The sequence below is a fragment of the Falco rusticolus genome, chromosome W, assembly GCF_015220075.1.
Source record: "Falco rusticolus isolate bFalRus1 chromosome W, bFalRus1.pri, whole genome shotgun sequence".
In the NCBI taxonomy this organism is placed as follows: domain Eukaryota; kingdom Metazoa; phylum Chordata; class Aves; order Falconiformes; family Falconidae; genus Falco; species Falco rusticolus.
Window position 1 is genome coordinate 13,153,960 of NC_051209.1, and position 72,089 is coordinate 13,226,048.

The 72,089-nt window shown below is 41.0% G+C and overlaps 1 protein-coding gene across 1 annotated transcript; it reads left to right on the forward strand.

Annotated features, from left to right (window-relative positions):
• The first annotated feature begins 19,555 nt into the window (after nt 1–19,555).
• On the forward strand, nt 19,556–57,376 carry LOC119140707 (potassium/sodium hyperpolarization-activated cyclic nucleotide-gated channel 1-like). Its single transcript, XM_037372242.1, has 3 exons — nt 19,556–22,532; nt 56,540–56,963; nt 57,347–57,376. Exons 1-3 carry the CDS (start codon nt 22,147–22,149, stop codon nt 57,374–57,376), a joined length of 840 nt encoding a protein of 279 aa, XP_037228139.1. The 5' UTR covers nt 19,556–22,146.
• Nucleotides 57,377–72,089: the final 14,713 nt, after the last annotated feature.

A 72,089-nucleotide genomic window follows, 5' to 3' on the forward strand; every position in this document is an offset into this window, starting at 1 on the left:
TGGGAGGCTGCCCTGCAGCGGCCGCTGCCAGAAAACCGTACCAGGGGTAGTTAACACTACTCCCAACTGAATCATTATTTCGCGGCCAATGAGGGCAGAAATGCCATCTGGTAAGGGTAAGATCATTACATGTGCTGATGCTATTTTGTCTTCCACTTGAATAATGATTGGCTCTGTGCTAGTATGTGGCAGTGAGACGCCTCCGATGCCACTGACTCCTCCTGTAGCCGGTCTAGTAGGCCAATGTTTAGGCCACACCTGTCGGGTGATGATAGTCACATCAGCTCCTGTGTCAAAGAGTGCAACAAAGGTACAAGATTCATTTCCTCTTCGTAATGTGACTAGCTTCTGGCTGGTTGTTCATTGACATAGTGAAGCATACAATTTCCTCTGTAGATCCGAAGTTTCTATTCCCACGGTTTGGTAAAGAGTCAAGAGGTGGCGCACATACTCTATGTGTTAAATTTTTCAGGGGAACTAATTGAGCAATTTTGCTTCCCTGTGGTATGTGGAGAGGTGGATATAATGTGTAAGCCACGATAACAATCTGTCCTGTATAATCAGCATCAATTAGCCCCGGCATTACAAAGATACCCTTTAGTCCAGGCCTATTAAGAGAGCTCCCAATTGTCAACACGAGGGGTGTATTGGGCCAAAGGTGGTGGATGGAATCTTTTGCGGTGTTGTGTCAATCAGAGTGACATCTATTGATGTCACCAAGTCGATTCCCAAGCTACCCTGGGTTGCTGTGAGGCCGGGCCATGCGTTGGTGGGACCACTTTTGTCTGCACGTGGCCGCTGTTCGAGCTGATATGGAGAAATAGTGTGAAATGGGGACAATGGACATTGATTGTGATTGTATATGTCTGCCCAGGAATGTGGGTATGGTGACTAGTCATGGGTGCGATGTCTGGTCACATAGGCACACAGCCTTGAGGAGACACCTACAGTTTTGAGGAGACGCCTGCCCCTCTTCCTCTAACAAAGGGGAGACGCCTGCCCTTCTTCCTCTAACAAAGGGGCTATTTAAAAAGAATGAGAAAAGGATGAGAGATATTCCAATGCTATCTAGAGGGAGGGAGTGCTAAGTCTCCTTGCTGGAGAAGATCCGGATGGTCACGGATGGTCACAAGAACATGAATCACCTACAAACCTGCAAGACCACCACATTCCAGGCAAAGGACTGATAAGCTAATTAACATACGAAGCGGGGTTTAGGTAATGAATATGTATAGGCATTAATTGAATATTCATTTGTTTTATTGTATAAATGTGAGATGGTTTGTCACTTTGGGCATGCACGCTTGTGGAGGAGCGATCCCCTGTGCATCTGAGCGCAATAAACATACCTACTTTATAACTTTCGAGTTATAGAGTCTAATTCCGCATGTCAGCGCTCTTGTTGCAGTTTCCCGAACGCCAACAGACTTTAGAATCATGAGAATCAGTCTGGCAATGGTCACACCATACAGACACCGAGCAGGTACGGTGTTGATGACCTTTCTCACCACAGCGGAAACAAGTTCCGAGTGGACCTTTTAGTTTGGTTCGCAGTCGTACTGCAGGTTTGAGGGCAGCTGCCAGCGCCTGGGTATGGGTTTGCATGGCTGTAGATACAGCGGAACTTACAGCATCAGAGACAAAGGCGGCTTGTTGGGCAGTTGCGCTGTTTACCATTTGTTCCAGCATTTCCTCCACCGGAGCTCTTCGGGGAAGGGTGGACAGAATTGTCTTGGCCCTTGGATTAGCATTTTCATAAGCTATCATCTGGAGCATTTGCACTTTAAGATCCTCCGTCATACTGTGGTTTTGGTCCAAGGCTTGCACTAGCCGGTTCACAAAACTGTCAAATTGCTCCGTTGCTCCCTGTTTGACTGTTGTAAAGGAAGGGGCCTTGCGTTCCGATGGGACAAGTGTCAGGGCTTGTTTTGCAGCCAGGGCAGAGGCATTATGCATTTCCATGGAAAACGTTAATTGTACCTTAGGGTTGGCATAAATGTCACGACCTAACAGCATGTCCTCTTTAACATCACACAGGGTGTGCCCCTGGGCCCTAGGCAGCATCAAAATCTTACGCACTTGTCGTTCCCATTCCTTTTCAAAAAGCAAATACTGTGCTGGTGTAAGAAGCAATCTGCCTAGCGAAGTACAGTCACTGGGTGTCATGATTTCAGAGTCAAACAAATAATTCAGCAGGTGCTTGACTGGTTCTGATTGCAAACCATATTGTATAACAGTTTGTCGTAGCTGCTGCATAAACTTCCAATCAACAGGTTTCCACGCTGCTGAACAGTCTGGTAACGTGGTGGTCCGCACCGGACATGCAACAGCAGAAGCAGCCTGCCACCCTCCCTCCAATATAGCGTCTCGTATAACCCCAGACCAACGACTTTGGGAAGCGGCAGGCTGGATGATAACACCTTCCTGGGTCAGGACTTGAACATCACGACCACCAGTAGGCAGGTGGCATTCGTTCAGTTGCTGCAGCAAGCGGTTTAGGGCCCAGTTGGACGGTTTTGTTCGGGGACGGGGCATTGGGGCAGCTGGGGTGGGTTCATTTTCTCTATCAGACTCTGCGCTCTCATTCAGAGGCGCTCTCGGACCCGCTCTTGTACCCTCTTCCTCATCTAGCACGGGGAGCAGCTCTCGGTAGCTTTCAGGTCGGTGTGGACCACCCTTTGCGGCAGCACCCTCTGGTGTTGGGTGTAATAGCTCTGTCACAGATTTTTTAATAGGCACAATTATGCCTTTTGCAGATGGAACACCTTGACCAAATAATCGGGTAGACTCCATCGACTCGGTTTCCCGACCAAGGAGCTCTGAAGCAGCCATAGCCATCATTTTCTCCACAACCATTGATTGTAAATGGTTCACGACCTACAGCACAATTCTAATTCCAGGCCTATTCTAATTCCAGGCCTGGATTGTGCAGATCTTTAGGGATTCTATGGCCACGCTTCTGCAGCCATTCTTCTACATGTTAGATTGCTTCTGTAGATTAAAATTCAATCTTTGTATTTAACATTTGAACTCTAAAAGTCAGAACAGAATTTTAATGAATGTTTTTTCACTGTGAAAGATTTTACCACAGTCCTATGGGTATTGCTAGAATTCTACCATTCCTATTTTTATTTTCACTTACAGTCTTCTTCTAAAAGTGTATGTTCCATGGTTTTCCTCCTCCTGTTTCCATGTGGTAGGCAAAGATATTCCATGACTCAAACAGCATTAGCAACTGAATAAAACTTTGAGTATACTGAGAAAAATGGAGAGATGTTAAAATCCACATTCCATAGCAGTAGAAAAAGTGCATTCAGTGGCATAGCTGAGCATGTGCTCTCCACGGTTCTTTAATCATCTCCTTAGAGTGGGCAGCAATGCTGAGGAAAAGACAATCTGTCTCTCTGTTAATGAAAAAGTACCTATAAATTAGACTTGATTAGTATAAGGGTAAACTTCAGTGAATTAGAAACTGAGAAACATGAGCACTGTAAAAAATATTACCTTTTCTGCTTGAGCAGCTCAGATATTTATGGTATATGTAACACAAATACAGTAAAGCTTGTAGTACTTGAATATTTGAAGACAGAATGCAAGAAATATAGAATATTTTAATCTAAATACATCTGGAAAATTTGCCAAGTTATACTTTATTTAATTTCCTCTCAAGTATAATATTACCTCCTTTTAAAGTATGCCTGCAGTTCAGTACAGGGATGCACAAACCAGCTTTAAAAGAGATAGCATAGTATCCAGGTTTCATCTGGGATGTAGTTAACTTTCTTCTTAGTAGTTAGTACGGTGCTGTGTTTTGGCTATGATGTGAGAACTATGTTGATAGGACACTGATGTTTTTAGTTGTTGCTGGGTGATGTTTATGCTAAGTCAAGGACTTTTCAGTTCCTTGGGCTCTGCCAGCAAGAGGGCTGGAGTGGCACAGGAAATTGGGAGGGGACAGAGCCAGGACAGGTGACCCAAGCTAGCCAAAGAGGTATTCCATACCATATGACATCATGCTGAGTATATAAACAGGGGGAAGAAGAAGGAAAGGGGGGACATTTGTCATTATGGCGTTTGTCTTCCCAAGTAACCGTTACATGTGATAGAGCCCTGCTTTCCTGGGGATGGCCGAACACCTGCCTGCCCATGAGAAGTGGTGAATGAATTCCTTTGCTTTCCTGTGCTTGCATTAGTGGCTTTTGCTTTGCCTATTAAATTGTTCTTATCTCAACCCTTGAGTTTTACATTCCTTTCTGATCCTCCTTCTGATCACTCTGGGTGAAGGGGGAGCGAGTGAGTGGCTGTGTGGTACTTGGTTGCCGGCTGGGGTCAAACCACGACAGTCCTTTCTGGTGCCCAATGTGGGACACGAAGGGTTTGAGATAACAACAGATTTGATTGGAATGTGCTACTTTGATTTTGTAGCTGTTATTGCTGTTTAGCTATTAAGGGCATGTTTCTGTGCTTACCATGGGGCTTGCTTGTCTTACTGTATAGTAGACTAGTGCTTGTTAGTGGCTGCTTCTTCCTTTCACTGCTTGCTGTACTGCTTATCATCTTACTGTGTTATGCCCGGGAACATTCTGATAACAGCAATGGTGATGCACCGGGGCTGGCAGATGGCCAGGGCATGGCTGCTGTTTCTGTGCTGCTGTAATTGACAGGCTGGAGCTCCCGTGTGAACTCGAGTCAAAGGGACTGTGACCTGTGGATGAGTCCACGTGGGAGTAGGACACTCCAAAGCCCCTGCAGCTGTGACTAAGTCCATGCCTGAGCAGGTATATCTCAGAGCGTCTGTGGCCATGGTTATTTCTGTGCTGCAGCAAGTATGCCTCTGAAGGAATTGTGGCCCAAGGACAAGTCCATGTTGGAAAAGATACACCCTGAAGCATCTGTGGCTGTTGATAAGTCCATGCTGCAGTAGGTGCACATTGAAACATCAGTGGCTGTGCCGTGAGGTTATGGTGGAGCACCTCAAAGTGTGTGGCCATGGAGAAGCCCATGACAGAGCAGGTACAGCCCTGAAGGGACTGTGGCCAGGGATAAGGCCGTGCTGGAGCAGGTCTATGGTGATGGCCCATGGATAAGGCCATGTTGGAACAGGTGCACCTCAGTGACTGTGGCTGTGGATGAGTCTATGCCGCAGCAGGGATACCCCTGGAGAGACTGTGGCTCATATCTGAGGCTCCACTTGGAGCAGGTTGCAATCTGTGGATAAGTCCAAGCTGGAGCAGGGGCAAGGGGAGGAGTTCATTGCAATGTTAAACCCTATGGGCTGGTCCGAAGGGTCCAGGGGTGGAGATTGTAATGGATATACCTTTAAATTGTTGTAATCCATGATTTGAGTTTCATGTTATAGGAATGACTATAGCAGCAACCACCTGGACCATTGGAGGACAAGCCTTACAAGAAGCAGTGCAAGTGCAGCAGTGACCTGACCTGTGCTGGCTTTGATGCCCGATAATCCCATACTACACACAACCTCTCTTCTCCTGAGTGACCACCATAAGAGCTCATTTTCATGGACTAAATGAACTCAATGGATATTTTGTGGACATTTGTGGATGTTTTATAGACATTTTTACAGGGATGTTGCATAGATTAGGGGAATGATATCTGTGTATTATATCAAAGGATGGGAAGGGTGATGGTGGTTAATGAGGTTGTATTGGAAAGTGTAGCATGACATCAATGGTATGAATAAGGGGTGGATACTGTCCTGGTTTCAGCTGGGATGTAGTTAATTTTCTTCTTAGTAGTTAGTACAGTGCTGTGTTTTGGCTATGATGTGAGAACTATGTTGATAGGACACTGATGTTTTTAGTTGTTGCTGGGTGATGTTTATACTAAGTCAAGGACTTTTCAGTTCCTTGGGCCCTGCCAGCAAGGGGTCTGGGGAGGCACAGGAAATTGGGAGGGGACAGAGCCAGGACAGGTGACCCAAGCTAGCCAAAGAGGTATTCCATACCATATGACATCATGCTGAATATATATTAGCTGGGGGAAGAAGAAGGAAAGGGGGGACATCTGGCATTATGGCGTTTGTCTTCCCAAGTAACCGTTAGGTGTGATGGAGCCCTGCTTTCCTGGGGATGGCTGAACACCTGCCTGCCCATGGGAAGTGGTGAATGAATTCCTTGCTTTGCTTTTCTTGCGTGCGTGGCTTTTGCTTTACCTATTAAATTGTTCTTATCTCAACCCTTGAGTTTTACATTCTTTTCTGATCCTCCTTCTGATCACTCTGGGTGAGGGGGGAGCGAGTGAGTGGCTGTGTGGTACTTGGTTGCCGGCCAGTGTTAAACCACGACACATAGGCAATGGGAATAGGTCTAAAGTGTTAGCACATAAACTAATCTACTCTTAATTCTCACCTGAATACCTTGACTCACATAGGGCTACATGCTGCTGTTACTAGATTGTTTCATGCAAACAACCTCAACCGTGCAGATAACTTGACTACCTCTGTACTTTTCTGTTGGCTGCCGGGAGGGCATATTCCTTATATAGATATGAAACAGCAAGAAGCTGAGCAAATAAAAGTGAAGGTCCAATTCAGCAGTATTACCATGTTCTTTCTTAGTTTTTCTCTCACCAGAGAACATGCTGCTGGCATTTTATCTGACAACAATAGTGACAACTGTCGCATTATCGATACAAGTCTGACGTGTGTCCAGGGGGAAACCCTCCCATTGAGCCACGAGGTTCAGAAAAGATCCCCTTGCTTTCCAGACTCCTCAGAGAGGAGTCTAGGTACAGATAGATCCAATTCTAGTCTCAGCCTGGCACTTTTCTGTGCCAGGAATCTGCCTTAGGCTTAATTTTAGCAGGTGGACAAAAAAGTTCAGACATTTTTGTAAAAAGAGTTAGACAAAACACAGTATATTTCTCTTATACCCAGTAGTGGTAACTTTTCTTTTTAGAATTTCCAGAATATCCAAGATTTTAAGAAAGAATTCATGTTTGCTGAAGTGTCTTTTGGGCAGGAAATAAGCCCTGGTCTTTCTTCCAAATATGTATTCAGTTTTTTCCAGTTTGAGTCCACAGTCATGAATGGAACCCACTGAACCCACTGTTCTCCTGTTGCCAGTAAATATTTATTAAATCCATTGGCAAAATGTCTCACCTTCCTGTAGAGCACCAACTCTCTGTAGGAGTTACCTCCCCTGTCTTAGCTGGAGAGATTCAGTGATGGACATAGACCTTTCAGAATTACAGATGAACATAACTGGAAGGTAGAGAAAGGAAAGGTGTTTGACTTTAGAAAAAAAAAAAAAGTTAAGAATACATACTACTACAAAACAACTGGCATTTTCAGTCATGAATTTGAAAATTAGGGAGTGCCTAAAGTAACATCTCTTATCCTACTGTGGTTTTGTCAGTGGAATGTTTGCCACAGTTTTCAAAGTATAAAGGAGTACAGAGTACCTAAGACCATCATTCCCAAACAGATCCTCATTGATGAATTCTTTTTAATAAATATATATGTTTTTACGATATTATCTCATATGTACTTTGATCACAGGCAATTTTTGAAATTTATATATATGAATAAACATCATGTCTACATCTCTCACAATGATGAAGATAAAAAGCCTAGACAACTTGGACATAGTAAAAAGTGATTTTGTTTATAAATGATGGCATATCATATTTTAAAGAATTATGGACTGCTTTGATTTTCAGAAGCCATAGTTCTTGCAAATTGCATAATGCTCTAGGAAGCCTATCTCCCATGCAAACATAGGAAAACATATCAGTGATGCATGGATTTTAAAAAAAATCTATTAAGCTTATAATACTTAGAGGAATGAAACTCTGAGTGCAAAAAATAAATTACAACATTATTTTTATGTCAGTGTTTCAATGCATAGAAGGGATCCATCACAAACATTTAGCAATTTTTAGATTGAGAAAGACAGACATGGGTAGCACTTTGGGGTCTTTCTTATTCATGTTAAATAGAAAGGGCTCAAATACAGCAGTACTAAATAGCAGTAGAAAATTAAAAGAATAGTTATTGAATAGCCAATAAAAATGAAGATATAGGTTACAAATCTATCCAAGTTGCTGAAAATACAGAATACAAGAATAAAATCTACCAAGACACTAACTTATAACAGGGGTTCTCAAACTACGGTCCGCGGGCTGGATATGGCCCCCCAGATCCTCAATCTGGCCCCCGGTATTTACAGAACCCCCCACCACCCCCCGCCAGGGGTTGGGGGGGGAAACAAGCAGCCGCAGATGACTTCCTGCCACTTCATCTGTGCCGGCCCCCTGTTTAAAAAGTTTGAGGACCCCTGTTATAGAATATTAATTGGGAAGTGATTCTTCACACAAGTGATGTGCAGGGAATGCACTACTGGATCACCTACAAAATGACAAAAAGTGCTAGGATTCTCATTTGATTAGAAATATTCAGCTTCATTAATTTCATAATTATACTAGAGTAAAAGCCTCAGTATTTTGTGGACACAAAATGAAAACAGCACAAGAAGAATCTATTATAGTCCCTGCCTGGAGAGGCTGTATTTCTTAAAGACAAGAAAACAGGTGAGCCAAAAAAACAAAACCAAGTTTAGAACATAATAGCTCATCACCAAAATCATGCATATTCTTTGCAACTTGCAACCTAGTGTATAAGGAGAGTTATTCAAGCATTTCAGGAAAAGCAAGTTTTAGATTCAGAGCTTTCCAGACCTTTTTTCTACTGCTACCACTACCTCATTTCAGGTTGTATTACAGTCTTCTACTTACCAGATTTGACTTTCCAGCATGAAATATTATACTCTGAAATTATATCTTTCTTACAAAAGAAATTGAGGTAACGTATTAGCTAAGATCAACATCATCTACCCTCTGTAGTTCATTACCATCAGAGAAGGCTGTTGTGTTTTTGAATGCCATTACAAACAAGCAAGAAAGGAGACCTCTCTATTAATAAAGTGCCAGATACATGCTTCCCATGTTTATCTGTGATTGCTGCACATGGCGTATATTTTCTCACAAGCCTTGAAAGCACTGGAGGATATTCTTTGCCTTCAGTTTATTCTTCTTCTATGTGAAGTAGTATCTTGTAACCAATTTGAAAGATCACATCTTGCATAGACTGCTATCCCTATTTATCTGAAGACATTTTCAATTTTTTATCCTTTTTATAATATCTTGCTTCCCCTGATGCTCAAATCCTACCCGATACATATGATAAAGTTCTTTTAGTTCCTAAGTAAGATGTCTCTTACTTACTCACTTCTATGTAAGAAGTCCCCTAGGCGTGCTACTCTGGCAGAGGTGCTCCAGAGCGGAGGATAGTGCCAAGGGACCGCGGGGAGCTTTCTGTGAACCAGCAAAACAGAGAAAGGAGGGCAGAGAGAGAAAGAGAGGGTGCCCCAACCTCCCCACCGCTAGAGCGGGAAGCATTTGAGACCCTGACGAGCAGCAGCTCTGACACAGTGTAGGTGGGGCCAGGAGTGAAGGCAGCCAAACCCCTAAGCATACAAAAGCAGCCCCCAGGGAGTATGAGCGATCAGGACCAGTGTGGTGCAGTGTGGTGCAGTGCAGTGCAGTGCGGTGCAGTGTGGTGCAGTTGGCACTGGCAGGATGCCGTCCCCCTAACGGCTCAAAAAGGTGAGCTCCAGTAGTGGTCACCACCCCTCCCAGAAGAAACCTAGTCATGGTTTCCACTCAACCAATAGCCAGCACCAGAAGGCACGTGGCGACTCAGACTGAGCTTCCACGTAAACATGCAGCTGTCCAGGTCTCAGGCTACAGGGAGTGCCTGAGCCAGTCACTGCTACTGGAGGGCAGCAGGGATAACACCTGTGTGAGGTGTGAACAGGTGGATGACCTGCTCAGCCTGGTGGCAGAGCTGAAAGAGGAAGTAAAAATGTTAAGGAGCATCAGGGAGTGTGAAAGGGAGACAGACTGGTGGAGCCACTCTCTACCATCACTGAGACAAATGCATTGGATGGATGCATCACAAGTGGGGGCTCCCCCACCCTCTTGCCACCAGGCAGAAGGAGAGGACCTAGTTGATGAAGAGGGATGGAAACAGGTCCCTGCTCGGGGCAGCAGGTGAATCACCTCCTGGCCTACTTCACCTTCCCATGTACCCCTATACAAAAGGTATGCAGCTCTGGAACCTGAAGGCCAGGAAAATGATGATGTGAATGAAAGCCTGTCCAGGTTGGAGTTTCCTAAGGAGATTCTGTCAACCCCACGCATCATGACCAGATCTGCTAAGAAAAAAAGAAAGGTGGTTGTCATTGGTGATTCCACTCTGAGAGGAATGGAGGGCCTGATATGCCAACCAGACCCAACCCATAGGGAAGTCTCCTGACTCCCTAGGGCCCAGGTAAAGGATGTTACTAGAACTCCCTTGTTTGGTACAGCCTGTCAAGTAAAAAGGGGGGAATCCTCTCAACCCCAGGTGTTTTATCTGTCTATTAGCACCCCAGGAAAGCCGAGACCCTTGTGCCTGACCAGTCTGTCAGCGTCCCATTACAGGGATCCTTCACTGAACAGTCCCACTGGATCAGAGGGCAATTCGACTGCCTTGTTCAGGGAAACATGCCAACAGCATCAGGGGGACCCCTCAGCGGGTCTTCCCACTTTGTTTAAATGTGTTACCTGCTGCTGGCAACTTAGTGCCCACAAAGGACTCACACTAACAGTTTACGGCATAACACTATTATGAAATCGTGACAAGTTAAGATTCGTAATTGCCAGTGATAGGGACTGTCTGCAAAAACAAGCTTGAAATGATACACAACCTAACTATATACAACCAAAACCTTAATTACTAATGACAGCTAGAATGAGTTAGTTATTTAGCATGCATAAGTCAAAGTTCTTACCCAATAGGCATCCCTATGGGGGAGAAGACAGGTTCAGCCCGTCAACTGATCCCAGAAGTTATGATGGAATCTTCCCCCAACTTCTCCCCTCATCTGTCCACTTTTTATACTTCATCGTACATCGCATATTAATTCATCATACACAGGACTGGTTACAAGTTTCTCACTTTAATGCAAATCAGTACGCATCCTCAGATAGCACTATTGAAGTTCTCTGCTAACTATGCATGCTCCCCAGGTGGGGTTTGGCCCTCTTTTGGGGGGGCTATTTGAGTTGGAGGTTGTGATCTCCCACTACCACTATTATCTTTGTCCTACTTTAGACTAATTTTCTGTTGATGTCAGTGGATTGCAACACCTTATCATCCTGTTTCCTCTCATAGCCTGAACTTTCCTCAGTTGAAGGCTTCTTTCTGCATAACTTAGATAATGGTGTTCTTTTCACTGTCTGTTCTCATGCTCCCCAAGGCTGACTCCCTTGATTAAAGTCCCTTCATTCATAACAATTTTAGAGTGAGTCAGCTTGACCTAGCCTTGTGAACACTAAATCAGAGTTGGGTAATCCAGGAGTTTAGACAACAATTCCCACTGCCCTTTGGACTTATTTCAGTCCAGGACTAGTCCATTTCCATCACATTTAGGCAGAGCTTGAGTGACTCTAGTCATACATATCGTTGTTACTGATAGGTATCATGTGCCCAGTGAGGTGTAGTAGTACCTTGGAGGCAGGTAACTTTGGGAGGGAGGTGTGTGTTAGTATTACAATGAGATTATTTCATCTGAGGAAAGTAATTTCACTGTAGAGAGCTTTATGGCAAATGCTGGAGGCCACGATGCCTGTGAAGGACCTTGAAGGCTAAAGAAGAAAGAAAGATAAGGTTGGCTGAACGCCTGGAAGAAAAACGGGATATGAAGCGAGGCTGGAGTGGATGCACGATGCCACATTAGCAGCTGGCTGAGAACATGAAACTCAAAGAGATAAGAAGGAAGAGAGAAAAAAAATGCAAGAAGTTCAGTGTGTTTGTAGCTTAGTAATTAACCAATTATATGTAGCCAAGAAGCGCGTGAACAGTATTGATTAACCAATGATATTTTAGTATGGTGCGCGTGAACAGCGAACAAGAATATATAAGCGTGGGTTTTGGACTAACAAAAGGTCTTCTGATGGGATTCAGGAGTCCGTGTCTTCATCTCCTCATTTCACCACAATGATTGGCTCAGCCATGGACACCTCATGGATTCTTTGCATGACAGCTGGTATGCAGCTTATCAGCTGTGTGGTGCCATCAAGTTCCCCTTCCTGCAGGGAGCATGACAGAGCATTGCCGCAGGGTCCTCGCTCTGCTCCATCCTCTGTCACTCCTATCAGCATGTGCTGAGCTGGCAGGACGTGTTACTTAGGGAGCCATGGTAAAGCAGATTTCGTGCATGCCAACCATCCTGAAGGCGATAGCTGTATTTTACCCTAAAAAGCTTTCTGTAATACTATGCTTCTATTAGGACCTAATTTTTCTCTAATTCCTCCCCTCGTGGTGATTTTATCACACAGCCCTCTGATTATTATCCATTACTGGTTTTCCAAGCTGGCAATGATGACGTCCAAATAACAAGAAGTCTGAGGGCAATCAAGAGGGACCTCAGGACCTTGGGGTGACTGGTTGAGGGATCAGGAGCATAAGTAGTGTTTTCTTCTGTCCTTGCAGTTGCAGGGAACGATGGGGCATGTAATCAGAAGATTACACAGATCAATACATGGCTCTGGGCCTGGTGTCACTGGCTAAATTTTGGATTTTTTGATCATGGGTCAGTTTATACAGCACCAGGCCTGTTGGCAACAGATGAGGTTCACCTGTCTCAAAGGGGGGAAAGGATTCTAGGTCAGGAGTTAGCAGGGCTCATTGAGAGAGCTTTAAACTAGATTTGAAGAGGGAAATGGATAAAACCAAGCTCATTAGAGATGAGCCTGAGGGCAGCATCCCAATGTTGGAGGCGAGATTGATAGCACAGCTGAAGTGCATCTATACCAATGCCTGAAGCATGGGCAACAAACAGGAGGACCTGGAAGCCATTGTGCAACAGGAAGACTATGACATTGTTGCTATCATGGAAACATGGTGGGATACCTCACATGACTAGAGTGCTGCAATAGATGGCTACAAACTCTTCAGAAAGGATAGGCAAAGAAGAAGAAGCAGTGGGTTAGCTCTGTATGTCAGGGAGTGTTTTGACTGCCTAGAGCTAAATGATGGTAACAACAAGGTGGAATGTTTATGGGTAAGGATCGGAGGAAGGCCGACAAAGTGGATATCCTGGTGGGAGTCTGTTATAGACTGCCCAACCAAGATGAAGAGATATATTCTACAAGCAACTGGGAGAAGTCTCAAGGTTGCTAGCCCTTGTTCTTATGGGGGACTTCAACTTACTGGATGTCTGCTTGAAATACAGCACAGCAGAGAAGAAAAAGTCTAGGAGGTTCCTGGAGCGTGTGGAAGAAAACTTCGTGACATAGCTAGTCAGTGTGTCAACCAGGGGAGATGCCCCACTGGACCTGCTGTTTACAAACAGAGAAGGACTGGTGGCTGATGTGGTGGTTGACAAAATCTTGGGAATAGAGACCATGCGATGACAGAGTATTCGATTCTTGGAGAAGTAAAGAGGGGGGTCAGCAGAACCGCTACCTTGCACTTCCAGAGGTCTGACTTCGGCCTGTTTGTCACTCTAAACTAGAACTTTGCTGTCACAATATGCTGAAGGCATGCAAAATTGGAATATTCACATGAAAAGCGGTGCAAATAAATTCTGGGGGAGATATATTTCCCTTTAAAATTATATTTTAAATGAACAGTTATTTAATTTTGCTATATATGCCAGCTGGCTATATGCTTTTGTAATTTTTACATTCTAAGATATCTGCTGAAGAACTGTTGGTGGTGTTAAGCATATTTGATCAATGTCTTGAATTGAACAGCCTGCATGTATACAATAAGTGAATACATCAGAAACCATTTTAAAAAAAAGGAAAATCCAGAATGTTCAATAGTTACATGGATCTTCTAAGAAAAAGTAGCTTAAATAGAACATGATTCAAGAGGGAACGAGAGGAAATGCTTGCAATGTCCGAGTTTCTGTGGGGCTATTCAGAATGGGATGTTGCACAGTGAGCTGTGCTAGCACCTTTCAGCTGAGCCTGAGAGCAGTACAACTACAAGAGCAGAGGGGCAGGGCAGCACACAGTTATGACTCAAAATCATGCTTCAAATCCCTGCTTTTTCCTGGGTCCCTGGAGGCAATAAGCTGCACTAATCTTTTTCCTAGAATAACTTTTCCTTCTTGCATGCCAGCTCAGCTGCACGAGCATGTGCATTAAGGGGAAGAGAGAGCCAAGAGTCCACCCACTCCCTTTCTGCTAGCCAGAGAGGGACATAGCAGGTCACATCCAGTGCTGCGGTAGCATGCATAGGGGATTAGGTGGGTTCTGATAGCCTTTTACTTACCCGTGTGTGTGCATGAGTAACTTTATTCACATGAGAATTCCCTTAAAATGAATGAGATTATTCTTGTGAGTACATTACCTTGTTTTGTTGTAAGCTTGGATTCTGAGTGAGGTACACAACCAAACTATGTTTTGGGCAATAGGAGGTTATGCATCATTGTCATGTAAAAGGGGGGGGAGATTTTCCTGACCTCTAGTGTTTGATCTGTCTATCACTGTCCCAGGAAAGCCGAGACCCTTGTGCTCGATCAGTCTGTCAGCATCCTGTTATAGGGACACTTCACTGAACAGTCCTGCTGGATTGGAGGGTAATTTGACACTGACTTGTTCAGGGAAACATGCCAACAGCATCAGGGGGACCTCTTAGTGGGTCTTCCCACTTTATTTGAATACATTACCCACTGCCAGTGACTGCTAGTGCCCACGAAGGACTAACTAACAGTTTACAGAATAACACTCTTTATTAATATGAAATCATGACAAATTAAGGTTCATGATTGTCAGTGATAGGGACTGTCTGCAGAAACAAGCTTGAGATGATATACAACCAAACTATAATCACTAATAACAGCTAGCGTGAGTTAGTTATGTAGTGCACATAAGACAAAGTATTACCCAGTAGGCGTCCCTATGGGGGAGAAGACAGGTTCAGCCCGTCGACTGATCCCAGACGTTACGATGGAGTCTTCCCACTCTCCCCCTCCCTGTCACGGTCCACTCAGTGGACTCGTGATGGTTCGTTAACTATGATCTCGAAGTGCAAAAATCAAGGCGACCATGCCAAGGGGTTATGCTTCAATCAAACAGCACAATTTTATTGTTTGCCCGTAAAGCGGCATGCGATAGGTAGAAAGACAGAGAGTGAATAAAAGGTAAAGTAAAAAGAAAAGAGGATTATAGCTACCACCACGGGTCCAAGGCGTCCCTATGGTCCCAGGTCCAGGCAGCGTCCCGCCGGTCCTTCCGATCATTGTGATCCTTGGTGGGGAAGATCTCCAAAGTTCAGTTGCTAAGAAGGCATTTTTTTATGCCAAGCAACACACCTTGCTCCTCCTCTGGTCCATGGACTTCTGCCAGTCTCTGCCCTCTTGAGCCAGGTTATCTTGCCCCAGAGGCGGGTAGCTTCAGACCAGGAGGCGTGTTCTTGTATTGTTTTCTGGTTCGTTGTTATGACCACGGTTGTGATCCATCTTCTGGACAGCTGTTATGCGGCCTTATTCAATCCCAGGTGGCAGGGAACGGCATAGTACTCCTCGTACCGTGCAGTTCTCTTTCCCAGGGCCTTTGTGTCTTGGTGTCCATGAGGACCACATTCCATCTCCAGGTCTCCGTTGGCAATGTTGAGACAATATTGTTCTCTTTAGACCGACTCTTACACTCCCCCATTCACTTTTATGCTTTTCTTTACTCTCAGGTGGAGCTTGAGTGAGTCTAGTCATACATTCTTTTATTATTGATTGGTGTAAAATTATCTCGCTTCTCATTTAAATATATAGCCGATAAAAAATATAAAGTGCATGCTCGATGAGGGGTGGTCGTACCTTGGAGGTGGGTAACTTTGGATGGAGGTGTGCGTTAGTATTATAACAAGATTATAATGGGCAAGGATCATCTAAGGAAAGTGATTTTGCCACAGTTGTTGGCTCAGCAACAGACATCTTCTCTTATATCTCCCATTTGACTGCCGCTATGTGGCTTATCAGCTGTATGGTACCATCAACTTCCCAGTCCTGCAAGGGAGTACAGCAGAGCCTGGCCACAGTGTCTCCACTTCGCTCCACCCTTCATTGTTCCTCTAGGATAGCAGGTTGTGCTGCCTAGGGAACTATGGTGGAGTAGATTCCATGCATGCCAACCGTCCTGAAAGTGGCAACTGTGTTTTACCCTAAAAAGGTGCCTACAACACTACAACTTCTGTTAGACCCCAGTTTTCTGTAGTTACGCCCCTCTCCCCCCAAGTGATTTTCCCACACTGTTTAAGAGCCTGGTTGACAGAGTCCCTTGGGTGACAGTCCTGAAGGGCCAAGGGGGTTCAGGAAGGCTTGACATTCTTCAAGAAGGTAGTCTTAAAGGTGCAGGAGCAGGCTTTCCCCATGTGTCAAAAGACAAGCCCGTGGGGGAGAAGACCAGCCTGGCTGAACAGAGAGCTTTGGATGGAATTCAGGGTAAAAAGGAGAGTTTATCACTTTTGGAAGAAGGGGCAGGCAGCTCTGGAGGACTATGAGGATGTCACGAGATTATGCAGGGCAAAGATCAGAGAGATGGAAGCCCATCTAGAACTCAGGCTGGCCACTGCCATAAAAGATAACAAAAAATGTTTTTACAAATACATTAGAAAAAAAAGGCGTGCCAAGGATAATCTCCATCCTTTACTGGATGAGGTGGGGAACATTGCCACAAAGGATGAGGTGATATGGAGAAATAGTGTGAAATAGGGACAATGGACATCGACTGTGATTGTATATGTCTGCTCAAGGAATGTGGGTATGGTGACTGGTCATGGGTGTGGTGTCTGGCCACATAGCCACACAGCTTTGAGGAGACTAGGCCTACCCTTCTTCCTCTAACAAAGGGGCTATTTATAAAAAGGATGAGAAAAGGATGAGAGACATTCCAATGTTATCTAGAGGGAGTGCTAAGTCTCCTTGCTGGAGAAGATCAGATGGTCACAAGGACATGAATCACCTACAAACCTGCAAGACCACCACATTCCTGGCAAAGGACTGATAAGCTAATTAACATACGAAGCGAGAGTAAGTTGGGTTTAGGTAACGAATATGTATAGGCGTTAATTGAATATTCATTTGTTTTATTGTATAAATGTGAGATGGTTCCTCATTTCGGGCATGCACGCTTGTGGAGGAGCGATCCCCTGTGCATCTGAGCGCAATAAACATACCTACTTTATAACTTTCGAGTTATAGAGAGGAAAAGGCTGAGGTACTTAATGCTTTCTTTCCTCAGTCTTTAACAGTAAGACCAGTTACCCTCAGGGTACTCATCCCCCTGATCTGGAAGACAGGGATAAGGAGGAGCAGAATGAAGTCCCTACAGTCCAGGAGGAAATGGTTAGTGACCTGCTGTTCCATTTAGATGTGCACAAGTCTATGGGGCTGGATGGGATCCACCCAGGGTACTGAGGGAGCTGGCAGAGGAGCTCTCCAAGCCACTCTCCATCATTTATCAACGGTCTTAGCAAAGTGGAGCCGTCCCATAAGACTGAAGGATAGCCAATGTGACACCCATCTACAACAAGGGCAGAAAGGAGGATCCGGGGAACTACAGGCCTGTAAACCTGACCTTGGTGCTGGGGAAGGTTATGGAGCAGATCATCCTGAGCACCATCACGTGGCACGTGCAGGACAACCTGGGGATCAGGCTCAGGCATAGAATTCATATCCAGTAGTTCATTTACAGAGGCCTGCAAAGGCTGCCCGTATTCCCTCACCACAAGATTTATTTGCCATACATCTGACGTGCGGAATTAGACTCTATAACTCGAAAGTTATAAAGTAGGTATGTTTATTGCGCTCAGATGCACAGGGGATTGCTCCTCCACAAGCGTGCATGCCCGAAGTGAGGAACCATCTCACATTTATACAATAAAACAAATGAATATTCAATTAACGCCTATACATATTTGTTACCTAAACCCAACTTACTCTCGCTTCGTATGTTAATTAGCTTATCAGTCCTTTGCCTGGAATGTGGTGGTCTTGCAGGTTTGTAGGTGATTCATGTCCTTGTGACCATCTGATCTTCTCCAGCAAGGAGACTTAGCACTCCCTCTAGATAGCATTGGAATATCTCTCATCCTTTTCTCATTCTTTTTTAAATAGCCCCTTTGTTAGAGGAAGAAGGGCAGGTGTCTCCCCGTCTCCCCTTTGTTAGAGGAAGAAGGGCAGGCGTCTCCTCAAAACTGTAGTCGTCTCCTCAAAGCTGTGTGCCTATGTGACCAGACACCACACCCATGACCAGTCACCATACCCACATTCCTTGAGGAGACATATGCAATCACAATCGATGTCCATTGTCCCCATTTCACACTATTTCTCCATATCACATCCATCTGTCACTGCCATAGTCCCACTATTGTTAAAAAACAACATCAGTTATCCAACCATCTAATTTTAGTGTGTATATCTAAGGTCATATGTCTTTTATCCCAGTAGTGGCCTAGAGTAAGAAAAGAACAACCATTTTTTTTTCCATTCTTGCTGCTAATTGTTTGTTATTTTATTCATATTTCTCTTTAATAAAAGGACACTACTTACTCTATAACATGTATGATTTCATTATGGCAATTTCCACTACCTCATATTTTGGTATCACCACTGGAAAGGGGAAAAATCATCTTAGAGTTGGAATTTATTTATAATCACTAATTCATCTACTTTCCAAATAGGAGAAGTCAAAGACTATGGGAATCTGCTTTCAAACTTAAACAGACAGTGTCTGCAGTAGCAGTACTTCCACCCAAGTACTTGTGGTAATTCAGGACATTACATTTGTTCAACTGCACATTGTAATGTTTGCTTCTGCCTGTTGGGATAGTTTATTCCCCTCCTGTGCGGTAGAGATGCGTTTGGCTGCAAGAAAGTTGCTGGTGTGAACTGGGAAACAGAAAGTCTGACAGGAATAACTGGGACAATCCATCCACAGTTGTGTGTTTGATGTCACCATTTAGCCTGCATCTCTGAGGCAGTGCAATCAATAGGGAATAGTGCTTTGTGTTCTTCTAATTACACATGCTAGTAATTGAAATGTGCCTACCACCAGCACAGCTAGCTATGAGTAATAAAAAGTACCTTTGAAAAATAATTACATAAATGGGTATCTCAAAGATAGCAAGTGACATATAGCTCTAGATTAGTGCTGAGATCATCTCTGGACTCCTTTGGATTCCTTTTTAGTTGCTGGTAAAACTGAAGATTTAAATCAACATTGAAAAGATTTATACATTCATATTGTTTTCCCCAAAGTACTCATTAAAAATAAAAACACTTTTCAACATTCTGAATTTTAAAAAATATTCTGAAACATTTTTAAAAAGTAGTGTAAATTTAAATCATTGTTTTGAAAGTCTTCGGGTTCATCCCCCCACCCCCCACCTACCCCCCCACCCCCATTGGCTTAATAGCTGAAACTTCTTGATTTTCAATAATTTGAAGATTTTGCTTTTAAGGTGATCTTCCTACAACTTAGAAACACCTGGAGCAGGCCTTCCTCTTTGTAAACACTTAGCAATCATCATCTTTCAATAATATAATAATATATAATAATATTATATTATTTCAATAATAATTTCTTACTTTATAATTTGGTGACAGACATTGGATGAGGGAAGGAGGAGGACATCATCTGAGGTGTAAGAGGGTTTTGTCTATCAGCAGCTGTGCAATACCCATCAACAGATGTACACAGAGTCTTCACTATTTTAGGAAAAAATCATACAGAAAAGTATCACTCCAGATGGGGAAGGTTTATGTATGTCAGCTCTAACCAATCACACTGCAAGCATATTCCTTCCTATGCTGGTCACTGCCCAGCCTCCAGCAATCCATCCTGGTGCATCTACACTTGCCATCCTCTTCCACATTAACATCATGTCAATATTAACATCTTCCACACTTAACAACACATTAACATCATCCAAACCTTGAGTGTTTGAGTGCACTAAGCATAAACATTCTGTTAGAGTTGGAATTGCTGAGAAAAGCCTTCAGATCCAGTTCTGAAACACAACTCCCCAGCACACCTGATTTGCACTGTGCAAATTGTGGTGTGCAGATTTGCACACCTATTTATCAAGTTTGTTTTAAACATCTGTTTTGTAAAGGAGGAACTGGGTAACAACGAAGTGACAAATACCATTGAAAATATCAGAGCCAAGCTTGGGAGACTTTACTAATTCATTCTTAACATTTTTTTAATGTGCAAAATTAGAAGTGTGTTGAGAATTTGTGAAAAGCAAACCTATGTCAAACCCAGTGGAGCCCCAGGACCTATGCATATGTGCTGTAAAACATGCCTTTATGCTTTTGCAGGTACGCATAATGTTATAGCTCCTGTGATATCATCTGAAGATATTGATTCCCCATCATTCTGTAATCCAAACTCACACCTTTTAGGGGTAAATATCAACACATTTCAGTTTTCAGGAGAGACTAAGGCCCTCCTTGCTCATGGCTTGTAAACAGCTGCTTACCATTGGCAGAACTGGAAGTACTTGATGCTCTCTCAGATCCTACCTCACTCCACAGCTCCCCAAATACTATACTTTATTGTTAATGTGCCCCTGAGATTTTGGGTGTCTTTCCACCCCTCTTCCAAATGTCCCCAAGATAATGTGTGTAGAGATACCCAAGGCAATACATATCCCATTTCCTTTGAGTTTACTTGCTTTATCTGGAAGCTTGAAATACCTTCTGCTTCTTTCTAGTCCAACAGCTTTTTCTCTGTCTCCTGGAGGCTTCTTAATTATAACTGATGCACTTCAATATGAGGTTGAGTGAGCTGAGCATGGACTCCATATCCCTGTTTACAAACAAACAAAACCAAAATCACCGCTTGGCATATGTGAAAAACTTGTATCTGCACTTGGGTACACCTGCCATTTTATGCTTTTACAGTAAGACAGGCAGGCATCCGTGGTGGCATAGTCCTCCTGCATGCTGTCATGCCTTCACAGCAGGAATTGCACCGCTGCGTGCTCCAGCTGCATGTGCAGCAGCCCATGCATCACGCACCCGTATTCTCGCATGCTCAGCCACCTGTTTTCAGTCTGTGTAACGTTCAGGAACACAGAAACAGCCACTCAGAGGTAGTGAAATGTTGTCTAACTGGAGCAAACTGTTGTGTGTGTGAAAACAAATGTCACTCAAAACCTAGCCTTCCCTCCTTACACCCCCTCCATCTCTCTTGCTATTGCACACACACTGCATCAGAAAAGGATAGGTTCTGATTTAATTTGCAGCAGTATGAATCCAAAATGCCTGTGCTACCTCCGGTGCCATCACTCGGCTCCATTACCAGGCAGACACATTCCTCTTGCTCTCTTCCAGTCAATCTGCTCCATGAGAAGCATGAGACAGGCTTCACAAGAGACAGGCTGCATGCAAAGCGCAAACCTGTGAGATCTCTCCACAGTTTCATTTCCAGCCACTATTTCCCGCTCTCAGTGTGGAGGCACACTACCACCCAGAACCTCACTGCTCAGTTCACCCAAGGTGAAATACAAACCCACCCATTTTGTTCTATTTCTGTTGGAAGAACAGGCAGGGCTGCCGACGGGGAACCTTGGGGCAGCCCCACGTTCTGCCGAAAAGCCCCTCTCCTCCCCGTCTCTCTCCACCCGACAACCGTGACCTCAGGTGTCACCGCCTGCCACCGCCATATGGAAGGAGGGAGGCCGGCCCCGCCCCGCGGGCCTCCGCACTTGCGCTCACGTGTCGAGTTGCCACCAGGCCCACGCGCGCCGCGGCCACGAGGACAGATCCCGCCCCTCCCCGCCGGCTCCTTCCCCTCCCCTCGGCCCGGGTGCTTCAGCCCCTCAAGGACTCCGGGGCGCTCGCTCAATGTCAGGCGGGCGTTGTGGCGCGGCCGCTGGCAGGGGGCGGACGAGGGGAAGCGGTGCCAGCCCTGCGCGAGAGCGCGGTTCAGAGTCAGTGGCGCTGGCCATGCCGGGCGGCGCGGTGGCGCAGAGCTGAGCCCAGCCCAGCCGCGTCGCTGAAGGGCACCGGCGGCGGCGAGGTTTCCCCGCGCTCTCCAGCGGCTGGGGCGCGCCCGCCCCGCAGCATGGAGGCTGGGAAGCGCAGCTCCTCTTCCGGCAGCCGGGACGATGGCAGCGCTAACTCCTTCCCAGCCAAGCCAGCGACCCCGGCGGCGAAAGCGCAGAGCAGCCCTGGCGGCAGAGGCAGCGTCGTCGTCGTGAAGGAGCATGACAATTCGGTGTGCTTCATAGTGGACGGTGGCGGGGGAGAGGAGCCCGTGGTGGGCTTCGAGGATGCCGAGGGTCCCCGGAGGCAGTATGGCTTCATGCAGCGGCAGTTCACCTCCATGTTGCAGCCGGGAGTCAACAAATTCTCCCTTCGCATGTTCGGCAGCCAGAAGGCAGTGGAGAAGGAGCAGGAAAGGGTTAAAACTGCGGGGTTTTGGATCATCCACCCCTACAGCGACTTCAGGTGAGAGCGGGGCTCCTACTGCCGCACGGGGCGGGGGGTGGCCCCGCCGCGGGAGGCAGGGTGGCAGTCCCTCCGCCTCGCACCTCGCCCAGCAGAAACTTCGGCAGCCTCTGGCCTGGGGGGTGGGGTGGGGCGAGAACCGGCGCTCGCTCGGCGGCCGGCCGCGCGCCCCGCGGAGGTGAGGGGCTTCCCCTCCGTCGCCACCCCCGCGGGCGGGCTCTGCCTTGCCCTTTCCTTCCCTCACTCCCCGCGGCGCCTCGTTGCTCCGCTTGGCGACTGAAACATTGCCTCCCCCGTCCCCGGCTCGTGCGGCGGGGAAGGGGTTGGAAGCCGGTGCGAGGCGGTTGCCCTGCCTTCCGCGGTCCATGCATCGCTGGTGGGCCGGCTGCGGGGCTTGGCCCGGAGCGGCGCTCTCCGGCGTGCTGCACCCGATCCGCGCCGGCCGCCTCCGTGGGGCTGCGGGCACCGCCCGGGCGGCGCGGCGCGGCGGGGAGGACGCGCGGGCAGCGGTGCTGTCCCGGGTTGGTCGCGTTGCGGGGCCCGCCGCATTCGCTGCGTCTGTCGGGCGGGGAGTGGGCGGGGGCGCCACTGGAGCGGAGGACGGCCCTGCATAAGGGTGGGAGAACTTGATGGGGTGCACGCAGCAACACTAACTTAATAATTTATTTAAAATCCTTGGGGCCGCGTTGGGCAAATGCCGGCTCCTTCCTGAGTGCCTGGTGTAAACACTTGTTCATGGTGTCGTGTGAAGGAAGCACTTTTTTGTCAGAGTTGCAGTAAAATAACTTTATCCAAGCTAATGCTATATGGGAAACTAGGTTCAGAGAGTGAGCGGTAAATGTGATGCTAAACTAGAACTTTGCTGTCACAATATGCTGAAGGCATGCAAAATTGGAATATTCACATGAAAAGCGGTGCAAATAAATTCTGGGGGAGATATATTTCCCTTTAAAATTATATTTTAAATGAACAGTTATTTAATTTTGCTATATATGCCAGCTGGCTATATGCTTTTGTAATTTTTACATTCTAAGATATCTGCTGAAGAACTGTTGGTGGTGTTAAGCATATTTGATCAATGTCTTGAATTGAACAGCCTGCATGTATACAATAAGTGAATACATCAGAAACCATTTTAAAAAAAAGGAAAATCCAGAATGTTCAATAGTTACATGGATCTTCTAAGAAAAAGTAGCTTAAATAGAACATGATTCAAGAGGGAACGAGAGGAAATGCTTGCAATGTCCGAGTTTCTGTGGGGCTATTCAGAATGGGATGTTGCACAGTGAGCTGTGCTAGCACCTTTCAGCTGAGCCTGAGAGCAGTACAACTACAAGAGCAGAGGGGCAGGGCAGCACACAGTTATGACTCAAAATCATGCTTCAAATCCCTGCTTTTTCCTGGGTCCCTGGAGGCAATAAGCTGCACTAATCTTTTTCCTAGAATAACTTTTCCTTCTTGCATGCCAGCTCAGCTGCACGAGCATGTGCATTAAGGGGAAGAGAGAGCCAAGAGTCCACCCACTCCCTTTCTGCTAGCCAGAGAGGGACATAGCAGGTCACATCCAGTGCTGCGGTAGCATGCATAGGGGATTAGGTGGGTTCTGATAGCCTTTTACTTACCCGTGTGTGTGCATGAGTAACTTTATTCACATGAGAATTCCCTTAAAATGAATGAGATTATTCTTGTGAGTACATTACCTTGTTTTGTTGTAAGCTTGGATTCTGAGTGAGGTACACAACCAAACTATGTTTTGGGCAATAGGAGGTTATGCATCATTGTCATGTAAAAGGGGGGGGGGAGATTTTCCTGACCTCTAGTGTTTGATCTGTCTATCACTGTCCCAGGAAAGCCGAGACCCTTGTGCTCGATCAGTCTGTCAGCATCCTGTTATAGGGACACTTCACTGAACAGTCCTGCTGGATTGGAGGGTAATTTGACACTGACTTGTTCAGGGAAACATGCCAACAGCATCAGGGGGACCTCTTAGTGGGTCTTCCCACTTTATTTGAATACATTACCCACTGCCAGTGACTGCTAGTGCCCACGAAGGACTAGCTAACAGTTTACAGAATAACACTCTTTATTAATATGAAATCATGACAAATTAAGGTTCATGATTGTCAGTGATAGGGACTGTCTGCAGAAACAAGCTTGAGATGATATACAACCAAACTATAATCACTAATAACAGCTAGCGTGAGTTAGTTATGTAGTGCACATAAGACAAAGTATTACCCAGTAGGCGTCCCTATGGGGGAGAAGACAGGTTCAGCCCGTCGACTGATCCCAGACGTTACGATGGAGTCTTCCCACTCTCCCCCTCCCTGTCACGGTCCACTCAGTGGACTCGTGATGGTTCGTTAACTATGATCTCGAAGTGCAAAAATCAAGGCGACCATGCCAAGGGGTTATGCTTCAATCAAACAGCACAATTTTATTGTTTGCCCGTAAAGCGGCATGCGATAGGTAGAAAGACAGAGAGTGAATAAAAGGTAAAGTAAAAAGAAAAGAGGATTATAGCTACCACACGGGTCCAAGGCGTCCCTATGGTCCCAGGTCCAGGCAGCGTCCCGCCGGTCCTTCCGATCATTGTGATCCTTGGTGGGGAAGATCTCCAAAGTTCAGTTGCTAAGAAGGCATTTTTTTATGCCAAGCAACACACCTTGCTCCTCCTCTGGTCCATGGACTTCTGCCAGTCTCTGCCCTCTTGAGCCAGGTTATCTTGCCCCAGAGGCGGGTAGCTTCAGACCAGGAGGCGTGTTCTTGTATTGTTTTCTGGTTCGTTGTTATGACCACGGTTGTGATCCATCTTCTGGACAGCTGTTATGCGGCCTTATTCAATCCCAGGTGGCAGGGAACGGCATAGTACTCCTCGTACCGTGCAGTTCTCTTTCCCAGGGCCTTTGTGTCTTGGTGTCCATGAGGACCACATTCCATCTCCAGGTCTCCGTTGGCAATGTTGAGACAATATTGTTCTCTTTAGACCGACTCTTACACTCCCCCATTCACTTTTATGCTTTTCTTTACTCTCAGGTGGAGCTTGAGTGAGTCTAGTCATACATTCTTTTATTATTGATTGGTGTAAAATTATCTCGCTTCTCATTTAAATATATAGCCGATAAAAAATATAAAGTGCATGCTCGATGAGGGGTGGTCGTACCTTGGAGGTGGGTAACTTTGGATGGAGGTGTGCGTTAGTATTATAACAAGATTATAATGGGCAAGGATCATCTAAGGAAAGTGATTTTGCCACAGTTGTTGGCTCAGCAACAGACATCTTCTCTTATATCTCCCATTTGACTGCCGCTATGTGGCTTATCAGCTGTATGGTACCATCAACTTCCCAGTCCTGCAAGGGAGTACAGCAGAGCCTGGCCACAGTGTCTCCACTTCGCTCCACCCTTCATTGTTCCTCTAGGATAGCAGGTTGTGCTGCCTAGGGAACTATGGTGGAGTAGATTCCATGCATGCCAACCGTCCTGAAAGTGGCAACTGTGTTTTACCCTAAAAAGGTGCCTACAACACTACAACTTCTGTTAGACCCCAGTTTTCTGTAGTTACGCCCCTCTCCCCCCAAGTGATTTTCCCACACTGTTTAAGAGCCTGGTTGACAGAGTCCCTTGGGTGACAGTCCTGAAGGGCCAAGGGGGTTCAGGAAGGCTTGACATTCTTCAAGAAGGTAGTCTTAAAGGTGCAGGAGCAGGCTTTCCCCATGTGTCAAAAGACAAGCCCGTGGGGGAGAAGACCAGCCTGGCTGAACAGAGAGCTTTGGATGGAATTCAGGGTAAAAAGGAGAGTTTATCACTTTTGGAAGAAGGGGCAGGCAGCTCTGGAGGACTATGAGGATGTCACGAGATTATGCAGGGCAAAGATCAGAGAGATGGAAGCCCATCTAGAACTCAGGCTGGCCACTGCCATAAAAGATAACAAAAAATGTTTTTACAAATACATTAGAAAAAAAAGGCGTGCCAAGGATAATCTCCATCCTTTACTGGATGAGGTGGGGAACATTGCCACAAAGGATGAGGTGATATGGAGAAATAGTGTGAAATAGGGACAATGGACATCGACTGTGATTGTATATGTCTGCTCAAGGAATGTGGGTATGGTGACTGGTCATGGGTGTGGTGTCTGGCCACATAGCCACACAGCTTTGAGGAGACTAGGCCTACCCTTCTTCCTCTAACAAAGGGGCTATTTATAAAAAGGATGAGAAAAGGATGAGAGACATTCCAATGTTATCTAGAGGGAGTGCTAAGTCTCCTTGCTGGAGAAGATCAGATGGTCACAAGGACATGAATCACCTACAAACCTGCAAGACCACCACATTCCTGGCAAAGGACTGATAAGCTAATTAACATACGAAGCGAGAGTAAGTTGGGTTTAGGTAACGAATATGTATAGGCGTTAATTGAATATTCATTTGTTTTATTGTATAAATGTGAGATGGTTCCTCATTTCGGGCATGCACGCTTGTGGAGGAGCGATCCCCTGTGCATCTGAGCGCAATAAACATACCTACTTTATAACTTTCGAGTTATAGAGAGGAAAAGGCTGAGGTACTTAATGCTTTCTTTCCTCAGTCTTTAACAGTAAGACCAGTTACCCTCAGGGTACTCATCCCCCTGATCTGGAAGACAGGGATAAGGAGGAGCAGAATGAAGTCCCTACAGTCCAGGAGGAAATGGTTAGTGACCTGCTGTTCCATTTAGATGTGCACAAGTCTATGGGGCTGGATGGGATCCACCCAGGGTACTGAGGGAGCTGGCAGAGGAGCTCTCCAAGCCACTCTCCATCATTTATCAACGGTCTTAGCAAAGTGGAGCCGTCCCATAAGACTGAAGGATAGCCAATGTGACACCCATCTACAACAAGGGCAGAAAGGAGGATCCGGGGAACTACAGGCCTGTAAACCTGACCTTGGTGCTGGGGAAGGTTATGGAGCAGATCATCCTGAGCACCATCACGTGGCACGTGCAGGACAACCTGGGGATCCAGTCCTGAAGGGCCAAGGGGGTTCAGGAAGGTTCAGGTTCTACACCTTCTTCTACACCACCCCATGGCTCAAAGATTGTCACTTCTTCATCCATGGTGGTGGAAAGGTAGAGAAAATAGTAAAGTGTGGAAAAGAGCATAGTTTATACAATGTTTACAATCGGGGTTTCAGGCTTATACCAGAATACCACACCGATCTGTTTGACATCTTCATAAGATATGGTGGCTATGAATTGCATACTTGAGACAGTGCGTTGGATCAACTGTACAAAACATGGAATTAAACATGGGAGGAAAAATAACAATGCAACACCACATAACATATAGAAAAGGATGTGTTTGACCCATGGGGTACCTGGAAGCCATGAGAATGGATCAAGATCCCAACTCTCCCAGGTCTGGACAGGGACAAGGGCCAGTTTTCATATTCCTGAGGTGATATGTTTAACAACTTGACCATTAGTATCAATTTTTAAAGAACATTTAGAATCATTTAGCTTACCACAGACACCCCCTTCTTCAGCTAGCAGGTAATCAAGAACCATTTGGTGTTGGAATATCCCTGTTCACATTTGTGTGGCCTGATCTGCCAACAGATCAAGGGCACGGGCAGTCTCACTGGTGATAATTTCTAGGATGGCTTGTAATCGGATGATGCGATTTAAATCATAGATAGGTTCTCGAGCACCACTAGCCATTTTGTTAGGGTTCCAAGTGGCTGGCCTATAATGCTGTATAATTCATTCTGGTGGCCACTCATCCTTTCCCCAATTCTGAGTTCTCCCACCAGTGAGGGAGGTATCAATCGATGGTTTTTCTCTTATTAGGTCATCATATACTCTGATTCCTAATGCATTTCCTTGAATTTGGGGTAAGAGAAAAAATAAGGGCCAAATATACCCTATATAACATATTCCTGACCAATTAGGGGTAATTTGTTGTAGGCATACTGTCCACAAACCCAATAGCGGCCTTGTAAGGCCCAGGTTCCATTAGGGAAAGGACCAATCCATTTTTTGTCCTTACTTGAGGCATCGTAATATAAAGTGTCCTTGTTTCCCAGTGGTCCACCTGTAACACCTCTGGTGGAGTTATAACTGCATCTTCATGCCCCTGCATTTAGATTTCAGGAATAATTAGATACTAAGGGACTTCCTGTTTGGTTGGTACTGGACCAGAATTCTTTGAAAGAGACTCTGTTTCCATTTGGGTATCGCCAAGCCCAATGAAACTCTTGTGTTACATACATCTCTGCAGTAGTAATACCTCGCTGACAAGTAAAACCAGCTGACAAGTTAAACCCTTTATCCTTTGCCATAATACTGATACATTTGTGATTATTATATGAACATCGTATCCAACTGCCAGTGGATAACTGAACATGGGTCTGATTCCACTTGCCCTTATACCTTGAACAATTATGAGGTTTACACTCTGGCTATACAATTGTAACCGGGTGATAACATCCATTCACAGGTGCTTTGTCCCAACCATACCACTACCAATTCTCCCACTTGAGTGTTACCTTCCCCCTTCAGTGATTATTTTTTATTTGGTTTTTATTTGCAAGGCAGCAGCTCAATATTTCCATATATTACCCTCTCATTTAGCAGTGGCATCTGTAAACCAAATATTCTGAAAACAGGGGGGCAACTTGCACCACAGGGGAAATTGTACTGTTTTCAGTTTTCAAGGCAGCTTCTTCCTGAATAGCCAAGGTCTTGGCAGCACCCTCTGAAACCTCAAAAACATTGCAGTAATGTTCTATCTGAGCATACCATTTCCTCACCAAGGCTCATTGTGCCACCCTGTCAGGGGGTGGTGTCCCAGTCAATACAGGTTTTATCACCTTAAAAGGACCTCTGAGCGCTATTGGTTGTTTATGTATGGTGTATTTGGCCTCTTTCAGGGCTAAGCTGACCATAAACAAATCTTTTTCCCAGATGGAGTATTGTTTCATGGCATCCTTAAAGCTGGGAGAGTAGAACCCAATAGGTCAAGTGGGTCCTTCAGGGCCCTTTTGCCAAAATTGTATCAATAAGCCTGACTTGGAAAATCCCCATTCAATTTGGACTGGGTCAGAAGGATGGACTGGGCCAAGAGCCTGATGGTTAGCAGCCTTAAACACTAACAGCTGGATAGATGCTGTAAGCTCGGCAATGTTTGGCACAGTAGCTGTTAATAGGCCTGAGTTAACATTAAGCCTTTGATAGTCTACAGTTAGTCTCCATTTCCCATTTGGTTTATGAACAAGCCATACTGGGGAGTTAAAAGGATAGCTGGCACTATCATTCCTAATTCCTTTAACTCCTCCAATACTAGGATTATCCCTTCCCATGCCTCTAAGGGTAACAGATATGGTTTGACATTCATCAGTCGTGAGGGAGGGAGCAATGGTGCAGCGTGTAACAGCCTTATATGTATAGATGGGGTGCCAAATGTCCAATTCCTCCCCTTATCATCAACCTACACCTTACCTTTCAGAACATCAAGTCTTAAAAGATTAAGTGAAAATGGTCCCACAATCATCGTTACTGAAGTGGCTGTATCCTCCCCGGGTAATTGCAAAACAACAGCAGCCAATGTTTGCACTTGAATATTACCAAAAGCATCTGCAACAAACATATGCCGCTTAGACAAAGTTATGCTGCTTTGTGCTGCATCTTCAGTTTTAATAGCCGAAATTTGGGCTCCAATATCTACCAGGAATGTTATTGGTACCAACTTAGGTTCCACAAAACAAGTAATTAATAAATCACCTCAGTGATTTTCAGTGAGCTGCCTAATGTGAAGCCACCCTTCACTGCCCTGCTCACTACAAGGGGGCGAAGGCATTAGTTTCCCATTGGCCTAGGGGATGTGGTTGGCTTCAGTAAGGGGGCACTAGGAACAGGATTCTCATTCTTAACCAGTGGACTTTCAGGCCATCCTAACACCAGCTTCTCCAATTTGTCAGTCAGCAACCCATTCATAAGATCTTGGGGAATACCTTTCCACCACCCCATGGTCCACAGACCCTTTTGTCTGTGTCCTTTCTCTCTCCCACTTGGTGATGCTACAGGAGACATCCTTTTATTGTTAGCTGTTTGTGGGGAAAGTTTCAATTCTGTGCGCCTTAACCCTTTTGGGTCCATTTTGGTGGATGGAGTGGTGACAGCCGTATTTACATTCATAATTTATTAATTCTTGAGCAACTTCTCCCCAAGTCCACATTTTCTTTTCCTGGGGTTTGTGATTAGGGGTCACTATCCCTTCTAATGCAGTGATAGTCCTTTTACCCTGGGACATCACCTCTATTTTCCCCTGTAATTCAATACCAATTGCTTTTAAGGAGTCAGGGAAGCCCCTTATGCGAAAAGTCATTCATTCTGGGTCGACCTGTATCATTGGGGATTCCTGCTTAGGTCTAAGCTCCTGGTCATACATCATTTGCAGACATGCTGCCTTCTGTACGTTTTCTACTAGTTGGTCAACTGTCCCCATAATAGCAAGGGCATCCCCCCTTTCCAAAGGGTTATGACCCCCAGCCCAACAGGCTGATCTTTGGGTCAGGGACCAGGGTGCACAGTAGTTGCCAGTGGTTAGGAACACTCCTGGCCCCCAATAGCCCTTGGCTTCCTTTTTGCTCAACAATATCTGATCCCCCCCAGACAACGACACTCTCCAAACATATTCCATCTCTGACTCCTTAGGAGTCCAGCTGAACTCTTTTTTCAATTTAGCCAATTCAGTAGCAGAATATGGAACTTCTTTAGTAGTAGTTCGAGGAAATTCATGGGCATCATCCTCATATTTAAATTCAGTCTTGACCAAGGGCTGCAGAGAACAGGTGGGGACATCCAGTTTGTCCAACTTTGATTTTGCTTCCTCTAATTTATTACTGGGATATTCAATATTTTTTTCAGGGAGCGAAGAACTGCCCTCACCTGTGAGGAATTGCTCTTTCAAAGCAGATTGTAAATAATTTGCTGGGTTCTTTCCTCTTTCAGTTGTCCCTTTAAGTTCTCTACTTGCCCTTGCAAGGACTGGACCAGGTCTTGTAAAGACTGGATGATTTGGGATTCTACTATGCGTTGTTGTTCTCTGGCCTACACAGCAGTGACTAGGCTAGCACCCAATACAGCACGAATAATTGTTTTTCCTTTTCCATACCGAAGCCTTGCATCCTTTTGGAAAGCACTGATTCAGTCGGTCACACTTTGCAAATTATACCAATTATTCTGTGCCCAGTCTGTGCCTGGCACAGGGGGTGAGCCTTATGTTTCCTCAAGAAGTTGTACAACACATCTTTGCCTTCAGGGGCAGTCTTTTTGTCACTCATATCTAAAAGGCAGAGTGGTTGTCTCAGGGAGGCAACTTGTTAGTTTCTACAAACTTCACCCCTTATGCCCCTGAGAGGTGAACACATAATTCAAAACGGGTGAAACATGACACTCTCACTTCCAGGTATCCTGTCCGCGATGCAGATTTAAATGTTCTGGTCCGGGAAAGCCTGAGCCAGGGAGATTCGTTGTTATATCCAGAGTGAGATGAAGACACAAACAAGGTCAAATGCCCCCAATCAAGGAAGCTTATTGGAAGAAAGTGTTCATAAGAAAATAGCAATAGGAAAGGGAAGGAAGGATAGAAAAGAAGGAAACTTAGCAAGCAGTCAGGACAGAGTTGCAAGAGATAGTCACCACCGTGGATTGAGCAGTGTCCCGTTGGTCTGTAGCTTCCTTGTCTGTCAGTGGTAGGGGTCTCCGGATTGTGCCCCTGCTTTTCAGTTGTGCAGTCTTTTATAGGGTATTCGGGGAGTCCGTTTCCCTGACAATGGCACGTACTGCACGTCTGTGCATGCTCCCCATCTCGGTACGCTGGTTCCGAGGGGCACACATGACGGCCATGTGGTCCTTTGCCACGGACTGCACATGCCTCGGCAGTTTGAGGTGGTTGGTTGTGTCTGGACATGTCCTCCAAAACAATGTGGCTGTTCCTTGACCCTGACTGATGTCTGGTTTCAGGTGGCTGTTTGCTCCTTGTCTGTTCACAACTGCTGAGTTCGGTTAAACCGCCAGGTCGCCACACACCAAGCTTGCCAGTAATGTGAACAATCTTTGAGACAATCAGTTCACAATAGGGTCTCCCACAAAGGGGACTTTGAAGATCGTTTAGTTCCAGCCCTCTGCCATGGGCAGGGACACCTTCCACTAGACCAGGTTGCTCAAAGCCCCATCCAGCCTGACCTTGAACACTTCCAGGGGTGGGGCATCCACAACTCTGGGCAACCTGTTCCAGTGTCTCACCACCCTCATAGTAAAGAATTTCTTCCTTGTATCTAATCTACCCTCTTTCAATTTAAAACCATTACCCCCTGTCCTATCGCTACAGGCCCTACTAAAAAGTCCATCCCCATCTTTTCTTATAATTCTGTCCTAATTTTTCCTGTAGGAAGGTTTAGAGATCATAGCATATGCTTTATTTTTTTTAGTAGGAGTAAACAACACTGCATCCTTTTCGGGATGGTCATCTGTATATTCTTAAATTGACTGTATGTTCTGGGGGGTTTATTATGTTTTTATTTTATTAGAATGGAGGTGTTTGTTTTTTGAATAAAGTTCATAGTCTTTCATTAGTCTTGGGATGATGTGGCCTGATCTAGACCCAGTATTTTAGCCAGTAGGACTGTTTCAGTGAGAAATATGAGATGTGTTGTTTCTCCTGTAATAATTGGTGTAATGGTAATACTTTTGTTGGGTGGCAGTGTTTATAGAAATGTATAAAGAAGTTGTACTATATATTCTATTCAACTTCCTATGTGGGAATAAGGTAAAAAAGCTGAATATTTTATGATATCCAAATGGGAAGATTTAGGATAAATTTGTAAATTTAGCTATTATTAAGGTGTTTGTAGCACATATGAAAATGAACATCACAGTAAATTTTAGATATAGGCACACTTAGGAGAATATTGGATGAACCATGTAATACATGGAAAAATTCTGGTACAGGTTCCTGTAGATTCTCTCTCTCTCTCTCTTTTTTTTTTTTTTTTTTAGTTCTGGATGCTTGTATGCATTTGCTAGGATACTTTGATGCCTTTCTTACATTTACTGACATCATTCTCATGATTTTTATAAAACTTAGTATGTTTCTTTACACACTGAGCAATATTTTGCTGTGGTGTTTGAGGGGGGCAGGCAGTGTCCCTGCACCCTCCCACCCCCCTTTTTTTGTATTAACACAGTGTGGAAGCTGTGTCTATATACTCAGTGCTCTGTGAATCAGTTACTCGCATCCTTGTGGGGCTTGGTCTCTAGTTTTATGGTTCTTCCTCCTGCTTGTGTTTCAGGGAAGAATTTGCTCTTCATCAGACAGATACACCCTTGGAGAATTAAGTTCAATAAGTATATAATTTTTCCACAAGGGGACCATTTTGTTCCTGGTTGTCTCTTCCCAGTCTTCTGAGGTTAATGTCTAATTTGGAAGGTGCTATGTAAACTGAGCACCTAATGCACATCAAACCCAGCAAAAGACCTCTTTTTATCTCTTTGTAGCAGTGATTACTGCATCTCTAAACTTGTGTAATTGCATGACTCACAAAAGTGAATTTATCATCAGTGTTTTGGTTAGAGTTTATTGAAGTCTTGCATGCTTTCTGTGAGATAGCAAGCGCCTCTGATCATCCCTGCTTGTGTGCAGAATGAGTTAGTGGGAGAGCATCACTGAGACAGCCCCGTGGCCTTGCAGCCACCAGATAAGAGCAACATGAAGCCAACAGGAGATGCAAACAACTGCACATGGTTATGCTGGTGCCATACGTGTTTCACTCATTTCATAGCAGTGTTGCGGTAAACCTCGGCTTTGGGTGACTTTTGTACATTACAGCCTTCTGATATTAGTGGAAATGTGTCTGATTTTTAAGACAATTAATTACTCAGTGTCATTGGCCCATCAGGAGTTTCATTAATGCTCAGAGGGCTTGATTGCACGTGCCTGGACTGTTGGGTCTAGACCTGTGGCATCTCCCTCCCTCCCTATCTATGAGTATACAGAGAAACTCATGCTGTCATGGAAATCTTGTTTTTATTACTACATCAGCTAAGGTATCTGTAGTAAGCATTCTAAAAAGAAATTAGTTACTACCTCCAGAATCACAAGGGAGAGGCATCTTTTGACGTGTATGAGAAAGACTGAGTGGAAATAATATGTGTGTGAGTAAATGTAGCCTTCACACTCTGATGGTTCCATTCTTAATTTGATGTTTGGGAATAGCCTTTGACTGAAAGTGAGGACAGAAATTTTAATTGGCTTCAAGATAAAGTAAAGTAAGACTGTGATGTGAAGTTATCTGGCAAAGTAGTGGATAAGGAGGTACAATGCAGGCAATGCTGAAGGTCTTTTTCCTACATAGGTGAATGTAAAGTATGAACTGATTTGCAACAATAGCAATAAGCTATTGCCATCTTATATTGAGAGAATCTCTCTGGGTAACTTCTCATCTATTCAAGGAGCACAAAGCCTTATTTTTATGATAACAGAACAGTAAAAGCAGAGTTAATTCTAAAACTTGAACAGAAAATTTCAGAGCATAGTGATTAGTAAAAGTATGCCAGATGTTTTTAACATGTGGCATTCCAATTTCAAAACCTTTTTGTATAAACATTTGAAGTAAACCTATGTTGTTCATCATATAAACCTTTATAAATCATATAAAGCTCTACTGATGCTACCTTGTAAGTAAATTTGTCAGGTTTTAATGGGTTTTAATCAGGGTGAAAGACAATAATATTTGCATATGTACATCTAGGTACTTCTGGAAGAATATTTTTATGTCTGTTGCTATTAAAAATATTATATTATTTTGTGCAGTTTTATGCAACCCATCCATGTTGTCATATACATGTGCAACTTAATTTTTCAGTTATGTGCCAAAGTGTTAGTCATAATTGCAACATATTAGTGTGCCTCATGTTTCTTATTATACTTCTCTCAATTTTGAACTTACATTTGCCTTATGCATCGACTTTCTTTTTAATTTGTATATATCTTTTGGACCTGCCTTTGACCACCGGCAGTCACCTTAATGTGGTAGACTGTGTATGTTATATGTGTGGCTCACATAGATATTTCTAAAATTTGTGCATGTATTGATTTAAAACCTATTCTTCCTTGGGATCAGTCTTCGCTCTATGTGTTATACCTATCATTTATATTTTAAGAATCTTAGGGTAAGCACTTTGTCCCTCTTTTTTGTCACGTCTGTAAAATCTCAGTTGAGGCTAATGAGATTTATATTTTTTGTGAGCTGTTACATACTTCGGTTTATACAGAGCAGTAGAGTTTGAAAGTAAAGTTATATGTGATGAAGACAAAATGTGTTGTGTCATACTTAAGTGTAATTGATATAGAATTATGTATATAAATCATGTTGGTTTATATTAAATAGATCAGTTACAATTTGTTGTGGGTTTTAATAGATACATTATGTCACTGGTAGCGTAGGGGTATGAAATATCTGTAGTTTTGTATTCTAAAGGTAGTCATCTCAGCTTTGTTGCTCAGGATTTGTCATGAGGTTCTCTTACAGTATTAAGACTTTTGAATTATTTGATAATAAACTGATAATCAGGATTTATAATTATACTGTATACATTCCTTGCACAAACCAATTTTATATGTATGTATTTATGGTTTTATGACTGAAGCACAGTTTTAGCTAGGGCTATATTTAATGTGTTGTTTTCAAATACTATTGCAGTGATTATTATTTTTATTTCTATTAAAGAAAAACTTCATACAGTTAAATTATTCCTATTACATGAGCATTTACTCTTTGTACATGAATAAACATAGAGAACCATTTAGTATTAAAAAGATTATTAGTAGTGCTTGGCTTTTTATTTGATAAATTCCAACAATTTTTGCACTTGTCCTGGTTTTGGCTGGGATAGAGTTAATTTTCTTCTTAGTAGCTAGTACAGTGCTGTGTTTTGGCTATGATGTGAGAACAATGTTGCTAGGACACTGATGTTTTTAGTTGTTGCTGGGTAATGTTTATACTAAGTCAAGGACTTTTCAGTTCCTTGGGCCCTGCCAGCAAGAGGGCTGGAGGGGCACAGGAAATTGGGAGGGGACAGAGCCAGGACAGGTGACCCAAGCTAGCCAAAGAGGTATTCCATACCATATGACGTCATGCTGAGTATATAAACTGGGGGGGTTGGCTGGGGCCTGTGGATCCTTGCTTGAGGACTGGCTGGACATCAGTCAGCGGGTGGTGAGCAGTTGTACTGTGCATCACTTGTTTTTCTTTCTCCCTTTCCCGTTGGATTTTATCCTTTCCCCCACCTTTCCATTATAACTGTTATTATTATTGTCATTATTGTTGTTATCATTATTATTTAATTTTTATTCTGTTTAAATTATTAAATTGTTCTTATCTCAACCCTTGAGTTTTACATTCCTTTCCAATTCTCCTCTCCTCCCCTCTAGGTGGGAGGGAGTGAGCAAGCAGCTGCATGGTGCTTGGTTGCCGGCTGGGGTTAAAGCACGACAGAACTTTACTTCTGTAAATGTCCCAAAGGATAAAATGACAAAATTGTAGCATTAATCTAAACAATACATTTATAATGTCAAAATTTCTTTCTGACAGTATATTATATATTAAGCTTTATAATAGTTCCTCAGGTAAAATGGAACTACCATAATGGTAGGCTGAAGAGAAACATGATAACGGTTCTCAAATGCACAAATGGATGTTACAAAGAGGAAAGAAATTACATAGAAATAATGGGGTGAAACTGCAGCAAGAAAATTAGACATTTAGGAAGCAGGACAAAAAATAATCAACAAAATATTCTATTGGAAATGTTTTGATGTGGAGTATGTCCAGAAATGCATTAGATTATCATCTTCAGTTCCTATTATTTTTGATATCGAATAATGTCTCATCATTGGCTGTCACTGATTCATTTGTTATGAAATCTAGTTGACTAAAGCTAGCTAATGGCATTTCTTTTTGTTTCAGTTATAAGCATGTATTAGTGAAAATGGTTGTGTAGAAATGTACGTTGTGCGTTTGGGCTTATGAGGGTCATGTGTTCTTGTCCTCTTTGAAATTGTCTTCAAAAACCACAAAAGAAAGCCAGCTGAGTCCACCTGAGGTTGGTGCAACAGCCACTTACCTTCCATTCCTTTTGGGGATGTGGGAAGGTTTATGCCTTTATTTGTGCAACAAAAGCAATTCATTTTATTGATAAGGCATCCTTCTGTCTCAGGATAATGCAGAATACTAATCTGTAGTTTGAACTCACATATATGTTGAACATTTCCCAATTTTTATTATGTCCATTCTAGTCCTGGAATAACAGTCCATTCACTGCACTTTCTTTCAAACTTTGGACATGTGATATACTTGAACATAGAGTAATGTTTACAGCAAAGAAAGAGCTCAGTAAGCGCAACTCAAATAATTCCTCAGTTCTTTGAGGTACTTTTAATTTAACTTGGGATGTTTTGAAGATCACCTGCAGCACCTATGAAGAAGTACACAAGTACATTTTTTCCACAGGATGCTTAATTCTAGAATATTCAGCTTCCTCACAATCTAAATAAAAGCAAATATATTCACCATGATTTTGGGATTTGTTTAAAAAACCGAAAACAACAAACCAAACTAAAATATTACAGAATTCCTATGGGTAATCAAAAAGATGATGTTTTGAGGGTGTTATATGCGAGTTTTTAAACTTTGACCCAGGATGCTCAATATCATGAGACTTCCTCTTCAGTTTTCTGATTTTTTTGTTTTGATGTAGTGAGAAAACAGTGCTTGATTAATATTATCTCTATATATACACATATCAAAATTTAGATCTCATAAGATCAGCATCATGCTTGGGGTCATGGGGGAAAAAGTACTGATTCTCTTATTCTTGTTGGTTATTTTAGCAAGACTACACATTTTTGAATGTGTACCGACACTGTTAGCTCATCAAAATAAGCAATGCACATAATCATGTTAGTAAAAGTTTTTTCTTTATATTAGGTTTCTTGGACTCAAGTGTATGGAGGGAACTGTGAATTAGAATACTATGTAAAAACATGGAATATTAAAGGTCTGGGTTTAGGATTTGGTTTGAGGGTTTTGGTGACTACAGAGCTGAATAAAAAAATGCATAATGTTTGATAAGTTGCTTAGGCTTTTTTATGATTATATAATCCAAGTTAAAATTTGAGTGCCTGTTTCTGGTTGTTCAGTCTGGGTTAGGTTTTTCATAGTACTCAGAAACAGAGACTTGTGAAATCAGGTCACTTAAAAAGTATGAATCTTTACCTCTGCATTTCTGTCTACCTATCTAAGATTGGTGACACTGTAATATTTAATTAAACTTTGTCAGTTTCTTTGAGAGGCTTGGTTTGAAGGCTCAGTTTGAATTATGAAAGTTAATAGAGAAATTTACTTAATTTGGTTATAAATAAGCAGTATCCATTCTCACCTCTGATTTCATTCAACAGCATGCCTGAGAGCCATTTTCTATGTCAACATCCAATTTTTGAGAGAGAAAAAACACTTAGCCTACTTTGCAATGTTTAATTTTTAACCTGACAGTACAGTTCTTGTTAATTGCTTGAAAGTCCTTTAGATGTCTATTCCCTGATTCTTTCCCAGAGGCATGATTTAATTTTAAAAATCATAGTGTATTCAGCTCTAATTATTGGAGGGCTGGTTCTAGACACATAGTAAGGTATGTTAATGACTAAAAATTGTATCATGTGGAGTCAATGTCAGTACTACCTCAAGGACAGTGTCATTTAACCTCCATAAAATCTCTGCTGATGTCGTTTAATCTGATCATAGTCAGATTTAGGCAATCTGCATTATATTTTGAAATAATCTTATTGTCTTGGTTTGCAATGCAACCAGAACAAGTCTGGAGTAAACTTATGTTCTGAAAATATTCATTTGATTACAAAAGAAAAGCAGTCTGTTTCCATTATATATTAAAAAAATACCAACCTACAACCCCAAACCCATTCTTATTTATGCCACTGAAATTCCCACAACTGGAGTTGCAGCATGTAGCTAAGAATATAATTTTGTTCTTAGTTTATTAACTTCTGTGCTGTTTATGTGGATGTTTTATCTAATGAAGCATGTTATTTAACAAATAATTTGATACGCTATTGGAATTTAGCACACTGCTGACATTAATACATTTTCTATCTCTAAACCCATCATATTTATAAAAAAAATTCTTATTAAGATATTTTGCTCTCATCTGAAAAAAAACAGATTGCTTTACACTCACAGTCAAAGCTAGTTTAATATAGAAAATGATAGTCAAGTCTGTTACTGTCAGGAATAAGTTTTTTTTTTTAATGATGTAATTTAAAATAGCAAATATACATAAAAATTGCTTTGACTTAATGGGTTTATTTTAAGCATTATTGTTCTTTTTCATCCAGTTCTTAGTCTACAATCCACTGAAGCTTATGCTTGTGCTGAACCTTAAGTATGTGAAGAGCCCCACAGGAATAAAATCTGCCCTCACAATATCAAATCTTCCAATTCTATACGTAGTGTATTCTAGTTGCCTACAGATTTTTCTTTCCTGTCAGCAAAGTATGGAAGTATTGATGTTTCCTTGGCTGGTTCTGTTCTATCTTACAATAACTTACCAGATCCTCAACACAGCATATCTCTTTGGGGTGACTGCAGCAATATGTAGTGTTGTTCTTTAAGCAAATCTGTAGATTGCAGTAAATTTAGGGTAATATATAGAATCTTAATGATAAATAATTATTCTAACTTGTTCTAGGTCAAAGCTGTGGACAATACACAGAAACTTTGTAAGATATATACAGTAAGATCTATCCAACTCTACCCAGGAGATGGAATAAGAGTATGCATGGAAAACCATGGGGATGCAATCAAGTTTTTACATGGCTACTGAGAGGTTTTCCATCAGGCTCTTGAGTGACTTCTGTCTTTATTTTCCAGGAGCACTTATGATTTCTATCTGGTAGAGAAATTACTATGAAACCAGTAGTAGGTAATACTACCCCCTAAAACATCCTATTACTGCCTGACTACTTACTCGCAAGCTTCTGTGTTCGCCAAACACATCCTGGGCTACAGGTTCCTTGGGATGGCTGCATATGTGCTTGTTTGCACTTGATTTCTCAGTGAAGATAACACAGCCAAGCTTGTCTGTCAATCTGGTTCACCTTCACTGCTAGACAAGCTCAGTAGTAAAGCAAAGATTTCCTTGTTCCAACTAGGGATTACTCTGTAAGACAAAAACTTGGAAACCAAACATAAGTAGTAAAATAAATAAAGCATATACCTCAAGCTTCAGTTAATAATTGCATACTTTTCTTGTTACCTACCTTACCAAGTATGCTTCAGAGATTTCCTTTTTTCAGAGCTCTCCCCATTGTTTATGGAAACTGTTATCTAGGTGAATCCCTAAATACTGAATCCTGCTTTTGATGTTATTTATAGCATTTCCTATGGTCTAATTTTCAGGTAGCGAAATATTGCTATAGACAACTTGCAGTTCTCATTTGAACATTAGCAAGAGCATGGTGATGTAGTCCCTGACAGGTCAGTTGCATAGTTGGTTTTGGTTTGGTTTGGTTGGGTTTTTTTTGAAAACAACTTCTTTTTTTCCTCATTCTGTTTTTCCTTCCCCCTCCTTCATCCCTTTTTGAAGACATAATGAATTCATATATATAAATGGAAATGATGCATTGATTGTTTTTTTTTAAATTGTTAGTGCTACTATGCAGTTTTTCATTCTTACTGAGTCTGTTAGCTAGGAGGTACTGAGCTGTTAGTTCAAACTAGCAGGGAGAAGTTAGCCTAGGTATTCTTCATAGTGTCTTGGAGTTTGTAAATAAATACTTTGTAATAATTAAAAAAAAGTAATTGTATGTGCATTTTCTATTTCCCATGACTTGGGCAGGTTGGTAGCTTTCTGGTGAGAATGCACCTGATGAAATTGAACATGCTGTCACCATAGACCTAGTAACAAAATACTTTGCCCAAATTGTCCCCTCAGCTCATTTATTGCCAGCTTGGGAATTCTAGTGTTGCATACATCTAAGATATAATTATAAGAAATACACTTCTGTAATGCAAAGGGAGTGTGGTATCAAGAGTAAACACTGCCAGATGGTAGGCAACCTGACAGAGCATTTAAAAAGGGTCAAAATAAAAAATGTCTGAAATCCGATGGCTTATTAAGCAATAGATGTTGCATGTATGGGACAAGTGAGAGAGAAGTAACCTAATTTAAGTTCCCACATGACCAAAACTGACTTTTAATTGCATACATCTTGTCAGTAAATATCTGAAATTAATTTTTTTACTGACTTATAGGTGTTTATTGAGATTTGGAACAGGATATTAAATGCAATGATATACTGCTGGGTGTTGAAAAATTGAGTAGGATTTGTACATGTACTTATTGTGTATTTATTGAAGTAGTGAATTTATTATGATGGCTGATCTCACTTGAACAGAATAAAAAAATCTAAAAAAACAGGTCAAGGTTTTTGATGTTGAAAAGAATTATATCCAGTACCTAATAATTGTATTATTTCATATGCATATTACTTAGCTAGATGTGAACTAAATACAACATAAATGATGACTGAATCCAATTAAATCTCCTGGGGTTTAGTTTGCTATTTAATGATTTAATTATATTAGCTATGAGTTTAAATTTTTTTTGCTTCTCTTTTAAACTGAAGATGAAAAGTCCCCCCTGTTCTTGTTTCCTAAAGGTACATTTTCCTGTAGTCTTCCTGTATGCTGTGTTCTGTTGTTCACATGCAGACTAATTTTCTTTTGGTGAATGATTCTTGTTAAGACAGGTCTGAGGAATACTCCTTCAATATTATACAACCTGTCAGTGTTCAGCAATTTTCACCCCCCTATTCCCAAGGACTTTATTAACATTGTTCGATTTGATCATGATTGTTTCTATCATTTGTAAGCTGCAGCCAACTTTGATGTTCTTGACAGGATAGACCAAATTTATCTTTTTGTGGAAGGGATGGGAGAGCAGTGAACTTCCACTCCCCCACTTGCTTCTTACAGTATGATGGAGTTCAGACTTGTTTCATGGAAGGAGAGCTAGCTTTATAGCCCAGGAACACAGGTATGATGAATCTGTGTAAAATGGTAGCAGATGTTCCTGCTGGGGCTACTGACTTGTAATTCCATGAAGTGTCACTGAATTGCAGCTCATCTTAATGTTGAATATACATACTGATTTTATGCCACTGGCAAAATGAGCAAACAGAATATGATATTTAACTTGGTTTCATGTTTCCAGTAAAACGTTTTCCATTTCTGGAACAGCTTTGAAAATGTAAATTTTACCCAGTGCTCTGCACAGTGTGCACAAATCTATAGCATGTTAGATGAAGATCCAAGATAGAAGTCAGGAGCCTAGCTATCTTTGGATTTCAGAATGAGTTAGGGACCTAGATACTTTTAAGCATCTGGACTCGGTGGCTGAACATCTTTCAGAATTCTAGCCTAAGGAGCCATAAACAGTAAAAGAGACTTTTTAAAAAAGTCACCCATGGGTGTTGTGCATGTTTTGAATTAGTATATCAGAATAATTTGAATATGCTTCATGTTCCATTTCTGTCATATTATATATTTTGATTGTGCAGTTTACAGATCAATATCTTTTCTTAGATTATGATGAGAAGTTTTATTAATCATTTTTCACCCTCAATTTCTTGCTGTTCTCCACCAATGAATTACTAACATCCATTTGGCTGTTCTAATTATTGCACATCTTTAGTTTAAACATGTTTGAATAGTTCATAACTTACTGTTCTCCAAAAATTAGACATAAATATTTTGCTAAATTAAATTTTGTCTTTCTGAGAAATATTGGCGTGTGGCTAAAACCTCTTCAGGGATCTCCAAAGTAAAATATTTTCATTTGATGAAAGCCAGAAACCCAGTTATTATATTTAGTCAACTTCATTTTCAGTGAATATGAATGGAAGATATAGATGGACATCTGGTATTTTATTCACCATGGTAAAGGGAAACTGTTTGTTTTGCTGTATCAAAGCAACAATCATCTGTCTGTATGGGGTAAATAGCTTCCTTGGTACTTTTGCTGTTGTTTATAGTTCAGGTCATAGATTCCTGACTAAAGTTTCTTTGAGTGCTTGTTTTAGAGCCACTTATCAGTGTGGCTAGGATTATAGGCAACTTTACTTGCAGGCAAACTCTTTCCCTTGTCACCATTAACCTGTACTGTGTGGCTGATCTCTAGAGCCAGCACAGGCAGGGGCTGTGCCATTGTTAAGGAATATGGACTACTTTGTTTGAATGCTCAAAGACTGGTGAAAGAGAAGTTTTGTACCACTTGTGTAAACCAGACTCTACAAAAATATAAAGTGAAGTAGATTATTAAATAATTCCCTTTTATATTTTTTCTGATAAATATTTATAGGTGAAGTATATATCAAATCCTGTGGTTAAGTTTGAATATTTTTTCAGATCTTAATATTTTTATTCTTTTCTTTTTCAGGCTGAAAGATGACATGTTTTTCTGCAGCTTGAAGTGATTTCCTTTCTTTTTTTACTAAAAAATAAAGACAACCGTGGAGGAAAAAATCTTTATCTAATATACATATTTTGTATAACAACTTTACTTTAGATGGTTCTGTCTCAATGAAGATAGAATAGAAACGTAATTTTAAAATTAATTTATATATTGATAACAAATATCTTCCAGTGGCTCAACAACCATTTCATATGACTAAGTTAAAATAGTTAACAAATATATTTCAAGTTTATAATCTGCCATAATTCAATAAATACTTTCAACACATAAGTTGGTAAATCTAATACATATTATTTTTAGAAATGGATCTTTACCACCTATTTCAGTGTTACATATACTCATGACAAACTATAATGGAACCTCATTTTTTAATGACAACCAGCAGTACCGCTGCTGGCAAAGGTGTACTGGAAAGAGAAAAGGCCTCACTGCACATAAAGGCAACCTCTCTGGACTACTTGATATTACAGGTTATCTCCTGTTTCACAGATCAAAAAACATTGAATAAACAAGTATACATAAGTTGTTTTGTTGTTGGCTTTTTTATTGAAAGGCATTTGTTTGCTTTTTGTCCTGGTTTTGGCTGGGATAGAATTAATTTTCATTTCAATAGCTGGTGCAGTGCTATGTTTTGGATTAAGTATGAGAACAATGTTGATAGCACACTGATGTTTATAGTTGTTGCTAAGTAATGCTTGTAATAAGTCAAGGACTTTTCAGTTCCTTGGGCCCTGCCAGTGAAAAGTCTGGAGGGGCACAAGAAGTTGGGAAGGGACACAGCCAGGACAGCTGACCCGAACTATCCAAAGGGATATTCCATACCATAGAACATCATGTTCTGTATATAAACTGGGGGAACTTGGCCAGGGCCTTCTGATTGCTGCTTGGGGACTGGCTGGGCATCAGCCAGCAGCTATATTGTGCATCACTCCCCCCCCCTTTGGATTTTATTCCTCTCTCTCTTTTTCATTACAATTGTTATTATTTTTATTGTTATTTTATTGTAATTATTAAATTGTTCTTATCTCAACCCATGAGTTTTACCTTTTTCCTGATTTTCCTCCCCATCCGGGGGGAGGGAGGAGTGAGCAAGTGGCTGCATGGTACTTTGTTGCCAGCTGGGGTTAAACCACACCACTTTAAGAATAACCAAAGCAGTGTCATTGAAAAAAAACTTGTTTCCTTGTATCTAATTAAATTGCAAAAGGGCCATTCAGCAATCATATTCTGTTACACTGACCAATGTTCATAAGCATCAGAGACAGTTTTTATGTCCCTGGAAACTTGGCTTGTATTCCAAATCTCTACTCTTCACTAAGCTGCTTGTAACAGCAGTATGTGAAGTTTCACTCAGGCCTGCTTGCTAGAGCATTAGAGGGTAAAAAGCATGAAAAGATGAAGAACAGAGGTAAAACTAGCAAGATCATGGTTATGTAGGCCAATAACTAGAACATCTTTAAACATCATGTATTCTCCTTGTTTGCTTTTCTGGGTTTTCCTTTTTGTTTTAAATAAGTATCAGGTCTATGTGATTACTGCTCTGTCTAGCTGATTTGTTTTGGCAATGCAGGCAGAGTGCTATGCTGTCAAAAGTACGGTAAGACTAAAGCATGCAGTATGTGAACTGGGACATTTTAAAGAAACATAAAAATTATACTGCATCTGTTGAAATACTGTCAAAGGCAAACAGCTAGCAGGGAGATCTAGATACAAGCTGAGTAATTAAAAAAAAAAACAAACCAGGAGATTTCTGAATATGATTGGTTTTCAGGAAGAAAAACCTGCAAGAGCTGCATTTTATTTCTGGTAGGGATAGGTGTTTTAATGTATGAAGTATAAAACTTTGTTTTGAAAGATAATGGTAAAACTGAATATTCAGCTTCCTAGCTGAGCAGCCTCCCCTCCTACCCACTCATTAGTGGGGAACTCCTAAGGAGCATCACTCTGTAAAAAGGGGATTGTAATAAATACACACAGGGAAAGGCATAAGCAGGCTTGTGAAAGATTACTTCTGTCATTCTGTAAAATTGTTTGACACTCTGTATTAATTTATCTCTCTAAAACATTTAAAAGACAACAATTTCAGTCAAAATATCAATACAGTAATAATACTAATATAATTTTCAGAATGTATATTTGAACATGTACATTAATGTTTCCTGTCACTAATCAGCTCAGGAACTGAAACTGTTCAGCTCAGATGTTGAAAGTGAAGACTAATTTCCATCCTCTGCTGAAGAGGATATGAACCTGTACATTTACTTTGCATAGCACTTCTGGAATGGATACTTTCTATATCAATATCACCTCTCAGTTGTTCTGCTTTGACAGAACAAAAGTGAGGAAAAGTCTCTGGTGTAGTGGTTGCCTAACCTGGGAAGAAGGTTTTAGTTCCTGCTCTAATTTATATTTGTTTAGGGAAAGAAGAACATGTCAGCAGCATACCTCACTTCAGGAGATTCTTGGGGGTTATGAATTTTCCTGAGAGGCAGGATATTCTGGGCTCAGTGCCCACAGACGAAGAAAGTCACATGGATTTTCCTAGGTGTTAGTGAGAGCTCTAAGTATCGAGCTGTTTTGAAAAAGGACGATAAAGTTAACATAACCCCTAATGATTTCTCATGTTGCTTTGTTGTGAGTTTGAACTTCTTTTTCCTTTGCTTTTCTAAAAAGTGTCTGAAATAATTTAATCCCTTTTCAAAGTATAAGTAAGAATGAAGAACATATTATTTTGATTTGATCGGAACACCAATACCTCAATTTAAAAAAGAATCGTTTGGTTGGAAGGGACCTGAAACAATCATTTAGCCCAACTACCTGACCAATTCAGGTCTGACCAAAAGTTAAAGCATGTTGTTAAAAGCATTATCCAAACGCCTTTTAAACACTGACAGGTATGGGTCATCAACCAACTCTCTAGGAAGCCTGTTCCAGTGTTTGAACACGCTCTCAATGAAGAAATGATTTCTAATGTCAAGTCTGAACCTCCCCTGACACAGCTTTGATGTATTCCCACACATCCTGTCACTGGATCCCAGAGAGAAGAGATCAGCACCTCCCTCTCCACTTCCCTTCCTCAGGAAGCCGTAGAGAGCAATGAGGTCACCCCTCAGCCTCCTTTCCTCCAAACTACACACACCCAGAGTCCTCAGCTGCTCCTCATAGGACATGCCTTCCAGCCCTGTCACCAGCTTTGTTGCCCTCCCCTGGACACATTAAAGAACCTTAACAGCCTTCTTCAATTGTGGGGCCCTGAACTGCACACAGTACTCGAGGTGAGGCTGCACCAACTCTAAATACAGCGGGATAATCACCTCCTTTAACAAGCTGGTTACATTGTGTTTAATGCACCCCAGAAAGCTGTTTGCCCTCTTGGCTGCCAGGGCACACTGCTGACTCCTATTGAGCCTGCTGTCGACCAGCACCCCAGATCCCTTTGTGCAGGGCTGCTCTCCAGCCACCCCTCTCTCAATTTATACTTGTGTCCAGCATTACTCTGTGCCAGGTGCAGAATCTGGCATTTGTTCATGTTAAGCTTCATGCCATTGATGATGGCCCAATGCTCCGATCTGTCTAGATCCCTCTGCAAGGCCTCTCATCCCTGAAGAGAGTCAACAGCACCTCCCAGTTTAATATCATCAGCAAACTTGCTAATGGCTCATTCAACTCCTTCATCCAGATCACTGATAAAAATATTAAAATGAACCAGCCCTTCTTGTAAATTGGAATAACATTGGCTAGCTTCCAGTCAGCAGGGACCTCCCCAGACTCCCAAGACCTTTGGTAGATGATTGAGAGGGGTCCTGTTGTATCATCTGCTAGCTCCTTCAGTACTCTGGGAGGAATCCCATCAGGCCCCACGGACTTCTGAACATTCAGCTGATCCCTTACAATTTCAGTTTCTACAAATGAAAGTCACTGCTCCCACAGTCATGGTCCTCTGACTCAGGGGACCGGGCAGCCCAAGGTCTATCAGCATTATTAAAGACTGAAGCAAAAAAGAAAACCCAAAAACATTGAATGCCTTTGCTTTTTCTTCACCCCTATTTGCCAGGTGACCATCTTCATCAAGTATCGGTCCTATGTTTTCTTTAGACCTCCTCTTGCTATTAACATACTTTTAAAAAGCCTTTCTTGTTGCCTGACACAACACTGGCCAGTTTCAACTCTAGTTGAGGTTTGTCCTTTTGTGTCTTCTCCCTGCACGGGCAAACCACAGCTCTGTGATCTTCCTGCGAAGCCTGACCTCGCTTCCAGAGATCATACCATTTCTTTTTCCTCTTGAGCTCCACGAGGAGTTCCCTGTTCGCCAAGTTGGTCTTCTGCCCCGCTTGCTTGAGTTATGACACAGTGGTATTGCCTGCTCCTGTGCTTTTACAAGGTGGTTCTTAAAAACTGACCAGCACTCATGGACCCCAAAGGCCCCAAAAGCAGATTCCTAGGGTACTCTGCTAAGTAGCTCTCTGACTAACTTAAAAGTTTGCTTTCTCAAAATCCAGGGTAGCAACTCTGCTCTCCTTTTTTCCTCATTACACTGAAAATTTTGAGCTCAACCATTTCGTGATCACTGTGGCCAAGACAGCCTCCTACAATCACATCTCACAAGAGTCCTTCTCTATTCACAAAGAGCAAGTCTAGGAGGGCATCTTTCCTAGTTGGCTCCCTGAGTACCTGTGGCAAGAAATTATCTCCCACAAGCTTCAGGAGCTTCCCAGACTTGCTCATCACAGCAGTATGGTATTCTCAGTTGATGTCTGGGAAGTTGAATTCTCCCATAAGAACAAGGGCTATTGATCCAGAGATTTCTCCTAATTGCCTATAGGATAACTCATCAGTGCTATCATCCTGACTGGGTGATCAATAGCAGACACCCACTACGACATCTGCTTTGTTTTCCAGCCCCCTAATCCTCACCAGAGGCTCTCAACCACATCATTGCTAACTCTAAGGGCTATGCAGTCAAACCTCTCCATTACATACTGGGAAACTCCTCCACCCCACCTGCTCTGCCTTTCCCTCCTGAACAGCCTATAGCCCTCCATCCCAGAACACCAACTGTGGGACTCCTTTCTCCAAGTCTCAATAAAACCAATGACATCATAGCTCTGGGGACTGACCAAGGCTTCCAGTTCATCCCGTTTTTTCTCATACTACATGCACTGGTTTACAAGCATTTCAGATGTGCTCCAAAGCCCTCAGTGCTTCCAGGAGCAGAGCAAATGCTGCCATTAGCATTGCCACCCTCAGGGGATGCCATACCAACCCTTGGTTTACCTTTAGCTCTCCTGATGGTATCCCCTTCCCCCACCAGTTTTAGTTTAGAGCCCTCTCAATCGATCCTGCCAGCTTATGTGCAAAGATGCATTTCCCCCATTGGAACAGGTGGATGCCATCAGGCCCCAGAATACCTTGTCTTTTAAAGACTCTTCCATGGGTATAAAACCCAAAGTTCTCCAGAGGCACCAGTCCTGGAAACAGGTATTGATATCTTGGGTATCTGGCAATGTATTTTGAAGAAAAGGGACATGTGGCCTATCAAAAGTCAATCTTGCTTTAGCAGCTTGACATGATTAAAGGCTTTGCCTGCTCATCAAGGCTGCAAGGTTGTGTGAGAAAGACACCAAGATTAAAGAAAACAGGATCTTTGGCAGTTAAGCGGGTAGAAAAACAGGAGCTGATAACCACAGGAATGTCAACAATTCTAAAAATGGGACTGACCGCTTGTATGCTTTTAACCAATCTGTATAGCAGCGTGTGAACAGTGTATGTAACCAATAGAATTAAGGTGTGACGTGTGTGCGGATATGAAAATTGTATATAAGTTTGCAGAAACTTAAGTAAAGCGTCTTCAACTAGGATCATATTGATATGTTGTTGAGTCCGTTATTTCACTCCTACATTGGGCACACCTGTTTCTTCCAAAGTCTTTCTCCATTACTGGGAGGATTGAGGAAAGCACTACCTGTGCTCCTGAAATCTCTTTTGATCGACCTTGGACTGCTTGTTGTGATATCGTTAGTACCCACATGAAAGAGCAGGAGTAGGCAATAGTCCAAAGACTGTACTAAGCTTGTCAGTCATCTGGTGACATCCCTGATTTGGACCCCAGGGAGGCAGCAAACTTCCCTGAAAAGAGGGTCTGGTCTGCAAATGGGTGCCTCTGTTCTGCTAAGGAGGGAGTCACCTACGACCATAACCCACCGTTGTTTCTTTTTGGTGCTGGTCTTAATGCAGGTCTTGATGTGAGGGACTAGTTGATCTGACCTTGGCAAGAATACTTACATAGGTTCCTCCTCTTTTATCTCATCAAGTCTTCTGTCATACCCAGAGCCTCACGCCTATTCTGTAAAGGTATACAAGAGGGTAAAGAAAAGGTTTTTTTACAGCTTTGTGCTGTAACTTGCATCATTCCCTCTCTATCCCCTGTAACACTGCTTTCCTTCTGGCACGAAACAGATCCTAGGCCTACCTCAGTAGTGGCCATGCTGAGCTAGGTTGTCTGTAACTGAGATGGCAGAGCACAGGTCCATTGATCAATCTCCTTCTCAGACTCAGATGCTCCTCAGTCTGTCCACCTCCTTCTGCAGTAAAGCCACAAGGCAGAACACTTCATCCACCTGGTTGCACCATCCGCAGGTTTATTTGCTGTCACTCTCCATCTCCACAAATATCCCTACACACATCCTACGGCCAGAAATCTAGATAGTTGCATGCTTTAACAGGAGTTCTAGCCTGCATTACAATGGTGGAAGCAATCACTGGATGGCTGGAAACATACCCTGTGCCCCATGCCACTGCCTAGAATACTATCCTGGGCCTCAAAAGACAGGTCACGTGGCGACATGGCACCCCAGAAAGAATTGAATCCGACAATGGAACTCATTTCCGAAACAATCTCATAGACACTTGGGCCAAAGAGCATGGCATTGAGTGGGTATATCATATTCTGTATCATGCACCAGCCTCTGGGAAAATTGAACGATGTAACGGACTGTTAAAGACTACGCTGAAAGCAATGGGTGGTGGAACTTTCAAACATTGGGATACACATTTAGCAAAGGCTACCTGGTTGGTTAATACCAGAGGATCTGCTACTCAAGCTGGCCCTGCCCAGTCAAAGCTTTTGCGTACTGTAGAGGGGGATCAAGTTCCTGTAGTACACCTTAAAAATACACTTGGGAAAACAGTCTGGGTCATTCCTGCCTCAGTCAAAGGCAAACCCATTCGTGGGATTGTTTTTGCTCAGGGGCCTGGGATCACTTGGTGGGTGATGTGGGAAGATGGGGAAGTTCGATGTGTGCCTCAAGGGGATTTGATTTTGGGTAAAAACAGCAAATAAATTGAGTGATGTTAATTGTTACATAACACTGTATATTGTCATTGGTGACAATGGTAGAATTTGAACCCATGGCCCTGGAGAGACTGGATATCTTGTGGCACCCATCTCTACCATTTTAGATTTGAAGATTTGAACCTTATTTCTTTTCAATTGCCACACCAACAAAAATTGATTTGTTTTCAACTCTAAGACACAAGCTCAGCAAAGAATGTAATCACTATTCTGTTTGTAAATGTAAGAATAATTTTCGTACTCTTAAGGGGATTGCTGACAAGTCTGAAAAGAAAAGATATCCTATTAAGTAGATATCTTTAATAAATTGTCATTAGTTATCTGATACAGTCATCTACATTTCAGCTTTTTTTTTTGAGCATATTTATTTTGTAATTTATCCCAATTAATAAAGTAGGCAGCTATAGACTTGTAATGAAATTAGTCCTTTTTTTTTCTTGAGGGTAGCTTCTCCACACAATTCACATATTGGCAACTACTGGAGAGGCATAATATTTGGTGCAAGAAGTCTGAAAGAAATTGTCATTCACTTTAAGGAAAATTATTAAGAACATATGATTTCTTTGTCTTTGTTGGTAGTTAGTACTGTATGCATTTATGTATATTTTTTTTTGGCTGCTTTAATTGCGTATGGCTGAGAGTTACAGATTCTTCAAGAAGAAGGCACAGCACACTGTGTGCGACGCTGTCATTTCTATGCAAATGTGAATTATCACTGCAAATATGACCAATGTTTTAATGTCCAAAGGATGTATAAGGCAACATGTAGAAAGAATGTATTAAATTGGCAGGTCCCTTAGTATTTTTTCATGTTAACTATTTTCTTTAGTTTTTTCATATATAATTCCTTCAATGTTAAGCTTAATTGTAATTCTGTTTTTAATTTTACTGATACTTACATGTGTGGCTAAATTCTCCAGATATGTTGTCTAAAATCAAGCAGTCTATTCATGCTGTGGGTTTTCTTAAATCAAACAACCCCCTCCATTTTAAATACCTGGAAGCTGTGGTAGATATCTTTAAATGTGTTTGTTTATATGTGAATTAATTATAGATTTCTCTATAAAAATATAATCAAAATTAAAAGCAACATTTCCAGGACTTATATAATCATTACTGTGACAATCTCAAAGTTTTTGAACTAAAGTAGAGATAACTGCAAATACTGAACCTCACCACCTAAATTTTAGAGCTGTAATTATTATCATGATCTTTCCCTACTGTCAAAAAAGGGGGAGAAGAACAGAGGATCTCTCCTGTTTGTTTCTCTAAAACAGAAGTTGACAGACTCAGAACTGCTGTCTGATTAAAATCTTTTATGTGTCTGTACTTTCTGTGGCAAGAATAGTTTTTACTCATTTTCCTTTCCTTTTACATCATCTGCTCTCAGAAAAGTTATCTAGCATTTGTTGTCTATATCAGTATTACATTTCATAGGCTATCACAGAACTGTATTCTCTTATAGCTGTGATTTAATATGCAATCAGCTTTTTTCCCAGCATAAATATATTTTTCCTTCTTCGATGCAACAAACCATTCACTTACCATGAAACTGTGGGAGGACTAAGTGTTTGCATATAATGTGTCAAAAAAAGGAAAAGGAAAATAATACAATTGGAATCAGCTGTCTTGTTAAACAGGGAAAAAAATTAGCACTCATTTCCAGGACATTACATATGGTGAGAGAACCTAAAATTTTGTCATACATTCTGTCTTCTCATGATCTGTGGGATATAGGATGAAATACTCACTCTAGTCTAGCCTAAGTGTGTCCACCTTTTAAGGTGGTAGTATTCAAAGATCCAGTTCAAAGAGTAATACTCAAATACTCAGCTTTTCCCTCTAAAAATCCTCCTGGCTATGCAGAAAAGCTTTAATGTGCAAGTCAAGTATAATTCATTTATATAGCCTGGATACTTCACTTGGGAAAGGGTGAGCATAACGCTCCTCCACCTCCTCAGGCACCGGAATGGGACAGTCAGTGAGCACTAGATTTGTACTGCTCTGTGTCCCTTCAGCTTCCTTTATAAAAGACCTTTGTGTGTACACAGCTGCTCACACCTCTAAGTAGACAAAAATGAATAAATATGACAACACAGTGATGGGAACAACCAGCTTTCATAAATTTCTTTTTTTAGAGCAGAGTGTTCTTGCTGCTTCTGAGAATGGAGGGTGTGAAGAGGAGCTGTTCTTTTTTGGGACCTGCAGACCTTACACCCTCTGAGAACTTTAACAAATACCACATGGAAAATCGTAAGAGGTCTTCTGCCATAGTGTGTTTTAAATCCAGAGATATTTATTCAGCACTACTTTATCAAAGCTCTCTAGATTGTTGAAAACCAACAGAGTAACCACTACAGAATGATTTCACAGAAAACAGAGGTAGTGATACAGTAGATGATTACCTAGGATGTTATCTTGCAAGGTACTGACTGCAACCTGCAGGATGTTTGGCATTTCTGTCTTCCAAGCAGTGTCAAACAACTAGGTGAAACAACTCTTTCCAAATGTTTGATATTTTTGTTTGGTTGTTTTTTTGTTTTTTACATTGAGTCAGAGTATTGAACCCATCAGCATTGTCTGCAGCCAAGCTCAGCACAATATTTTTAATCACTTTTGAGTAGTTCAGTCATTTCTCATATAATCAGAATAGATAAGCTCATCAGACATTAAGGAAAAATCACATAGTACTTTCTACAAGGTCAGTGAAAGGACTTAGTAATGTCCCAAGAACATGCTAGTGCACTAATAGTGTCTGCCTCAATTTAAAATTGAAAGCTGATCTGGCAGAGATCCAGTTTCCAGAGCACTAACTTGTCTATAGAAGTAATTCTGACCCTGAATGTAAAAAACCACCTGCACATATTCAGGGAGAGACAGAAAGACCCTGTTATAGAAAGGTTTCTGAAAAAATAATGCTGATGTTGTTACATGGCCTCCTAGAACCTTTTTAATCTTATTAGTAATTTTTTCTCTCCTTGACATTTTGAAGGCTGAGAATGAAATAAAGAGATGTTTCATCATTATTTTAAGATTCCTTCTCTAGTTACTCTTGGAAATTGGGAAAAAAATTATGAAGAACACAGCAAAAAAATAATTAAGGACACCACTTACATTGAAATGCCCCGCTAATTACATCATGCCAACTGCAAATACATTTCCAGTTTGGGGTTCCTTTCAGCAGCAGTTTCTAGTGGGCTGAAAATAACATCTTGAATTATGTTTCAAGTTATGTTTTTCCACATTTAAAGCCACAAAGAGATCTTTAGGTATTTCTGTTGGTGCGGTGTTTGGGGGTTTTTTGCTTACTTGTTTGGTTGGGGTTTTGGTGGGGTTTTGGTGGAGTTTTTGTTTTGTGCTTTTGTTGTTTGTTGGTTTGTGTTTGGTTTTTTTTAAATACCTACAAAAATTTAATGTCATATTTCCAGATGTCAGAAAATCTGACACAAATTAGCAGCAAAATTATTCTGGTAAGTCCCACACAGTACTAGAATCTCAAAAAAAGCAGAGAACACCACTTTTTACTGCATGTGTCCCCTCTGGTAAATATATATATGCTCAGCAGTTTCAAGTAGCTGGGCTGATTGTTTTAGCCTCTTTAAATCACCTGTGCTGCTTGGTACAGGCTTTGCTCCTTGCTGGCTTGTTCAATTAGTGGGTCTGGGCTCAAGTTACTTGGGAAATGACCCTTGTTAAGCTGTAGTCTTTACTTAGTTTTGTGTATCCCTTGTGGGTTATTTGCTGTTTCTTCTCCTTCTCCTTAAACTGTTCTGGTGTCTCTGTTGTTTTTGCAGTATCTCTGTTAGTAAATAAGATGTTGGTGTCTTTAATGGGGTTGTTCCAGAAACAGGGGTACTGATGCCTTGCATGGAAAAGTTTTCAAGTCATAGAGTTGCATAATTTAGTTCAGGAGGAACCTGTGGAGGTCATCTAGCCCAACCACCCATACAATGTAGGACTACTGAGTTAGATCAGATCTCCAGCAGAACAAGAGTTTATGCTTTGGGTTTAGGCTTTCTTAGGTTCTGATTCAGTTTAAGTTCTTTTCTTGAACAAGAATAATTTCCTTAGGCAATTTACCCTTCAGGAGTTATATTTTTTTTCTTAATTGTTAGGTATCTATTACTATCCCCTGGAAATCCATCCATCAGGATGGATGGCTCTTCTATATAATAGGTGAGTTTATGTACTGTTTCTATAGTAGATACTAAAGTTATGAGTCTGGTGCTCTACCATCTGTTTCAAGCAGTTAAGTATTCAGAGGGGACCTTTAGATGCTTCTGGAATAAAATAGTGAAATTCAGTATCCATTTTGTACTATGGAAGTTGCAACTATTATTGTCTAGACTTCTTAACTAGCTCTGAAAGAAGATAAGCTATCAGGTGGTAAACTTTCAGTTTATAAAAGTAGGTAAAGGTTTTGATCTTACCTTTTTTCTGTTTCTGTCTTTTGCTTCAGTGTTTTTTTTTTTCCCTCTTCCTATAATTTTATTCCAGCACTGTAATGGTATGAGTACATTTGCAAAGAGGTACTTACATGTAATATGTTATCTGTTAGGTGTTTGGGTTTCTATTTGGATAGAAGCCTTAAAAAAAATATTGCATTGCTAAAGTACTTGTGATTGGTACCAAAGATATTAGTGTGTTTATATAGCTAAAACTAGGTTTTGACAGGGGTCTGGAGAAGTCTGAGTGCCACACATGCACACCTTTCAGATATGCTATGGAATGATAAGCCATGGTGCTGTCTTTATCCTAGGTGTATATTCTTGAGAAGGAAAGCACAAAATGAAACATATTATTTACTTGTTCTTCTCTATTGACTGTGAATATATTGAATGAGTTTAAACATTTTGTTAATGCTAAGCAAACTCATTGTTTTAGCTTCCTCATATATGTTGTATCTCTGTATGAAAGCATAGTATAATTGCTAACTTCATTTGGAGAAAACTGACACAGAGTTTCATTATTGTAATTAATTTGTATAGAACCAAAAATGTACTTGATGTGAAGAAATGGCATGATAGAGACTATATTACAACAACCGTTCTGTTTATTCCTTTTTTTTTTAGGTTTTACTGGGACTTAATCATGCTCATAATGATGGTTGGAAACCTTGTCATTATACCAGTTGGAATCACATTCTTCACAGAACAAACAACACCACCATGGATTATTTTCAATGTGGCATCGGATACTGTTTTCCTATTGGACTTGATCATGAATTTTAGAACTGGGACTGTAAACGAAGACAGCTCTGAAATAATACTGGACCCTAAAATCATTAAGATGAATTACTTAAAAAGCTGGTTTGTGGTTGACTTTGTCTCGTCAATACCAGTAGATTATATCTTTCTCATTGTAGAAAAAGGAATGGATTCGGAGGTTTACAAGACAGCAAGAGCACTTCGTATTGTGAGATTTACAAAAATCCTCAGCCTGTTACGTTTATTACGCCTTTCAAGACTGATTAGATACATACACCAGTGGGAAGAGGTAAGATATTTATGGTTATAACATTTGCTAAGATCTTATTTCTACAAAAAACTGTTCGGGTCTCTCCAAAGATCTACACACAAACGAGAATGGAATAAAGAGTTTTTACTCCCCAGTTAGTGTTATTACATACAGGTGCTAGTAGAAAAGTCTTGTTGGAAAAAAGCATAAAGGAGTAACCATCTTCTGTCTGCTAACCACAGAGACCAAAAACGTGTTTGGGACCATCAGAACAATGAGCATAGATGGGCTCCTACTGAGAATATTAGAAATTTTAGCAACCACCTAAATCTGCATTTGAGTTCGGTGACTAGCATTTATGAAGTTAATACTCTTGTAATAACAAAGAACTTAAAATACATGTTCATATTTTTCTATTTCAGGAGAAATTTAAACCATTTATAATGGAGTAGATTTCCTAGAACTCCCATTATTTGAAGGCTATATGTAGGCTGAATAAATTGAATGCTGACCTTCATAAAAAATGGGTAGTTCAAATTTTGAGTAATTTCCTTCTAAACTGTCAACTTCACTATTTCCAGATGTGACCTTATGCTGCCTGCCAATTTGGCATGACATTTCCAGGAAATTATGGCATTCCGTAATTAGGCATGCTTATGGCTAGTAAGTGTTTAATGCTTTGGCAAATAGCAACGTGATTCAGCCATTTCATTTCTTGCCTGTCCTCATTTCTGTAGTTCTAAATATCATGTTTTAAAAGGAAGTGCTAAAACCAGGAAAAATAATGTCTGTTTTCTAAACCTTTCTTGCAGCAAGTGTAATGAGAATTATTTTATAAAGTATTTTCACAGAAACTGTTAAAATAGATTTGCATAAACTTATTTACCTATTTCAATAAAGATTTATTTAATTAAATTAATATTTAAGGATTATTTGGTACAATTTCTGGTGCTTTTCCTGCTGGTTATCTCCCTTTTAAAGTATTATGTTCATTTTCCAGTTTAATAGAAACCTAAATGCAAAGCCATCTCACAAATAATGTCAGATTATATTTAAAAATTGCATGATTTTGGATGGTACTAAGTATCAAAGCCTAATAAATTTACAGTTGCTTTTCAGAACCCTCCTGAAATAGATAATGGTTTTTTATTAATGTATTTTGTAAATTCTACTTCTTTTTGCCTCTCTGTAATGCAATATAACTATATTTTTGACATAGAAATAGAACACTGCAGTTTTGTACTCAGTTTAACTAAGGCAAATGATTAAGCATATCTTGCTGTTTTACCATAAAGATGTGCTTTTGTCTCTGCATTTTACAGAGATACAACCTTCTGAAATGTGTTCAGTGACATTATTTTCTGGCAGCTTGAGTTAATAGCTTGCCACTATACAGTCCTACTAAGTAGAGAAATTAATACTCTCTTTTTGCCTTCCCACCTGTTTTCAAAAATAAATCAGGTATTCTAAATCAAAAGTGGTTAAATAGAGCACTAAGTGGGACTAGAAGGGACCAGAAGATGTGGTCCAAACCAGCAATAACTGGTGTTTTAGCTCATGTAATCTATAGCTAATGGCTGCTGGTGTCTCCAGGCTGCTTTGATTGCAACTTCACATTTGATTCTACTGGTAAAACTTGCAAAATATTTTTTTGTGTGATATTTTATTTGGCAAGTATTGAAAACTAAATGGAGTCCATCTTTTTGTGTTTGATAATACTTTACAGAGTTCCCTGGATGTTCTTAGGAAGGTGAAAGAGGTTCAGAATTTTTTTTTAGTATTTGAGCCTGCAATAAAGCATCAAGAAGCTCATTGGCTGCTTTTAAAAAAGAGCTCTCGTGACTGTGAAAACATGTGGGACAAGTGATGAATATGTAGACTGAAGCAAATTTTGATAAATCCCAAAATTAAATGTGTGCAAAAGAAAATTTAACCTTTTCTTTAGCATCTTACAGAGGTCAGAAATGAAGGTGTTTATGGATTTTCATATTTACCTTTTGTTATCACAATAGTTGATTATTATTTTGAATGTAGAGTGTGAAACTGTTCTGCACTGTGATTCATTACCACTTTGGAGAAACTGTATGTTATAGCATTGTAATGTTTTAAAACAACAAAACTGGCTAGGGATTAACTTTGCTGAATTAGGAAACAATATTTGGATGATCTCATAGGGGTAGTCAGTGAGACCTTTGCTGCTGATATTAATCTTTCCTGTATTGTGCGTATATGCACATGCACAACAGGGAGACTCTGTTAACTAATTTTTATGACACAGAACTACTGCCTATTTGTGCATGGTTAAAAGGATTTAATAGTTTTTGCATATAGGCTGATGTGTTGGTTTTAAATGTGGTGCAGATAGATCTGAAATACTATGTATTTGGATCCAGAATAATGAACATTATGTCAAAAATATTGAGAGGACAGTCAGTAAACTCATTATTCCACCAGGCAGCTTTACCAGCCGCTCTTCCCCAAGCCTGTAGCATTGCATGGCGTTGTTACAACCCAAGTGCAGGACCTGGCACCTGTTGACTTTCATACAATTGGCCTTGGCCCATCAGTCCAGCCTGTCCAGATCTCTCTGTAGAGCCTTTCTACCCTCAAGCAGATCAATACCCCTGCCCAACTTGGTGTCATCTGCAAACTTCCTGAGGGTACACTCGATCCCCCTCATCCAGATTTTTTGATAAAGATATTAAACAGAATTGGCTACCACTTGTGACCAGCCACCAACTGGTTTTAACTCCATTTACCATAGCTCTTTGGGCTCGGCCATCCAGCTAGTTTTTTTACCTTACGAGGAATATGCAAGTCCAAGCCATGAGCAGCCAGTTTCTCCAGGAGAATGCTGTGGGAAACAGTGTCAAAGGCTTTACTAAGGTCCAGGTAGACAACATCCACAGCCTTTCCCTCATCCACTAGATGGGTCACCTTGTCATAGAAGGAGATCAGGTTCGTCAAGCAGGACCTGCCTTTCATAAACCCATGCTGACTGGGCCTGATCACCTGGTTGTCCTGCACGTGCTATGTGATGGCGCTCAGGATGATCTGCTCCATAACCTTTCCCAGCACTGAGGTCAGGCTGACAGGCCTGTAGTTCCCTGGATCCTCCTCCTGGCCCTTCTTGTAGATGGGCATCACATTTGGTGATCTCCAGTCACAGAATCAGATTTTGGGATGGAAGGGACCTTTAAAGGTCATCTATTCCAAACCCTCCTGCAATGAGCAGGAACATTTTCAACTAGATAAGGTTGCTCAGAGCACCATCTAGCCTAACCATGAATGTTTCCAGGGACGTCCCTGGTTAGTCAGTACTGCTGATAAATGACTGCAAGGGTATTGGTGAGCACTTCTGCCAGCTCACCCAATACCCTTGGGTGGATCCTGTCTGGCCCCATAAACTTGTGTATGTCTAAGTGGTGTAGCAGGTCACCAACCATTTCCCCTTGGATTATAGGGCATCATTCTGCTCCCTGTTGCTGTCATCAAGCTCAGTGGGCTGGATACCCTGAGAACAATTGGTTTTACTGTTAAAGACTGAGGCAAAAAAAGCATTAAGTACCTCAGCATTTTTCTCATCCTTTGTCACTATGTTTCCCCCCGCATCTAAGAAAGATGGAGATTCTCCTTAGCCCTCCTTTTGCTGTTAATGTGTTTATAGAAACATTTTTATTGGGGTTTTTTTTTGCAGTAGCCAAATTAAATTCTAGTTGGGCTTTGGCCCTTCTAATTTTCTACCAGCATAACCTCATGACATCTTTGTAGTCCTCCTGAGTTGCCTGCCCCTTCTTCCAAAGGTCATAAACTTTTTTTTTTTTTCCTGAGTTCCAGCCAAAGCTTTTTTTTCATCCAGGCCAGTCTTCTTCCCCACTGGCTCATCTTTTGGCACATAGGTATGGCCTGCTACTGTGCCTTTAAGATTTCCTTACTGAAGACTGTCCAGCCTTCCTGGACTCCTTTGCCCTTCAGGACTGCCTCCCAAGGGACTTTGTCAACCTCCAGCTCTTTGGAACAGGCCAAAGTCTGCCCCCTAGATATCACACAGAAATGTCTTATTCTACTTTTTGCTATTTTCTTTCTAATAGTCATAGTAATATGGATCTAGAAAAGCTCATAAATACAAGCTTGCTTGAATGCTAAGTTTCAGTAATGTGCTTAAACATTAAGAACTGTGCCATTTCAGGTCCTGCATTAACAATTCCATCTTTTGCTTTCATGTTACCAACACTAATTATCACAGATCATCACTAGTTGTCCTCTTCTTGTTCTGCTTGTTGCCAGCAGTATAAAAATACATATGATGTGTATATGATGTTGAGTCATTATTGTTGCCTAAATAAAAATATTATAAAAGAACACCTGAGTTTTTTCAGACAATAGAAGACTACTTACTTAAGTAGCTTGCTGTTTCTGTGGTAGTAATGCAGATGACTTTTGTCCCGTATACAGAACCAAACTACTCTTTCTTTCCCTTATAGCCTGGTGAGAAGTCAATGTTTTGTGTCTCTCCTTTTGATTACTAACTGGGGAATTTTGTGGGGAGAGATTGAGTTAGGTGGTTACTTGGTAGTATTGGATAAAAACACATATTGTTATTGATTATTTATTTTAACAGGATTGTGTCTCTACAAGATGTTTTTTTTTCTGTCAATGATGGTGTTATACAGTTTTATTTTTTTATTTTTTTTAGTTAATGGTGCCATGGAAATTGGAGGTGACATAATTTTTTTTTCTTTCTTTTCATTCAGTTTTCATTCAGTCCTCCAAGAAGTTAGTTTAAAATATATTTTATAGGCCCTATAAATTTGTGTCAATTAGTGGAGTATTGCAAATAGATACACCAGTACAGGTTGAGTGCATTTTAAAAATAAATTAGCTTAAAGTATGATACACTTCTTTATTGTAGATGCATCAGTGAAATATGAGTTGTCTAGTTTGTGGGGAATGAGGGGAGGAAACCTGATTAAATATCTTTGGGGACAAGAATACTTAGGAGATCCCACCTTCTCTTACTGGCACAAAGTCTGTGAATTCTGCAACAAAGTCTGTATTGATAATTTCTGCCTTCCTACTGTTGAGAAGACTGAAGTAGGAGAAAATTCCAATTTTCTGCCAATTTCTACAGGAAGGAAACAAAATCAAGTTTTGTGTTTTTTGGAAAGTTGTGCTTGGAAATTGCCTCTTATGTATAAATTAATGAATTTGTGCCCTCCCACATAAAGTCTATGGTTTGGAGCAGGTTGTGTAGATCGATGAGGAATATCAAAACCCTGAGCTGTTTGGTGCTTTTTTTTTTTTTTTAACTCAAGAAGTGTTTCTTCACAGGATTAAGTAAATATGCAAACCATGGTGAGTTATTCATGTTGTTTAGTGTGCAGGTACTTGCTTGCATATGTATGTCTTACACAGTTGACTTCTGTTTCGTGCTGGGCTGTATCTCGGACACTTGTGAGGTTTGCTTGGGGCTTCCTCCTTGTTCTGCAGTCTTCCATACCAGATGAAGCTTTTGTCACATGTGCTTGACACATACTGACCAGCTCCACCTGTTGTGTAATCTAGAGGGGATCCCCCCCCCCCCAACCCCCCTTATTTGCTTGCAATTTGAATTACAAAATCTAAGAGTACTCCTTGCTCCACATAGCTATGGTAGAAGATGAACTCTAGCTTCATCATAGCAGAAGTCTCATACCTATCACATGACTGCTGCTTTTATCCATTTGGGGTTACATGGTCTGATATAGAGGTCCCAAATTTTAAGACAACAGACATTTGAGAGGCTGCTTTTCAACCCAAGACTGTACTGTTCTGAAGTATGTTTGTACTTTTCCTATAATGTGACAGCAGCAAGTGTATTAACCTGTTTGTTTCTTTTTTCCTTTCCAAGCCATGGGAATAATTTGTTGATATCTTACATCAGTACATTCTGTCATATGTAGAAGTAACTGAGAAACTACTTCAGTTTCTTTGTGTCGGAGGAATTTTCTTATTTTGGATGTAGCTGATTTATGCATGCTCAAAACCCATGTTTCACCCTGCATTTGATTGGTACATCTCAGTCTTATCTGTGTGGATGTGAACTAGTGCGTGGTACTCCATCAGGACTGGGCTATTAGTGTTCCTACTTCAAACCATACAAGCTGATTATTTAGAACTGTTAAATTGCATGCAGCAGAGGGTTGCTCAGCCTAGTTCCCCAGAGGGAATGCATTCCTTCTGTACCTGTGAATTGTGCTGGCTGTCAGTTCATTACTGGGTAGGATTCAAAGTGCTGGTATTTCTTTCTAATTCAATTGGGATGTTGGCTAATGGATAGTCTGTCTCTATGCCAGCAACTGAGAGCAAGGTATTTAATCTGCAAACTCTGATCCTATGGAGCCAGAACCCTGACTACTAGCCCTTTTCTTTTTCCACTTAAAATTAGAGAGTTTAAAGGCAATTTCCTTAATACTGTTGAGGCTGTTGATACTATGTTTTGATAGTGTAGTTTTAGTTTGCTAAATATAATTTGCCTTTATGTGTACAACTGAAATGCTAGAAAAGATACATAAATAATACATAAATTCAAAAATAAAACATTATAAAACATGAAAGAACATGTGAATGAAAATATTTCCATAGGAGCAAAAATCAGTCTCATAATATTTAGATATGCAAATTTCAGTGCTGTTAAATAATTTTTTTTTCTTTGTCATGTAACTTACAAGCCTATTCTCTCTGGTTTGCTAAATGGAATGCCTAATACAGTCTTTACTAAATTGGTAGTGTTCCAAATGGGAAATTATAATGGATCTCATTTCATGCAAACCTTTTTGTTTATATGTAACTATCCATATTTTAATATTAGGTGGGTAAATTGTGCTCAGTTGTGCCAGTGCTTTTTCCTTTATTTCAATGAAAATTGAGTAAAGTACATATCATTGCAGCTAAAGTATACATCCATGAAATATCACTGATGTAGATGATGGAGCATACTCTCAAGTTATTTTCATTCTTTTATATTCTGTACAACAATAGGAAAATGCACATAACTGATAGAGGCAATTAGAAGGCATTATGATCCATGGTCTCCTAATAATAGAATACTAACTGCTAAAACAGAACAGCACATTTGTAGAGCAGGCAATTACCAAAATGCAAGCAAGACATAGAGTATTCTGGTTTTTAATTCCCTACTTTATGACCTAAGCGTAATCACTTTCATGGGAGGAATAATACATCTTCCTACAGAATAAATAGGAAGCGAGTGTAAAGTTTCTTGCTTCATGTTTTTATGCCCTTTTTAAGACTGTTCAAACTGACCTGCCTTTCTTGTGTACATATGCCAATAGAGTAATTGTGTGGTGATGATGTTTTCCCTATGAGATAAACCATGTAGAACATAGCCTGAGATAAATTTCCCTGAACTCAAATGCTGGAAGATAATATTTTTCTTCTTTATATGAGTTTGTCTGGCTTCTATAGTAATGGGCCTGTTGCTGGGAGTCTTGGCTGTAGACCCAAGAAGGTGGGTTCGTTCCTGCAGTAGCATTTCTAGGTGATGACAGTCAATCAGTTTTGAAAATGATCAGAACTGCATCAGCCTGTCTTTGACACTGAAGTGTAATATGTTTTTATAGAAGAATTTTTTAAAAGTCTAATTTGTTGTTTATTATTTTTTAAGCTGTTCTGGAGCTAATTCCTTGTTTTGCATGTGCTAGAGCTTGCATGCATTGCTCCTGGTTGCAGATTTGGAAAAAAAGCCTCTTATTCTTCCATCCTAAGCTTGTAGCATGAGCAAAAAGCCCCCCTTAGCTTTCACGAGGTAATGGTCTGATGGATATGCTCCATGTTAGGTAGGAGGGGAGGTAGGGGATGTTTAGTTCTCTTCTGAGATAGAGCTGATGACTGCTCACCAAGTTGTACTGTTCCTTCCCTGGAGCTGAAGAGCCATCAGAGAAGTTGATGATGGCCAAAGAGCTGTTTGGGCAGGCCTTGATCTAGATCATGATTCACTGTTTGGACACTGCAATATTGCAGAATCCTTCCTGTGGTAAGCGCGTGTGTTGTAAGATCCCTTTGGTTTTCTGCAGTGATGAGACAGAAGGGGAACCCATGAATTGTATTTTTCATTTTTTTTTCTGCTGTATTTTAACAAGAATGACGATTTTAGGGTTTTTTCTTTGTAGGCTAAACACAGTCCATTCAGATATCTCTGCGTTTTCACCTTTGTATTAATTGTGACCAGTTCAGAATTACTTGTTTTCACTTCTAATTTACTCAGCAACAGTAATTTAACTAAAAGATATTCTTAGCTTGTCACTAATGCCTTGTAAGATTTTTTCCCCTCTGTATTTGTTTGCATAATACCAATAGATTTTTGCATGTAAAGAAACCAGTCGAATAAATACCTTAGATTTGTGCCCAGATTTTAATTTGTCTTGGTATTCTTTTTATGTAGCTGCTAGGTCAAGTCATCTTTGGAGATTGTTAGAGATACATTATGGCCGTTTTATGCTGTCTTAAATAGACTTTTAAAGTAAAATTTTAGAAGACAAATTTTAAATTGGATTGCTAGTCTAAATGGTAAAATATGTCCTGATGGGAGCATAATGGGAGATTTGTAATGCACTGTAATAATATCTAATACTTTTTTTTTTTAAGAAAGCAACAAGATGCCCTTACAGAGCATTGCTACTAATTGAAAGTTGAGGCACAAATTATGCAGGAAAAACAAATCATAAAAGTGTATGGGTAGAAGCTGGGTATGAACAATTTAACTTTTTCCTAACATTTGGCCACAAGAAGCATTTAATTTCTTAAATTAATTAGTCATGTATTAAAGAGTGAAAAGATAATTTGTTAGATTTCAAGGTGATAGAATTCTATGTTTTACTTTAAGGAGAAAGTTTTCAGTTGCTGTGAACAGCTTTTTAAATAAAAAAACCCAAACCACCAATATATCCTCTCATTCCCTTCTGTGGAGAACAGTGTGTTAGTGAAACTGCAGGTTTTAATTAAGGAACGTGGATTTTGTGGGAGAGCATTGCCTCAGTTATCTCAGAAAGGTCTGAGAGGTAGAAAATGGAGATATCTGGAGAACTTGTGCTGAGCTGAGCTGGATAGACTGACTGTGAACTGCTGCCCTTATTTATTCTCCCAGTCTGCAATGTTCCTTAATTCATCTGGGCATTTTATCAAATAAGACCAGGACTGAAAAAATACAGATTTCACCGCATGTCAATGGGCTGAGTATCATATTTTGATCAAATTTGACTACCTTCTAATACAATAAAATACCTGGGATACTACTTGTTTAAGTAGGTTTCTGAGGACAATGGAATAATGATTTAATAGTTAAATAGGAACAAGATTCTGCTTTATAAGCATAAAATGGTCTGAATTAACCACTTAGGAAGTAAGATGCAAATGTATAAACCTATTTAGAGAGTGCTGAGGATCTGAGATTGCAGTGTAGAAATGACTTTTCCAACTGCAAGTTATATTTAATGTGTTATTTCTAACCTGAATCTCATGGAGTTTATTCTAAATAGCTATGACATTATCCCACATGCGTAATGTATGATTTAAATATAGTTGTGACCTGAAAAGGACAGGAAAATAACCTAATTCAGAAATTGTCAGAGCTGTGCTCCTTGCTTCCAAGCAGAAATTAAGTCTGTGATCGAACTGTTACACTCTCCTCAACATACTGCTCTGGGAACACACTCTCTCACCATTTTAATCTTCCTTAACCCAGACATGTGCTTTGCCATAGCCTTTCCACGTGTCTAGGCTCATAGTGTTTTCCTCTATTACTTATTGTTATCTTAAAACAGGTCTTTTTTTTCCAGCCTCTGCTTTCAGAATTGATGGCAACAAGCTTAACTATACATCTGCCTACTTTGGTATGGCACCTTGTAGTTGCACTGGCTTTCTTTACAGTAAATGTTGCAACTGTTGTCATTGATCTGGCAGGAACTGCTGCTGTGCAGTGTACTTGGTGTCATTTCAATCTTGGTTTTGTATGATAAAATGTTATGGAATGGAGATCCTGCTTTGCATCCAAGTGGGTGCTCCTAGGTGAAGAGCTGTAACAGTAAAACCCTGTATAGCACATGCATGGGAAAAACCATCTGTAAAAAACTGAAAGTGGATGAATGGCTAATTATGATATAACTGCTGTAATCTTGCCAGAGCCGTTGGCTCTGTGTGATTGGGCTGCCTGTAGGAGAGAGGAAAAGTGAAATTGTCAAAAAAAAAAAAAAAAAGTGAGAAAATAATGGTAATTCAAACAAATGTGCATGTACATATTTATGTGAATATGTCTCCAAGTGTGAGCCAAGTGTGAAGGTTCCTAAGATTATCTGTGTACCTGAATAGAAACAAGAGAAAACTGTCCTATCTACAGACTATCTCTCCAGATTAATTCTCCATGCATTGTATGCTCTCTAGATTAATTTTCCATGCATTGTATGCTCAGTTTACCTTACTTGACTGAAAATATTCAAAGGCTCGTGACAAACAATCTTTTATTTCCACTAAACCCTATAAGCTTTGCTGCTGAGTTGATGCTTCTGTTCATACTCTTAAGATGGTGGCATACAAGATTTAGGGCCAAAACCTGAACCTGGAGAGAGAGCATTGCTGTGTGTAATTTAAAATGAATCTGTTTTTAAGAATACCTTCCTGTGGGATTTCCAAAGCACATTATTGAGAAAGGTGTAGTAGCTCTCTTCAAGATGATAAATTCTTCCCTCAACGAAAGCCATGAATTGTCTTCATCTGTCTCAAAAAAGACTGGGCATGTCACCTGAGAATTGTTTTCCAACTTTTTAAATTTAATGTCAGATATGTTTTAACAAGGAAATGAAAAAAAAAAAGGCAATTAAAATGTGATTTCAACAGGCAAGGGTAACTTCTAGAACTGCTGTATTTTTTTGATCAAGAAGTTTTAAGATATTGAACTCAAACAAGTAACTTTATATATAGTCATAATTTATTGGGATCAACACTTGAGTAGTTTGTCTGATTACATATATTTTCAAAAAGGTGAGGTACTCTCTTCTTGCAGAGACTGCAATGAACTAAGCCAAACACTGTTTTTCCTTTAGAATCAATCATATAAACACTCTTCTTCCCATCACTTATTTCCCATGGCAAAACCAATCTATACCATAAATGTAGCATTCTTTTTATCCTTTTTATTATGTGACATTTTTAGTAATTGAATACACATCTTAGTCCTACGTAGATTCTTATTTATATTTCTGTTAATGTTTGTGTATCACAAATGTGTACATTATTGATCTTTTTAAAACAGTTTTTAAAAAGTTCAGTCTGTTTATTGGGGCTCTTAATTGACATAGTAACTGCCAGGCAATGGAAATGAAGATGTTGAAATACTTTGCATGAATAAAATTAATCAGCCCTGTAATGTTTTTTATCAAAAGCAAATCCATGTATTTTTAAAATTATTATTAAATAAATTCTGGTAAACTTTACATGCTTTCTTCCTTCTCATTTAATCTTCCCATCATTATTCCCATGGAAGCTAGTGAAAATAAAATGAATCAACACTAAGATTTTTACATTTACTATTTTTCTGTTTATTAACATAATTGAATCACTAGTTCTTGTCAGCTCTTGTTTCTCTCCTCATTTAAACAGTTTTGAAACTTATAGTCCCAAATGAGTCATGATCATGGCCCTATGGTTTTCCTTCCAGTTTCTCTAAAAGTTTTCCTCTGATGTCAAACAGATCATGGTGGACTTTAGAAGCTGTGATTATGTCATTCAGAATTAGAAAATTTAGCCCAGTAGTAGATTGTCATCTGAGCAGTGCAAAATAATTCCCCACCAATATAAAGCTATCACTTTTTGATAAGTCATGAAAGAGCTATAGCTTGAGATAGTTAAGGCTTGAATTGTTATACGTTTGAGGAGTCTCATTTTCCTTTAATTCTCCTTTTTTCATCTTTTGACAGTAAGCTTTTTGGAGCAGCAGTGCATCTCTAGCTCTATGTTCCAGTGCTAAATATACTCAAAAAATGTAACAATATATTAATCATTATGTGTGCTAAACCTAGAGGAGCAGAGAGAAGGTGGGGAAGAAAAGAAAATCTAGCGAGAGAAGGGGCAAGCAATCTCATGACCGTAAATGACCTTTTTTTTTTTTCTTCTCTATAAATGGTGCTGCTTGTTAGCTGCTGCTGTCTAGAAAACCAATATCAAAAAGTTCAACTGTGATATTTTCCTTGACTACCATCTTTTAGTTTAAGCTATGTGAAAATTATACAAGTGATATGGCTGGCAGTAAAATAGACCTTTTGAATCGTGTCCACTATCCTGATGACCAGCTTGTGGCTGGAAGCTGAAAACTCTATTAATTTTTCCCTGACTGTGTTCTTGTCATTGCAAATACTCAGCAGAATCAGTCTGGTGAAAAAGAAACAAGATGGGTGGTGCTCGCAAGAAAATGTCTCTCTGAATTCTTGAGAGAAAGTATATTCAATGTAACTTCTTAATCTGCTAAATAGTGCTTTTATTAATTTTATGTGTAAATATTTTTCTTTTACTATATTTTCATAATTGTTATTATGGAAAGAATGAATGATCTTCACAGAAATTATGACTATATTAGAACGATGTCTGGCAGTTTAGGACAATGAAGGAATTTATACTGGAAATCACAATTTCTGATACTTTCTCTCAAGATGGCTTGAAGACTTACTAGCCTTAGCTTATTTTTTTCTGTTTTCTTGAACAGCACCATCTTTAATTCTGTGTTGGTTTTGGGACTCCAGTTTTGACTGGCATCTCCAGGTTTGCAGTAATCTTATGATATAAAAATTGAAATAATTAGTAAATTACAAAGGTATATTCTTGCTGGTTATTATGCCAGTTAAATTGCCTTGTTCTAATTCTTGGATGTCCATCAATCTTTGGTGGTCTGGGATGCTTAGGGCAGTTTGAGACAGGTGTAAAAGCAGGTTTCTAGCTACCTAGAGGACTTCAGTAGGGTCAGGCACATGCAGACCCTATCAGGGGTAGACAGCAGCTGAGCTGGACTGTTGTGAACACTATACTTGGGACTGAATATCTCAGATTCACCCATGTTCTGCTTCCTCAGCTCTAGTCCTAAGTGTTTGCTCTACAGTATTAGCACCATTTCCCCTCTCCATTTGCATGTATGTAACATTTTGTGTATGTGGTATTCCAGGCGGTTAGCAGAGTAGGTATATACTATTTTGGGACCTGACATTCTTTTTGCTGGATGATTTATGCTTGAAAACCTGATATAGGAATGCAGAGATACAAATGTGTTAAATATTTTTTTTAGCATTGTCACATTTCTGATGTTTTACATGGATAAAGTTTATCAAACTATAGTTTACTTTTAAATAGTGTCATGGTTTCAGCTGGGCTAGAGTTAATTTTCTTCTTAGTAGCTAGTACAGTGCTGCGTTTTGGCTTTGGTGTAAGAACAATGTTGATAGCACACTGATGTTTTTAGTTGTTGCTGGGTAATGTTTATACTAAGTCAAGGACTGCTTAGTTTCTAAGGCCTTGCCAGCCAGAAGGCTGGAGGGGCACAAGAAATTGTGAGGGAACACAGCCAGGACAGGTGACCCAAGCTAGCCAAAGGGATATTACATACCATATGACGTCATACTGAGTATATATAAGCTAGGGAAAGAAGGAGGAAGGGGGGGGTACATTTGGCATTATGGCATTTGTCTTCCCAAGTAACCATTACATTTGATGGAGCCCTGCTTTCCTGGGGATGGCTGAACACCTGCCTGCCCATGGGAAGTGGTGAATGAATTCCTTGTTTTGCTTTGCTTGTGTGTGATGTGGCTTTTGCTTTACCTATTAAACTGTCTTTATCTCAACCCACGAGTTTTCTCACTTTTACACTTCTGATCTTTTCCCCATCCCACTGTGGGGGGAGTGAGCGAGCAGCTGTGTGGTGCTTAGTTACCAGCCAGAGTTAAACCACAACAGTCCTTTCTTGGAAAATGCTGAGCCAGACCAGGACCCCTGGCCATGCCCCAGTGGGTACCTCTGTACCAGCACCTTCCCAAATGTACTCAAGTAACCTCCAGCTGTTTTTTCACACCGAGAAGTATACTCCCAGGCATTTATTCTGCAACACCTTTTCAGTCCCCCCACCTCTTCCTTTATGTCATGGAAGTATCTGTGCCCTGTGCTTGCAGGCAGTGGTTGTGGAGGGTCCAAGCCTGTTACTGAATTTGTAGCTCTGAGACCTTCAAGTCTGTTTCCATAGTTGAAGATGTAAAACACAAGAGATTTTAGTGACAGTTTTTACTTATACTAGTACAAATAAACATACCAAGACAACATATGCTTCAGTTTCTGTTTTTACAGTTTGAAACAAAAGAGAGAAAACCAGTTTCTAAACTTGTCATATGTCATATTTTCTGATTTAAACAGAAAAATTTTGCAGGCCATCCCAGATGAAAGCTACAGAATGTAGAGTTGTTACAATCACGTTTGTTCCCCATTAAACATTTCCCCCTATAGTAGCACTGCTTTATTTTATAAAGAGAAACAAACCCAAGAAAGTCCACTATATTGTGCACTAATGTCTTGAAGAAAGGAAGGTGGAGACCGGGAAGCCCTTCCCTCCCTGATCTAAAGGGCTTTGGGTAGGGTTGGCATGGGAAAAGGTTTATGCTGGCACACTGCCCTACTTGTCCCTACATGATTCCTTTTGCTTGTGTGAGCACCTAATAGAGAGTGACTCTGCCCTAATGATGGGTGCACTCATACTGAAGGAGAGGCAGCATGGGTATACGCGGGTTTTATGGAAAGACAGTTTCATGACACACAGAAAGGATAATGCCTCAACCCTGACATTTCCCATTGACTAGCTGTCAGCAGATCTGTGCTCCCTATTATGACTAAGCATCATCACCTGAAGTGTCCATCTCTTCCCCCAAAATCAGGCAGGGAGCCCAGACATCCATTAAGCACTGGAGAGCAAATATGTCAGAATGTGCTACCTAGGGGCCTTAGACTTGGCTATTAAAGCTACTCTCAAGTGACAGTTTTGAGAATTTACTTCTATACAAAAGAAATAAGGTGTATGACCTGGAGAGAATGAAAAGATGAAGCTAGTTTAGCTTTGCCTTATAATATTTTGGATTCAGTGATCCA

Coding starts and splice junctions, on each gene's coding strand:
- LOC119140707 (XM_037372242.1), top strand. CDS start 22,147: ATGGAGGCTGGGAAGCGCAGCTCCTCTTCCGGCAGCCGGGACGATGGC. Junction 22,533..56,539: donor CACCCCTACAGCGACTTCAG/GTGAGAGCGGGG, acceptor TTTTTTTTTTAG/GTTTTACTGGGACTTAATCA. Junction 56,964..57,346: donor ACATACACCAGTGGGAAGAG/GTAAGATATTTA, acceptor TTTCTATTTCAG/GAGAAATTTAAACCATTTAT.